Below are 60,367 nucleotides of genomic sequence, written 5' to 3' on the forward strand. Positions count from 1 at the left end.
AGTTCATTTCTTCTGATAAGAGGACAATAAATTCTTTTTCTCTGAAAGATTTAGGTGTCCTGTGGCTGCTACCTCGGTGCGAGTCCTTTCTTTAAAAAAAAGTATCTTACATAGCATAGTTTCTATTTTAACATTATGTTAGAAAGGAAAACTATATTTACCACGCTACTTAAGAAAATTAATACAGCATAACTTTCTAACATAACACATATAATACTCATTTTAATATTTGCGAAAAGCCAATCATAAAATACGCATTTTTCACACATCCTAAATAAAACCTCATTTTTCCCCCTCCTCTGCAGTCTAATTTTCTGTGCCTGTGTGATGGGAGGGAATGGGGAATGGGGGTGGCAGTCCGGGAAGGGGTTGCGTGCAGCGCGGGGCGGCCCTTCCGCCGCGTCACGGGAAGGGGCGGCCGCGGCCGCGGCGCCCGCTTCGAAGCGGGACGGGATGGAGAGCGGGGCGGCGGCGGGTCCCGTGGCGGGTCGGTTCCCGTTCCCCTACACTCCGTACCGCATCCAGGAGCAGTTCATGGAGGCGCTGTACGGCGCGCTGGAGGCCGGCCGGGTTGGCATCTTCGAGAGCCCCACGGGCACGGTGAGATGGCGGGACCGAGCCGCGGATGCGGCCGAGCGGGGCCGCGGCGGTGGCGGCAGCGCTGCTCACCTTGTCGGCTCTTCGTGACAGGGAAAATCGCTGAGCCTCATCTGCGGGGCCCTGGCGTGGCTCCGGGACTGGGAGGAGAAGCGGCGGCAGGAGGAGGCGCGGCTGCTGGCGCTCGGGGCCGGCGGGCAGGACGCGCCGAGCCCGCAGCAGGCGCGGCCGGAGAGCGCGGACACGGCCGGGCAGCCGGACTGGGTCACGGCCTTCGTGCAGAAGAAGGAGGAGCGGGACATGGTGGACAGGCTGAAGGTGGGGAAGCGCTCGTGTGTAGAGGACGGGTGAAATAACGAGGAAGGGATGGGGAGGGCTGATGTCACACAGACACAGCATGGCTGGGGCTGGTGGGGACCCGTGGGGTCACCTAGAACAGCCTCTCTGCTCCAGCGCGGTAGCCGGTGTCCAGGAGCCTTTTAGCATCTCCCAGGAAGGGAACACCAACTGTTCTGTAGCCTGGATGGTGAGTGGAGAACACGAGAGGCAAATTTGGTGGTGGTGTGCCTTGCCTGCAGGTTGCCCAAGACAGGAAACTGTATTGCTTTGAGCAGAGTAACACTCAGTAGGCGAGCACTGCAGGAGAACGGCACCTGTACCGGCAATTTTGTTTCCATTAGTCTTTTTTCTATGCCCAGAGCATAAGTAGTGATACCAGGGGTTGAGGACTAAATCCACTTAATCCTGCCTACACTCTGCCATTTTTGTAGGAAGACCAGATCAGAAGGAAAAAGCGAGAAGATCGTCTTGAGAAAATTCGGCAAAACATGCAGTTAAAATACGCAGCAAAGAGGAAGGTGAGTTACTGCACAGAGATCAAAACTTTCTGTTTTGGTTACCTTCAGTATTGTTCATGTTTGCTTATGGAAAAGTCACACTGACTTTTCCAACCCACCTGTTTGAGGAGCTCTTTATATGAGGGTTCTGCAATTGGTCATCTGAAATTATTTGTTAAATTTTCTTTTGAAAGTACAGATGTGAAAAACACTTTGTGCATTGATAATTTCCTGTGACAGTTTTTGTGTGTGGGCAGAAAATATGTGTGTTCTGACTGCTTTCTGGCTTTCTGTTTTTCTTTTAAAAGCTTTAATACTCAAAGGCTTTTTTTTGAAAGATCTCTGTTTTATGAACATGTGTGAACAGTCTGTACTTCTGGAATAAAAATGGTATTAAAATTCACAGATACATATTTCCTTTAATTTAGGTGCATGAACTGGTCTCAGTGCTCTTGATGATATTTGATGATATAAGTTATACTTCCCAGAAATGCTTAGTTCAGGTCCCCAAATAGATTTATTATGCTGCCAGGCTATTAATTTCTAGTGTGCTCTATCTCAAATACTGTGTAATGTTTTGGTCAGCTCCTGTCAAAAGGAAATGACAGAAATAGTAAAGAATGGCAAATAAAAAACAAATGGAACAAAGAACATGTCTCTTAAAAGAAGATGAAGAGCATGTGAAATGAGAAGCATGATGAAAATAAAGAAAGCAACTGAGGGAAATATTATGGAGATTTAGAAAAGCAACTGATTCATCTTTTCTGTAGTGCTTACTAACTGCATTTTCTGTATAATTCCATGGTAATAAAATGCTCATTGACATTGGAAGATACTGTTTTGAGATGGAAAAATGAACCTTTCTTTGTCATGACACAAAAGCTAATCAGAAAACTGTTAAACAGTTCAACTGAATTTTTCTAGTTGAGTTAGAGTAGCAGTCATACAACTGGAGAAAAAGCAGCAAGAGAAATCTTGTTCTAAACCAGATGCTGAGCTGATCCTAGCTTTGAGTTAAATGTGCACGGAGTGTTTGATTAGATCCTTACATGTTTGTTTGTTCAGGTTTATTTACACACTGTTTCCTCTCAGGCAGACATCTTTTATGGGCCACTTTAAGCAACTAATAGTGGACTACATGAACATTTCATTTAGGGTCTGTTAGTTCAGCAGGCCTTTTGCAGAGAAAATCCTTCATGTTTCCCCTTCATAGCCATCTGTGTGGGCAAATCTTTGGTTGTTGGTATCAGCTGCCTTCTGTAGAGCTGAACAGCTTCAGCCTTCTGTGAGGGACTGTGCTGTCTTCTGACCTGTTCATGCCATAAAGCAACCCCTGTGCCACTCTCTTTCTGTGTGGGAAATGCTGTGCTTTTCTGTTCCTTCCAGAGATACGAGGAGGATGAGGCAAAGCGCCTTCTTCAGCTCAGCAAGGAGGCTCTTTCACAGGAAGCTGGAGAGGGTGCTCTAGACCAGCTGGATCACAATGAGGAGGAGCTGATTCTTGCTGAATATGAGAGTGATGATGAAAAGAAGGTGGTATCTGGGTAAGGATAGGGAATGAGGGGATTCCGTGCTAAGGAAACATTTTCTGCCTAATTTTTGTCTTCCCCTGATTAAAGAAGTCAAGCAAATTTTATTAAAAAGTGTTTCTCACCTTTTCAAACAGTGTAAGGTGGTGGGGTTTTATGTAATTGGTTGTTTGGGGGGGATTTTAGTTTGATTTTTTTTGGTTTTTTTAAACTTTTGTTAGACTGATCTGAGTGACTTGAAGTGCTTTCTGAGAAAGTGCATCTTAAAATATGTAGCAGTGTCCTGCCCTTATCCATGCCCAGCTTCCCAAAGAGCGCCTCTGGATGCTGAGTTATTGACTCAAGATCAAGTTCCTTGCATTAGAAAAGCAGAACTCAGGACACCAGAGGAAGCTGTCAGTTCTGCAGATTAGCACTAGCATCTTTTGATACTCTAAAGACAGAGATGTTCACATTTCTGAAGACAGAGCTTTGGCATGAAAATCCCATGCACACTTTTCTCTCTCATGCATTTGCTTTATGCAGAAAGCCAGAAGCCATACTTCAGCATTAAAAATCAAACACATTTAAATTACAAATTTATTAATTAGTGTCTAGACATAGCCTTCTGCCTTAAAAATTGAAGAACATTTAAATACTTTTTTGTATGTTGGTAATCTATCAACATTGAACTGCTGTCGCCTTTGAGGAGCTCTATGGCAGCTGAATGCTTTCATGAAGCCCTTCTTTGTGCAATATCTGGAGGGTGGTAAATTGCTTCTAATGGGAAAGGTTTACAAAAATAAATAAATAAGGTCACCAAAAAATAGTATAGCATTGATTAGCTTATGCCTGAGGCTTAGAGGCCCCTCAATCAACAGAAAAAAAATTCTTGAACTTGGAAAAAAGGCACAGCCTAGGAGAGATTTTTTTCTTTAAAGGGAAAGGCTTGAGTTGATTATGCACACTTACACTGTTCTTAAAAAGTTAAATTTTCTTTTACCACCTGAGATGAGTTCTGAGGGTCTTTTTGAGATGACTTACTTGAGACCGCACTCCTGTGGTGGAGCATCATTTGATTCTTACTGTCAGTGGTCTGCTGAAAGGAAACTGAGCTTTCTCTTTTCTTAGGCTGGAAGAAGATGATGATGATTTGGAAGAGGAGCATGTGACTAAGGTGAGATGAGGAAATTAAATAGTGCCACTTCATAGAATAGTGTAGGAGAGAACAGAATGATGGCTTCCTTGCACCTTTCCAACAGGCAGTACAGGCAGTACAGAAGGATTTAGGAGCTAGCTTCCAAAACCTGCCAGGTTTGTTGATAAAGACAACTAGTTCTGCTGTGCTCATCTCCTTCTGGACTACGCCACCTGCCTAAGCACTTGCTTTGTTTTTGCTGTGGCTTGCTGTAAAAGCACACAGCAATAAATAGTTTTTTATTACTCTCCTGTGGTGAGTCCCTGTTTTATAGGGACCTTGTAAAATTAAATGGCAACAAAAACAAATGCAGAGGAGAAAACAAAGATGGGGCTTTTGGCCTCAGCACTTTTAAGGTGACACTCAAACATGTGCTTTCCCTTGTGCTTTTGAAAGCTTGAGCAAGGTGAACCTTGCTGAAGTGCTTGGCTGCTTCCTTATAGGACTGGTCATAGGTAGGGATTGGCTTCCATATTCTTGTCTTCCCTTGGTTCTTCCTCACTCAGATCTACTACTGCAGCCGCACTCACTCCCAGCTGTCCCAGTTTGTGCGGGAGGTGCAGAAGAGTCCTTTTGGCAAAGACACACGTCTGGTCTCCTTGGGATCCAGGCAGGTACGTGCTGGTGTTCTCAGGGACCCAGAACTCATTGCCAGGAGCTGTGTGGATCTGGTGCCACAGAAGTCACCTTGGGGACTGGCTGAGTCTCCTGTTGAAAAACTAAGGCAGCCATAGGTCACAACACAGATTTGTGTGATGTACGTTTTTCTGTGAACTCTGTTTTGGTCATTTATCCTTTGATGTAAATACAAGAATATGTTTTACCTTTTCTAATATGGAGCATTACAGATGTCTGAGTCACTGAGAAGGTGCTTCTCTTAGTAAACTAGTACTTCTGGCAGCATTTTTTTAGAAGCTGTTGTATAGCAGTGAGCCCTCTTTTTCTCTTTTCTCCTAAGTTTCTGTGAGTTTTGAGCATATTTGTAGCAGTTAGTATGTACAATGTCTAAGTGGTAAACTTTTCATTTTTGGAGTCTGGCCTGAGATTGCTTTAAAGAAAAGCTTTCATTTTACAGCAGGGGGTGCACGTGGGGGCACTCAGCTGTGAATTGACTCCCTTCCTCTTCCTCTCTTTGCATGTGCCAGAATCTGTGTGTGAATGAGGAGGTGCGACGCCTGGGCGCTCTCCAGCTCATCAATGACCGCTGCATGGAGATGCAAAAGAACAAACATGGTAAAAATGCTCCTAGCCTGGGGAAGCAATTCTCATAAAGGTGTCATGAGAGTGTGGAGACAGTGGGCACTGCCAGTCAGTTCTAGCAAGAGTGGTAGAAGCTTGAAAATGACAGGTTGGAGGAACAGGAATCCTTGGTGCTTTTCTTGATCTCCAGGCTATGCTGAGATCAGAATAAATTTTCTGAGTGTCTTAAACTGGTCACGACTTCTGCACAGAAAGATACTTGTGTTTGTTAACTCAATGCTAGAAAAGTTGGAAGATGTCACATACTAAATCTAACTGGCAAGAGTAGTGTTTGCTGTGAAGATGGAAATGTTACTGCTGAATAATTTAAAAATAGGGAATACACAGGACAAAGCTTGCTTTGAAATCCATGAGGTTCTGCAAAGTGGTTATTCTAGGCTGTTGTGTGTCTTGCTAATAGCTTTCTTTTGATTTCTGCTGTTAGAAAAGAAGAGCAATGAGGAGAATGAGGGGAAGAAGAGACGTGTGAGTCGCACCGTGTGCCCATTTTATTCCTTTGAGCAAATGCAGTTTCTCCGTGATGAAGTTCTGGTGGAAGTGAAGGATATTGAGCAGTTGGTGTCCTTGGGAAGGGAGACCAAAGCCTGCCCATATTACGGGAGTCGATTCGCTATCCCTGCTGCTCAGGTAAGGTGTAAGAGTTTTAGTGGCATTAATGCCAGGCACTCTACTGTGAATGAACTGATGGCCTGCTCCCTCTAGTACTGTTACTTAGACTGCGGGAGTCTGTAAACAGGCTGTGTTTCTGCCAGCTGTAGTTTTGCTCAGAAAACTAAGGAAAATGAGAATTCCCATCAGAAGTTCATAAGGATGCTGTATCTCTCAGCATTTCGAAATACTTGAGCAGTTCAGCAAGTGTGAGGCAATACTGACATACAGGTGCACTCTTAGCTCTTACACCTCTCTTCTTCCTTGCTTGGTTCTCTCTGAAGACATGCTTTCAGTGGTCCAAAGGAGATTTAGAAGGTAACCTGAGCCCATATGCAATTGTAGCATAATCATTTCTCTTCAACTTACATCCCAGTGCCCCTCTCAAGCATGTGCTCCTGGTTTTGTTTTTACTTTTCCCATAAGAAGAGTAAGTCACTTGGCTGAATTCTGCATGGCCCTCTGATATGGGCTGTTAAGAGTGGTTGTAGAATGCCTTTAAGTTTGTAAGGATTGGAATCAGGGCAGTGTGTGCCTCTCCTGTAGCTGGTGGTGCTGCCTTATCAGATGCTTTTGCATGAGCCTACCAGGAATGCTGCTGGCATCAAGCTGAAGGACCAGGTTGTGATCATTGACGAGGCCCACAACCTCATAGACACCATCACCTGCATCCATAGTGCCGAGGTCAGCGGCTCTCAGGTGAGTCACAGCCTGGCCTGCTACTGGAGAGGGAACTCTGCTTCCAGCAGTGCTCTTTCTTCTCTCCTTTATAACAACAGCTTCTGCTTTCTGTTTGTGCAGCTGTGCTGTGCCCACTCCCAGCTGTCACAGTACATGGAGCGATACAGGTGAGCATCTTGGGGAAAAACAGCAGAGGCAAGGTCTGTGGATGCCTTGGCTTGCCCCATGGCTGCAGGGTCTTGCTTGCTTTTCCCCAGTGGAAAGTTACTGGATTAAGAGTTCTGCAGATGAAAAGACACTTGCTTCATTCTCTCTGTCTAGAGTCCGTCTAAGTCAGACTCGTGGGGCTGGTATTAAACAGCAAGAAGGGGATGCCCTGAGGATTCTGTTTTCCCCTTATACACTCAGTTCCTTTCCCAATATCTCCCTCTAATCACTTCTACTTTGTGATGCAGTTTCAAAGGATTCAGTTTTTCATGTCTCTCCCTTAGTCTTTCATTGTGCTGACGGGCATAATGTTAGAAGCAGGATGCTCTGAGCAGGAGGAAGCTGTATGTGGGTTTTGGCTCTGCATCTTGCTATCCCTGCAGTGGCTGATTGTTGTGTTCCATGATAATAACTCTGAATGTTTGGAGCAGTATTGCAACAGGGTCTTGAGGCATCAGTGCCATTGTAATAAACCAACTATAATTAATATGCAGGAGAAGTGCAGTGGTAGGAGCAGTGGGGGGAGCATGGGTAAATGCTTTGGGATGACCTTGGGCAGGATATCCAGATGACTGTGCCTGTCACAAACGGGAAGAAGGAACTTGGAAAAAATCTTAGTTCCTGATTCTCCAAAATGAAGAAGAGTTCATGTGCTTGTTTCTGCAGCTCATCTGCTTTGGTTAGTCCCTAAAGAGTTTTTGGGGCCTAAACATGTCTCATTTTTCATAGGAAACGTTTGAAGGCAAAGAACTTGATGTACATTAAGCAGATCCTGTATTTACTGGAGCAGTTTGTGGCTATGCTGGGGGGTAAGCAAACCTTTTATGTCTCCAGGGATAATGATAAACTCTAGTTAGTACTTCCTCAGGACACTGTCCCCCTTCCTCCTCTGCAGAGACTGCAGGGAAGTGTTGCTTATCTATAGGTTCAGATGCCAGTAGTTTTATTTTGCAGGCTGGTTTGTACGTGGGGAAGTTGACTGATGTCTGCTGGAACCCTTCTCTTTGTTTCACTAGCTTAGGGGCAGCAGATGACATTGCAAGTTGGTAGAGGCACTTTCCTTTTCTGGGTGGTTTTGAGATCCAGTTGAAGTGGGGATGATGTAAGATGCTAAGTGAGGAATACAGCAGATGTATAACATGTATAACAGTGTAGCACAAGAACTGCATGAAATAAATCTCCAGGTCATCTGGTAGCAAGGCCTCTGTGTGTCAGCATGCATCTGCAGAGTGAATCTTTCTTGAGTGGTGCCTTTCCTTTGTGAGAAAATATTTTGCTTTTTGATTTTAGGTCCACAGGAATTTGTAGGGCTCTTTCCTTTTCTCCAGTGATCTGTTTGCTAGACCTTAGTGTGTCTTGAGGAGGGCATGTCCTAAGTTCATACAGAACTTCCTCCATGCCAGGGGAAATGCAGCCCTTTGGGGCAGAGGCTGCAAAATGAGATGTGAGCTCGGTGTTAAACCCTAGGACATAAAATGCAGTGAGTGGCAGCAATTAATCCTGTTCTGGCTGTTGGACTCTGGGCATGTAGGTGTCCTTAGGTTTTTCCCCTCCTCCCAGCTGCCTGCCAGCTCCCTGCTGCTGCACTGGGGAGGGCTGAGAGATGCATTGCAGTCCCTTCCCTGATGAGTACACAGGGTGTGAGCATTTCTGATCCCCCACCCTACCTGCTGCTTCCTGCCAGAGAAGCAATGTAGGTGGTGTTCCTTAGGATGCAGCAGCACACTTGTTCCACAATGTAGGGCTACTCTAGGGCAAATAAAAACTGAGTGGGAGCTGGTGTTTTGTCTGTATAGCTACATTTTGCAGATGTTACTTCTTGGGTTTTTTATGCACTGTACCCCTCAAGCTCAGTCTTTAGTTTCTTGCTTAATTTTGAGATACATTAAAGCCTTCCTTGAATTGGTTTCATGCTTTACAGGTAATGTGAACCAGAATCCTGGAAGTCAGGCAGTTTCCCAAACAGGTAAGACTGGAGTGAACTCCAGGGGTATGGAGCTATCAGGCAGGGTCATGGGTGTGGGCAGTAAGGGGTGCAGGCACAGCAGCAGCCAATAATTTCTTTTCCCCTTCTCTCTTTTCTTTCAGGGACAGTACTAAAATCCATCAATGACTTTCTATTTCAGAGCCAGATTGACAATATCAACCTCTTCAAGGTAATGCAAATGTTGGGGCACAGGTGGTGGTGACTTTTTGAGATTATTGTGTGAGAGCTGGAAGTAGAGCCAAGGCCCATGCTTTCTAACTGTCTGTAAGGCAAAGCTGCACTGTTAAGGGCTGTGGATGCAGAAATTCTGCTGCTCCAGTAACCTAACTTTCCCCATTGAACCTCCAAACACAGCAGTTGAACACTGTGTGTTTCCACTCTGGAATGCCATCGTAATAAACTCTGGTCTGGCTGGTGGTGCCCACGAAGAGCTGTGCACCTCTGCCCAAGAGCACAGCAAGTGACAGCTTTGCTGGACAGGGATCAAGGACAGCAGGATGGGAGAAGGGATGCTGAATGCCAGTTCATTTTCCTGTCTTCCCTCCAACAGGTTCAGCGGTACTGTGAGAAGAGCCTTATCAGCAGGAAGGTACTTGCCCTGAGGTTTCATGGTCAGCAGTGTTCCAGTGCTGTTCCACACCTGCAGTTTGAGATGGAAGATGTAGCAGCTGGGTGGGAGCTTGTGTTCTCCATCCTGTTCTGCAAACAAACTGGTTCCTATAAAAAATCATATATGGGCAGATTAACTCTTGCTTATCCAGAAAAAAAATACAATGTGGTTTACCCTGGTATTGCAGAGGGTGCCAATTCTGTGCTGCTTGGCCTCAAAATTTGCCAGCCAAGTAGGCTGCATTGCAGTGAAAGAACAGACATCAGAAACTTGTTTTGCTTTTTATTCAGTGGGTGTAGAAAAGTAATGGGAGCTGATACATTCTGATTAGGCTGGTTTGTGAACACCTACTGAGGAATTTAATTTGTGGCAGATCAGCAAACCTGCCTTTATCTTCTCTGATTCCTGCTGTTGGTAGTCTTAGTATTTCTGGCATTTGTTTGGCAGCTCTTTGGGTTTGTGGAGCGATATGGGGGCCCTGCCTCAGCTGTGAAGACCAACAAGGAGAACCAGAAGGTGGCTGGTTTGCAGGACTTTCTTCTGACCCTTCAGCAGGGATCTGATAAGGAGGGTGAGTTCAGGCATCCTCTCCTTGTGCATCTGTGGGCAGAGTGAGGATGTGGAACCCACATCTCTCTGCATGAGGAAAGGGTGGAGGCAGATGTGCAGAATGAGAGACTGAAGAAGGTGTCCTGCATGGTTGTTTTTTAACAGGTCTCTCTAGCTGACCTAGGCAACTGTACATTGGATTAGTTGAGGTCCCTTTCAAGCTGAGTAATGTAATTCCATGTTCACACCACATGCACTGAAGCTTTGCACTTCTGTGACCTCCTGGCTCTGGGACCTGAGTTACTGGGTGTAGTAGCTTTGCTTAGTGGTGCCATCCACAAAAATCAGATTTTTTTTAATTTTTTTTTTAAATTTAGCAATGAGACAGAATTTGGGTTTTCCCCTTTAATGGGTATTTATTCTCTGCCTCCATATGTAGGTATTGTGTTCCTGTAGAGCATGTTTTGTGCTTAACCCCTGTCTTTAGAAGTGTGACCTCCTTTACCCCTGTCTTTAGAAGTGTGACCTCCTTTCTTTTTTGGGCCAGCAGGTACCCCCCAGAGCCCTCCCATGGAGGCTGAGCATGACCAGCTCCGAACTGCCTCTCCACTGATGCAGATTGAAGGATTTCTCTCAGCCCTCACAAATGCAAACCAAGATGGCAGAGTCATTATCAACAGGCAAGGTACTGGAAAGGGTGAGCTGGAGAGGGTGGCATGAGTCAGTCACAAGCAGGGTGCTTCACTGGCACTGAAGGAGGAGATATAAGAGTCTCTGGGAAATCTGGAACCTGCATTTGTGCCATCTGTGATGTGGGCTGGCACGCTTGGTCTGTCTGAGGATGCTTATGACCCCAAGGGGATTTTTAACCATGGGCATTGGGGCCAGAGTTTGCAGAGGCCTGCTCCCACTTGGGATGTCAGGTTTTGTCCTGCAATTTACCTCACCTGTTGTACAGCTTCAGGGAGATTAGGAAGCAGAAGGTAACTTCCAGGTTGGCATTACCTGCTGCTGCCTCTGTCTGTGTTGAACAGCAAGTCTTTACTTTGAGAGGTGGGTACCTGCCAGAGTGCCCAGGTCGGGAGGGAGAATCTCTCATATCCCTGAGTATGTGTCACAGCTCCCTCCTGAATGCTCTTCTTTCCTTTTCTCAGGCACAGTTGGTCAGAGCAGCCTCAAATTCCTCTTGCTGAATCCAGCTGTCCACTTTGCCAAGGTTGTGGAAGAATGCCGTGCTGTCATCATTGCCGGAGGCACCATGCAGCCGGTGAGGGAATAAGGATGCTGTGCTGGGCTCTGAGCAGGTCGGTGGTGCTATCTGCAAGCCGGGGTGCAAAGAGAGCAGCCAGGCTGAGCCCGTGGTAGGTTGGAATTAGTGCGGGGAGCAGTGGGAGGAGGTGGTGATGCCATCCTCACCCTGCAGGGCCAGGGCTCGCACCGGGACCGCGCCACGGGGGTTTGCAGGGTCGGTGCCGCTGTGTGCGGGCAGAGGGCGCTGCCGCTCCTCTGCTGGGCCGGGCGCGGGCTGCGCTCTGCCAGCCGCGCTGATGCTGCTGGTGTAGAGGTTTTTGGGACACTGGTACTTCACTTGTCTTTGTTTTGTGGATCTTAGGTGGCTGATTTCCGAGAGCAGCTGCTGTGCTGTGCTGGTGTGGACCCTGCCCGTATCGTGGAGTTCTCCTGTGGTGAGTGTGCAGTGCTGGCAGGGAGGGCTCAGCAGGGCAAGGGCTGCCGTTTGCCTTTAGGACTATTCTGTCAGCACTCAAAGCAATGTGGCATCTTTCCTAAAAATCAGGGCAGCAAAGGGGTGTGAGTTCCCTTTCACTCTGAGCTTCCCCTGTGGTGTTGACTGGTATTAGCAGGCAGTGTGCCATGCTTTCCTCCCAGGGGCTGAGAGGATGGAAGTTGGAGCAGATGAGTGACTTAGGCACTTTGGCTTAGCCAGGCAAACGTTTGCCTCTGTCACTAGAATGCTATTAAAGTCCTTCAGCTCATGGGGTTTGTGCCAACAGCAGTGATGTTGACTCTCCCTACTTGTTTTTGTCCCCAGGACATGTGATTCCTCCAGAAAATATTTTACCCATCATCCTCTGCAGTGGTCCTTCCAACCAGCAGCTGGAGTTCACTTACCAGACCAGAGACCTGCCTCAGATGGTCAGTTTGTCCTTTGTTGCCTTCCTTGGGATCTCTTTTTTGCTTCACATGCTTATATTTCAGAGCAGGCTACACTCTGTGTTTAAGAGGGGGGCTGAGCAAAAGCCATGGCAAAGGAAATCCCAAACCACAGAAGCAGCTGAAGGTGTTTTGGCACATCTTCCTTCTTCCTGTGGCAGGCCAGTGGGCACCCAAGGCTAGACACTAGGTCTGCTCTGCCCCTGCTGAATCTCAAGCAGATGTGCCAACCAGCTCTCAGTATCTGTTCTAATGGGACAACTTCCATCCACTGAGGCAAACCTTCCTCTCCTGAATGACCACGGCTCCACAACCACAACAGAAACCCTGGGCTAGGGAAGCAGGCCAAGCAGTGAAGAGCTTTTTAGTGATGCCCAGCTCCCCATGGGAGTTCTCACAGACCTGGCATATTTCCCACATTTTTTCCTCCCCTAAGGCATGTCATAAGGAAGGTGTGATCCTGGGATTGAGCAGAGAATTGGAGCAGCATTAGCTGGGGCTCCTGTCAGCTGCAATGTGCTCTAATCTCTCTTGCAGATGGATGAGACAGGTCGAATCCTTTGCAACCTGTGCAATGTGATCCCAGGAGGTGTGGTGTGCTTCTTCCCCTCCTATGAATACGAGAAGCAGGTGTATGGACACTGGGAGAAGTCAGGGCTGCTCTCCCGCCTGGCAGCCAAGAAGAAGGTGATTGTGCAGCCAGGGCAGTTGGGACTTGCCATGGAGGTGTCAAAACCCAAACAATTGCATATGCATTATGGACCTCTCTCTGAGTTGTTCCCATGGTCTGTGCAGCAGAGCAGAATGGATGTTTATCCAGCTAATTCCTCCAGGAACGAATAAATTACACTTCCTGGGTGGCTGAGCACCGAGCTGCAGTCTAAATGAGATTGATTGCAGCTATACATCCTTGAAGTGCACACTCAGTGTAGTGGCCATGGGGCAGACAGTCTTTGCTATCCACAGCCAGCAGGCTTGTTCTCTTGTGGCTGGGAGGGGCTGTTCAGGTTGAGCTCCTACAGGGAATTGTTTTTCCCAGGCTCATCTGTTTGTCCCTTGAGCCCAGACCAGCACAGCCAAGGGCTAGGCAGAGTGAGACAACAGAGCAGTTCATAAGACAAATGGCATTTTGCTGTCTGCCAGAAGTAGAGATGAGAACTGGAAGACAAGCAGTGGTGACTCCTGTTGAAGGAGCAATGAGAAATTAAATAGGGAGATCACTGCAAATATGAAGTCTTTGCAATGACTCTCTCAGGTATTTGAAAGCTGGGTATTTGAAGTCAGGCAGTTCAGGTTGTGGTGCAGGGATCTTGGATCATATGTGCCAGGGGAAAGAAAAATTACAAATACCCTGGCTGTGACTTGTGTGTACCAAAAGTTAAACAACTTACCACAGTCCCAGATATCTCATAGCTTTGACGATTCTTGGCATTCTGACACATGGGGGCAGTCTGTAGGTTTTTGGGTGGAAGCACTGTGCTTCATTTTCTCTGTGTTTCTGGAGTTACCACTCTTGAGTGCCTTTCAGCTGTGTCATGTCAGGGTCCCAGTGCTCTGACTGGTTCCTCCAATGCTTTGGGCCACACACAGTTTGTTCCAAATTTCAACTCCAAATTGTTCTTGTTTTGCCTTTGCAGTCTCCAGCAAATTGGATATGCATTAGCAAGGCAATTGGGTGTAAGTGCAGCAAATGAGACTTTCAACTGCCCACACACAAGATCAAATCTTAGCAGGGGAAGGTTCAAGGCTTTCCTGAGGTTGCTGTGGTGAGATCACACTGAGATTATACAAATCACACAGGGAAAGTTAATTTAAATCAGAAGCTTCAATAGCTGCTTTTCAATAAGTTAGTTTTGCCTTGTATTTGTAATTGCCAGTTATTTTTCTACTGAAAGACTGATTTTGACTGGTAAAATTTTACCTTACTACTTGCTAACGAAAGGAAAACACATTCTGTAGGTTCTTTACTCTTACACAGAAGGTAGATGTTGGACCTCTTGTTTATTAGGCAATCTACTTGTGTTTTAGGCCAAGGTACAGCACAGCTTAATTAACTGCAGAGGTTTTCAGTAACTAATTAGGTGTGATAGAATAACATAAAGATGTACTACTTTATTTATGCTTTGCATGAAAAGTTAATTTATTCACTAGGCAAGGGGAGCCCCTGCTTGGAATTAACTGATGATTCAAATTGATTGGTCCTGTCCCTGTCCTCCAAGACCTTGCAGCTGTAGAGTCTCCTGACTCCAGAGGGTCTTGGTTCATAGGTGCAAGAGGTGCGCATGGCTTTTTTGTCTCTCAGCTTTTCGGATGATTTGTAACTTCTTGCAGTATTGAACAAGTCTCCCAATGCTGAAAGGGAATGTTGGAGGGGCAGGAGCAGCTTCTTCTCCCTTCAGAGCCCAGCTAAAAAGAGCTATAGTGCATTTTCAGGGTGGAAGAAAGTTGGTTAAATTAGTTTTTCAGGCAATTTTCCCTTGCATGACCTCAGTTCCATATGTTGTTTAATGGCCTGGGGGTAAAATGATTTGCTTTCTTTAAACTGTTTGCTTCCTGTTGCTGTGTTGCTGAACTGATGAACTGTTCCTGACAGATCTTTCAGGAGCCTAAGAAAGCCAACCAGGTGGAGCAGGTGCTAGTGGAATATGCCAAATGCATAAAGGTAAGCTGAGCAGACAGTCTGGTGGGAGTGTGGCAGCCCAGCAGGTATGGGAATGCTGCAAAGGAGGGCGCTTTTATCAAGGACAGAGGGCTCTAGCCTAGGTGTGGGAGTGTTTCTGAAGCACAGAAATGTTCCCTGCTCTGGTTTAAGTTGCTGGTCCCTCTCCTGCAGCGCTGCAGCCAGACAGGAGGACAGATGACAGGGGCCCTGCTGCTTTCTGTAGTTGGAGGCAAAATGAGTGAAGGGATCAATTTCTCTGATGACCTGGGAAGGTAAGGTGACTGCTCCTTGGAAAGCCAGCTCTGGCTTGTGCTCTAGTGACTCCAAGCATGGTGGGCACATCAGTACTTGCATGGATAGAAAATCCTGGGGAACGTGTGACTTAGCTGATGCTTAAAGCAACAGGAGGGGCTGCTGGGTGATGTAAAACCCACCTGTCAGGCCACTCTTCCTGTGAATAATGCAGTTAGGCTTGCTATGCTGGATAATCCCTTGTTCTGGCACCGTGAATCCCTCTGCAGCTCTGTTCAGCACATGCTTGTCAGACTGCTGTGCTTTATTGTTGCCTTTGGTTTGCAGGGCTGGCTGTCTTTCAGGGGTGCAGTGACCTCTAATTTATCAGTCTATTGGCAAAGTGCCCTAGGATGAGACATTAAGAATAATGCAGTCCTTCCTTGCAGGTGTGTGATTATGGTGGGAATGCCTTACCCCAACATTAGGTCTCCAGAACTCCAGGAAAAAATGACTTGGCTTGACAAAACAATGGTAGGAGCCACTTACAGCTCTGTCTCTTTCAATTCTGCTTTATAGTAATTAAGTTCCCAGCACATGAGCCCCAGAGCTGCCTTCAGAGGTTATTTTCCTTGCGCTTGCCCTCATTTCCCAGACAGTGTGGTACTGAGAGCACAGCCTTCTCCAGGCTGCTCCTGGACAGGTGGCCCTAAACACAGAGGAGGTTTGGTGGAGGGAAGTGTCACCAGGACTTGCTGGCAGCTCTGAGCTCCAAGGGGAGCAAGGACCCTTCAACCCAGAGGGGGTGGCAGGGTGGTAGAAGCTGCTTGCCAGGATCGTTTGTCCTTTCTCATTGCTCACTGGAGGTGCTGTTCCTGAGGACAAGATTTCTGCCTTCAAGGGCACCTTGAGTTGGCTCTTTGTGAACGCTCAACACAGTTTTCTGACTGCAGCCTTTCTTCTGTTCCTCCTTACTCTCCACTTGGGGTCTGCCTGGCTACTGCTCACCCTGCAGGGGTAAAAGTATTTACCTCACTTTGTCAGTAAGAGTGCCCAGTTTGATTTACATCTGCCTTGTGTTCAGACTTGCCTATTTCTTCTTTCCAGCCCAGAGCTGGTGGCCAGGCACCAAGCAGAGTGCTGATTGAAAACCTGTGCATGAAGGCAGTAAACCAGTCGATAGGTAATTCATCCTTCCTTGGACAGGCTGGGGGATACCAAATACACTGAAGGAGGAGGGTAGGAAAAAGGATGCATTATAGATGACGAGAACAAACAATTGACTGGGCCATTCTTTGTTTTTATCCTCTGAACAGGCAGAGCCATTCGCCACCAGAAGGATTTTGCAAGCATCCTGCTCCTGGACCACAGGTACGCACGCCCTGCCATCTTTAACAAACTGCCCCAGTGGATCAGGGAGAGGACCCAGGTGAAACCTGCCTTTGGATCAGCATTTGCTGAGTTAAGAAAGGTCAGAACTCCTCGTATCTTCTGTCCTACCAACACTGTCCCCCATTTGTCCTCATCTGGACCTTTTTAGAGCCTTCCCTTTAGAGTAAGGCCGAGGACAAACTGCCTGGTTTTGTGTTCCCAGTTCCATCGAGGCAAGTTGGATGCTTTGTGATTTGGAGCAGAGAACAGATGGTGTTCATCATTATGACTTACACCTCTGAAGACTAGGTAAAGTAACACAAGTTGCTGCTTTTCTGTACCATGGACTTCATAAAGTCTCTGCCTTCTACCTCCTTTGTGGATATTTACTGTTCAGTATCTGAGTGCTATGATGGTGAGACAGCCTTCAGCACCACAGTCAGGAGGGAAACTGGTTGTAGGTCTCAGGCAGGTGAAGAGAGTAGCAGCAGGCACCTACTTGTTTACAGCTGTTAAGGTTTTATTTAAATTGATTAAATACTTTCAATAAAAACACTCAAGTATGGCGAGTATTATTTAAGTACACTTAAGTATGGGGAGTAATTATTTTGACTGAACACATATGGTTTTTTCCCATCAACCACCAAGTGTAGGAGGCCTGACTGACCAATGCCATCATTGAGCTTTTCACAGGAATTGCAAACTAGCAGGCTACTAATTTATGTCATATTGGAGTAACATAGAGTGGTAATGGAGCAGCTGTGGTAACATTTTTTCTCACCCTCTTTCTACCTTGCTTCAAACAGCGAATAGATTGAAGCAGTTATTCTTACAAGAGGAATAAAGATATGGCTACAATACAGCACTTCTCCTTTGATCATGTTTAAGTACAGGATTGCTCTGCTCTTTTTAACCCCCAAATTTCTGAATTCGAAGTTACTTCTTAAATTTAACTTTTCTGGGGTTCTTTCCAGGGTTATGGGTCAGTGCTGGAGGGCAGCAATAACACCAGGGACAGCTACATAATCCCTCAGCTGTTCCCAGCTACCTCTGTCATCCTGAGCAAGTCTTGTCCCAGGAGCCCTGTTTGCTTCTTTTCCAGTTGCAGCAGCTGGATGCCACCTCTCCAGGCTCTTCACAAGGAAGAAAGTACTTATGGCACAGAGCTGTTACCCGCTCCCTGTATGTTAATTAGCCCCACAGGGAAAGAAACAGCTGCCTCTGAGAAACTTCCATTGTGAGTCACCTGCCCTTTGAGTAGGTCCAAACCCTGTGGTCTGCACAAGCTCTGCCTTCAGGGAGGGGAGCACCTGCTTCTAGCATCTGGTGCCCTCCAGCCTGTGGTGCTGGGCTGTAAGGCTAGACAGTTGGGCTTTTCCTTTACACACTCTTAATTAATGACACTTCCCACTTTTACCAGAGTGAAGGCAGTAAGGACCTGCTTCCTTCAACTTCATGGAAATTTTTCAGACAGCAATAGTTTCACAGGAATACTCAATGGATCCCATCTATGACTCCCAGTCATCCTCATCCTCCTCACCCACGGGCTGCTGTGGGGGTGGGAGGGGTGGTATTGAGTCCGACATACGAGCAAAGGCACCGGCAGGACTGCCAGGAGCATCCGTGTTCCCAGAGGCTCCTGGGCCTTTCCCTGAAATACCTGTGAGAGAAGGAAACCACCAGTGAGTGACACCTGAGGACTACAGACCGAAGAGATTTAGCAAAGGGGAGGGGGAAAGCCATGCTCTCACCACCCAGGTAACCAGAACAGCCAACATGTTTATTGCTGCCATAAACTTTTGCCAAAGTTTAACTACAGCTGCCCCTGAGCAAGTCCCTGCTGTTGTATGCGCAGTGCTGAGGTGTGACCTTCAATCTAAATGCCCCAGAAACCTGCCAAAGCATCTCAAGTGCCCATATGGGCAGTGGGCCCAGCTGCCCAAGCACTGGATTAGAAAAGACACTGCTGTCCCTTTTGCACAGGCAGCTTTCAGGGTCCATGCTCTGAAACATACAAACCCTTCCAGTGCCTCCAGCTGGACTTGAGGTGGAGATTCCTCTGCTCATTCTCTGTAAAGACACTCCCAACTATACCGTGGTACACTGCCCAGGAAAATTTCTGTTCCTGTTTCCAAGGCTGTGGCTGACACAACCTGGGTACCAGGGAGTGCTCTCCCTCTTTCCTAGGGGAAGGAGCAGCCCACATTGCAGTTCAGTACCTTTGCGCCTCAGCACCAGCTTATTGAACAGGTCTGACATCAAATCTCCACCTTGTCCCGTGGCTCTCACTGAAACAGAGCACAAGAAGTCAGTGAAGAAGGATTAGTCTGAGCTAAGCACTATGGCAAAAGCATTTCCCTGCAATACTGCTTTTAGATTAAAGAAAAAACTCCAAACCTCTAATTTTGTATGACACCCCACCACTACAGTCCATTTTCAGGTGAGGAAAACATTAGGCACAGCAGGGTTAATGGCATCTTCTGGGGAAAACCAAGAGTGGAATTCATTGAGGGGCAGTGCATTTGCAGTCTCATTCTGCCAAAGCAGTTCCATCAATCCCCTCCCCAACTACCTCAACCAAGGTACTTAAACTGGTTCAGCCCTGTCCTTCAGGGTTTCATTTGTGTGCGTCCTGTGCATCACATAGAAACTTCTCCACAAGCCCTGGGACAGATGCCTTTCGGGCCAGTGGGGTTTAGCAAGTTCATAGAGCTCTGGCTGAGTGGTGAATACCTGAGACTTCCATCAGCTTGTGAGGAGACAACTCCTTTCTACTCTGTGAGTTCACTGTGCTCCTGACTTGCCTGCCTGCCCCCAGACCCAACACCTCCCCAGCCTGGGCAAGGAAAAGAAGTTCTGCCAAAGAATCTCAGCACCTTGTTCTTGTTCCTTCTGCTTCTTTTTCTCCAGCTTCCTCTCCTTGACACTGCGAAGGTTGGCCTTCCCAATGCCCCCGGCCTGGCGGATGGACTCCAAGAGACTGGCACGCCCAGTGGAGGGGTTTACCACCTCCTTTGGGGCTCCTTGGACTGAAGCTGCAGGGACAGGAAGGACAGGCAGCAGACATGGGTCAGCGCATCAGCTACAGGCCCAGCCAAATTCCCATGGCAAGGGCTACTCCGATACCATGACAGCATCTCATCCCACTGCACATCCTCCCCTTCTGGAAGGCTGGGAAGTCCCCCAAGGACACAGGCTGAAGGCAAGGAGGCTGGTGCAGCTGTGGAGGAGGCCAGCCCTTACCTGCAGGCACTGTGCTGCTGCTCTCCTCGCTGACTGCCTGAGCTGCTTCCAAGGGCGCCGTGGGCTGGGGCAGGGGCGGTGGAGGAGGCACTGGAACTGGCATAACAGGAGGCGGTGGGGGAGGTGGAGGGGGAGGAGGTGGCAATAGCTTAGCATCTTGAAGATCTGAAATATGAAAGAAGTTGTATCTGAAGAGTCCCAGTTTCAGCTCAGAGCTTCACACACCTCAGCAGCAACAGATCAGAGACCTCAGCACCTGCAGCAGAGCACTCCTTCCCTGTGCACTCTCTCTTAACAGCAGGCAGGGGCCAAGGCAAGTGTCTGAGATTTCCCTACTCTCCCTCCCCAGCTGCCTCCCACTGGCACAAGGGCATCCCACCAGGCTGACACACACCCAGTCCTTGCACACTGTGCTCTCTCCTCCCTAGCTATGCATAGAGAGGGGGAGAGAGGTAAAGGGGCTGCAATCAGGCCAGAACTTGAGCAGGTTGCAGCTTTCCCTCAGGCCTAAACTAGAGGTGCAACATCCATCATCCATCTTAAAATTTCTACCTCATCAAGGGACTTTCTGCCTCATCTCCACTTTCTAGCAATCCCTGCCTTCCTCCTTCACAGGGTCCTGGGATCAGAGATTGAAAATACCTGGTTGCAAAGGCTCCACCGACTCAGTGTTGAAAGTGGGCAGCTCTGGAATAGCACTGCTGGGGGCAGAGGGTGCAATGCCAGGGCCCAAGTCAGCGCTGTACATGAGGTCTGCAGCAATGCCAGGCAGGTCTGGCAGGTAGGAGGGCACATCAATCTCAGGGACCTGGCCCAGATCTGGCACATAGAAGTAATTTTCAGCGACCTAAAGAAACCCAAACCAACAAGGTAAGACAGTGAGTATGTGCTTGTTGCAAACAGGGGCACTGCAGGGGAACAATCTGGGCAGCAGTCAGAGCTGGGCTGGTGTACCTTGGTACATCAGCTACCCCTACACCTCTGTGCTTAGAAGTTACCTCCTGCAGACCAGGCTTGGGAAAGGTAGACTGCAGAAGGAAGAAGTGCAGGACTCTTCTTAGTTTCACAGTAGCAAGTGAACTCTGAAGGGTTCATGCACTAACTGCTGCAGCCTAAATAAACCAGTCCCTTCTCCTCCAGAAGAGGATAGTGCCTGAACCATTTCAGAGATTAAAAGGCAGAAGCACAACCCAGCAGTTACAGGGGGTTGCTGCTGTGTTTAACACACAGGCAACATAGTAGTGATGGTGCACTGTGAATAAAGAGTTCACTATATACATTATATCCACCAGTTCTACATGATAAGGAAATGATTCCCAGGCTCCTTTTCCCAGTCCCAAATGACACTCCAGCAAAGCTGGTACACCCCAGTTATGGCCTTTATAAGGTGCCAGTCACATGTTGGGGCAACTGGGTTGCACTGCCTACCCCATGTGTACACTAAGCACAGCCCTTAGCTCAGTCTGGCTGGCCCTTCTGTTTGCACCAGCAGGCACCCCTTCCCAGCAGGAATGATGGGGATGCCACTGCACCCCAGGGAGCTTCTAGCAGTGGCACCTCACCATCAGACTCCAAGGCTCAGGAGTTGGCACAGGGGAGCTGATCAAGTGATAGATCCTCCAAACCTCCCTACAGCCCTGAGGTCAAGCAGCAAGGCTGAGTTGATATCCCATCCCATTACTCTCCTTTCACCACTCAACAAAGGCTTGAGCAGAGAGAAACGCCTGCCAAGTGTGAGGCTTTTGTCTCACTCATCAAGCTCACACCAGGACCTCAAGCACAAACCCAGGCAAGATCCTTCTGATAAATGAGGTACTCTGCACCCCTGTAAGGGACTATTGTCCTAACTGCTCACCAGCCTATCAAAGTCCTTTCTTTTCAGAGAGCTGAGCACAACCCTCTGAAATGTAAGCAGCTGCCTCTCACCTGTCGGTCTAGCTGTCCCCTTTTGGTGATGGAGAGAGGTGCATCAAAGAGCTTCTCTTCTGTCTCTGTTTCTAGAGCCACATGGGTCTTGGTCACTGCTCCAGCCAGGGGATCCAGGAACACATACTTCTTGTACCTAAGGGCAGAAAACAAGTATTTTAGTGAGAGCCAAGGCCAGAAGTAACTGTACACAAGAGGGCCTTGGAAGCAGAGACCTGACTTCACTCATAAAGATGGAACATGTTGGGCCTTTCAGGTTCCTTCTTTTAGCTCAATTTTCCTGCCTTTCCCCTCCACAACCAGGAGGCAAGCAGCTCCCCACCCTGCCAGTGCAGCCTCCAAACTAATTCTAAAGCAAAGCCCCACTGTAGTGCCACCATGACCAAGCTCTCCCCTTTCCACCACCTGGCCTGAAACCATCCTAGAGTCTGCAGCAGGACACCAGTGACTTGTCACTCAAGGTCCAGGAGGACAGACAAAAAGGAGAAATGATCCATGGCTCAGGAGAAGAAAGACAAGGTCCAGCAGCTGAAAGCTCAAGACAAGCTTAATATAGCTTTTCAATAAGAGCAGAAAGAAGAACCATGATGTGAGCTCAGTGAGAAAGCAAACTGCAGTGAGGGAGGTGGTGGAGACATTGAAGCAGCAAAAGCAGTAAAGTAATGCTGTGAGGAATTGTCAGCAGTACCTAAGCTGGCACACAGGGCAGAGAGGGGCAGGAGTGACTGTATAGCTCAAGGCTGGAAAGAAATTAGATGAACAATAGGAAGAACTAAGCAAAAGAAAGTGCAAAATTGGGTTGAATCAGGTGAGTAGAGGATCAGGAGTGGACAAAATAACTGCTTCCACCCAAGGCAAAGAGCAGGGAAGTTTCCCAGCTGGAAGGCAGCAAAGAGGTATCAAACCCTGTCCTATCAAGAGCCTGCTAGGTAACATCCCCAGGAAAGCAAGCAGTCACTGCAATGCCTGAGGAAGCGAAAGCTCCTCTGAGGATAAGCAGGGGCAGGTGAGCAGCACAGCACTGCTCCAGCTCTCACAGGTTCTCGGTGGTATTGAAGAGTAGCAGGGAGCTGAGGGAGCTGATGTTCCTGGGAAGGCTGCCAAGGCCTTCTTCTGCATCATCCTCCTGGTGAATTTTGGTGCTCACGCACACAGGGAAATACTTGAGCTTTTCCTGCAAGAAGACAGATAAAAGGTGGTAAGACACTAGAACCATGGCTGCTGAGGCAGTTCTCCCCAGCCACCACAACCCACACTGCTGGCTCCACTGTATGGTCTGGGAACCCTGCTATTCCCTCTCTATTTCCTTTTGAGCTAGGAAGTATGTGGACAACATTGCAACCCCACAATCAAGACAAGTGTTGGCAGTTCAGAGTGGTGGCAAGCGCTTTTGGTGCAGTGGAAGGGTCATACTGAACACTGTTACTCTAGCAAGTATCCACTCTGGCTCTATAGTCACAGGCAGGGATCAAGCACCACAGCCTAAAAGGCTTTTGTTACAGTGTCTCCAATTACAACACATTTTCATGCAGGCAAGAGTTCCCCACACATCTCTATTACCTCCCCTCTGTTGCCTTCACTTGATGTTTTAAGAGCTGTGATTGCACTGGTGGGGTAGGCAGGAAGGCAAAGGAAAAAGAGGTTAAGAGAGAACAGAGTGCCTGCACTAGGCAAGAGATCAGGCAGACAGGAGTGCACAGGGTGGAACGTGTGCCAGATGGTTTTGCAAAGCCTGAGGGATTTGCAGGAGTTTTCAACTCTAATGAACTGAAATCTTCTCTCTCTCGGTTCTAAAACTTCATGCATAATATATAGAGCTCCCTTTCGAAAAGGACTTATTACATCTGAGCTGCCTGACTTTTATAGAGCACAGGAGTTGCCATCCCACATCAGACCAGTGTTTCAGCTGGCGTGACAGTGCCCACTACCACATGCTCTGGGGGATGAAGCTCAGCACCCACAGCACTCTGCTCTAGAGGGAGGAAAGGCATCAGTTCCTGAACAGAGACACTTTGGGATGAACAAACCTCCACCTCAGACCCCTCTGTAGACCCCTCCTCAGCCCCTTCACAATTCTTTCTCCACAACTAAGGAAAGCAGCACTATGTGTTCATACCAGGAGAAACCAGAGCACTTTGTCAGGTTAAGTAACTCGCCACACCTGCGGCTTTTTCTGCCACCAGAGGATGACCTCTCCAAATACTGTCCACAGCTTCCTACGGCCTCACTGCTTCTAGCATCCCTGCACCACCCCATTCTCTGAGTCCCTCTTCCCTCCTTGTCCTTGTATGGGAGAACTGGAGACCACTGGTGGTTCAGTTTTAAGACCACATCTCAGGGACACAAGCAGTTCCTGCTGATTGAAATTTCAGTCTTGAATCTGGTAGCCAGAAATCCAAGGAAATAGCTTAGTCACAGTTCAGTTAATCCACTAAGAGTTTATATGATGCTCTGAGACTATAAAATGCTATAAGAAAGGACTTGTAAGGCTTTGATTTAATTCAGGTTCCAACCTGTGAAAAATACATTGAAGTTAACACCTATTTTTTTATGAAAGCAAATAGGCAAAAATATATAAATTCTTATTTAGAGATTGTAGAAGCAGATACTTAAAAATAAAAGTTCTTTTGATCATTAGTATTCATTTCCCAATGTTTAATTTTTTAAGCATGAGGGAATACTGACTTTTTTTGCTAGAACTGTTCAGACACACTTTGCCCTCAAGTCATTTATTTATCTTTTTTAATTCTCTCTCTGTATATTTCAGATTGTGCATCACTGTAAGGGTACAGTGAGAAAACAACCATTACCTACATTTACTTACAAACCTCATCTAAGGAATTTATAAAAGCACTAAGCATGAGTATTCTGAAACGTGAAATATAATCCTTTTAATTTAAATGCCATCGAAGTGCTGGTCTTACTCAAGTACCTAGATATGCTATGAAATTTGGAACTTCCACACACTGTCAAAAATATCCTGCAACTGTGAATTCTACAAAATAAGGTGCCATTTAAAAATTTGTTTTCTTATAGGAACATTAAGTTCTTAAGCCAAAGTTTGGCAGCCTTGACATACTGAAGTCATGGAGGTTGCTTGAATGCTCAAATACCCCAACCTGGGGTCTGGCACCTGGCAGGATCACACCCCCAAGGACACTGCATTTTCAGGCATTTTTCTTCCAAAGAACCTACAGTTAAAAATATATAAATTCACTCTGGTTTTTCAGTTTAATTAAACACACACTATTACAAATGGAATTGGTGTGATGTACCAGAAATCCCAATCCCCCCACGCCAATGGAGTGCTGAGGCCAGCTGGGAAAGTATTTCAAGATGAGCAAGTGACAAAAGCCTGGTTTAGCCTCCACATGCCTACAGTGGGCTCTGGGAGAGGCAGAATTCACAAGGACATGCCATGTTACTGACACTTTTGAAGCTTAGCAAGGTTACTCCAGCAGTGGATGGTAACTTTTGCTTGGACTTCTTCCAAAGCCTAGGCAGACCACATCTCCCACTCTGTTTGCCAGTCTCCTGAATGGCATGTGCAGCACCCACACACAGCTCCCACCACAAAGGAAGTGCCCAGTGCCTGGGAAGCCCCACAGGGCTGCAGCCACTCCCTGCTGAGCCCTGCCCTGCTGCTACCACTGCAGTGTGCAAAGCAATGGGCTTTCCAGGCTCACCACAAGCACTGTGTTTCTGGCACTCTTACCCATCAGTGCTTACCTTACCAACCTAAACAGCATCCTCTCAACAGCTGAGTTTTCACTTGCTTGGGGTTGAGGGGGCAAGAAGAAATTCTAAGGGGGAAGCATTTAAAATCAACTGCAGAACCACACACATTTCCAACTCAGTTGCTTACCCCCCAGACAAAAACCCTAAAGGCTGAGCACAGGCTGCCACCCCTTCCCCTCAGACTGACATTAGCAGAGTTCGCTTTCCTGATGAGGTGTTGTGTGCACGTGTGCAAGTGGAGTTTAGCAAAGGCCACTGCAACTGCTCGCAGAAAGAGGCTCTCATCAGAAGTGAAAACAGGCAGTGAGCCTCTGCTGAAAGCCCTGAATAATTGAGGAAAGCATAACAGCAAACATTAGACTTCTTTCTCCCTGTCACATTTCATTACTGCAAGGCACATCCAGCTCTGTGCTCAGCTATGGCTGAGAAGGGCCTGTCCCCCTGGAATGTGGTCAGAGCTTGGCCATGCTGAGCCCCATTCAGCACATCAGCCCCTCCATCCTTCACCAGCTGACAGCAGCATCACCCACCCCAGGGAGGAGGTCGTGTGTGTGAGCTTGGAAACAGTGACAACTGCTGCATGAGGCAGACTCAGCAAAGCCAGAGAAAGATCAACAGTCCCAAAAGAGGATCAGAAGATGGGTCACAGGAGGGGAGCAACAAACATCCCCCATGGCCTGAAACCAAGCCCCTGTGGTGATGGCAGCTTTAGTCACAAAGGGCAGAACATGGCAATGGTACAGAGACTGACTGGGACTGGAGGAGATGGCATCCCAGGCACATGGCTGTGAGGAATGGCACAAGGAGCCTACTGGAGCCAGCAGGCCAGATGAACAGGCACACCATTTGCTCTTTGAGGGATACTACTTTTTAACAGCTGATGCTCTTCTCAATCCCTTCCCTGTGCAAGGGGCTGTACTTCAGCACCAGCCCTTCAGGGTGGGAGCCCATCTCCCTGTCTGCTCCCTGCCTGCCTCTGCTCCCCACCCAGCCAGAGGGATGGGGCCACCAGCCAGACAGCAGCACTCACTGGCCTCCCTGCCAGACACCAGCACGTCCCATGCAGCTCTGCCTGTGCTACTGCCAGGACTGGAAGGAAGCAGCAACCCTGCTCAAGTTTGCCAGCTCTCCATTTGGCCAGCAATCCTGCTCCCTTGGCCTGGCTGAAATATTCATAACCACCTCTCTGCGTGAAGTCTCAACTCCATTAACACTTAGGGAAGTTTAGCATGATAAATTATTCAGTGGCAGCTTTATTTTTGGCCAAGTCACACAAGGATGAGGAAGGAAGTCTCTTTAGGGGTGGAGAGCAGGGAAGTTGTCAAACTGATCCTCAACCTGCTAGGAACAGCACATCTGCTACTCCTGACACAGCACATACACAGCAACTTTTAAACTTGAAGCATGGCAACTCTTCCTCCTGTCCTTCCAACCCAGGGACAATGCCCAAGTGCAATGATTTCCTGGGGCAGAAAAATGCTTTATTGAATGACTCCTTTTTCTCCTGACACGCTCACAAGCCTCCTTACCTTCCCCCCCTCACCAGAGTTATATCAGAGCCTTCAGAAACTATTTCTGAAACTATTATGAGCTTGATCACAGCTGCCTCACTATGCACAGCCAAAGCCTTAAGCCCAGGCACAGCACCCACCAACACTGCTACAGAAAACAGCAGCATTTCAGGAAATGGAACTGCTCCAGAGACTTGGCAGTTCACAGCCACCCAGACAAACTCTTGTACTGACATGGCCCTCTCCAACTGGCATCTCCATAAGCCTCCCAGTCTGACCTCACACCCTCCCCACTGACAGGCCCAATGAAAATATGTTCTACTCCTAGCCTATGTCCCAAAGCCCTGGCCCACTTTATCAAAGAGATTAACAGCCTCCAGGTTTCTCTCTGCTTGTCCTTCCCAAGGTCTGTTCTCCTCCTTACCTGCAGAGCTTTTTCATCCAGCATTTGGTGTTTGCTCTGAATCTTGTGTCTTGGCCATTTCTGTTTAGCTGGGTCTTCTGCACCAGCAAAAATTGAACTGTACTCCTGCAGCCGTTCAGGGGCTGGATACTTGGCACTGGAAAATACCTATGGAGAAACAAGGAGGGACTAAAAACCCCAACAACAAGGCAATCCTATGATGCAGAAACACATGGAGAGGAGCAAACATGCAATCTGTGCTGCCAGTGGGAATGGACAGCCTTGGAGTCAACAGGCTCCTAAGGGCTATGTGCACAGATCCAAAATGCATGGGCTGCCACTTCTGAAACTGGAATTGCCAGAGCTTTTCTCTCTCTCTAAAAAGACTAGAGATCACTGGCAAAAATGCTTCCACTGGCAGGAAAGGAGTTGGAAGTACCGTATAAAATGGAGCAAGAATGGGGAAAGAAGGATTTTCACCAGTTTTACATGGCTTAATGGGATTAAGATGCACTAAAGGGAGTCTCTCTGACAGCAGCTTTCATTCAAGTAAGTGTCTATGAGCTTGAAGTGAAGGTCTTAGTTAGGCTTAGCTCAGCACATTCTTTTCTCTTTCTCAGGAAGCAGCTGGGACAGAAACCTATAAAGGCTACATAAAGCCTGGAGCTGTGTGGCTCATGGGTCTAAAATTCATCCACTGGCCAAATCAGGAGTGGGATTCTCACCACAATCCTGCTCAGCAGTAAGGCATGCAGAGGTGAGTGGGCAGCAGCTGTAGCAGCTGAGCACCTTTTCTTCTCCAGAGCTTATGTCAGGAGCAAAGAAAGAAGGAAGAAAAGAGGCCATGCAGCCTTCACTGAAGTCACTACCTTAATAGCCTTCTTGCTGCCCTTTATCTTCTCAATCTTGGCCTGGGCGAGCGTGACTCTCTCCCCAATTGCCCGGAGCTGTGCCCGGCTGGCCTCCACCCGCTGAGAGATCCTAGGAGGCAAGAACACTTCTTGAGCTGAATAATCAGTGCTTCTTTTCAAAACAGCAGCTCCCAGCCCCTCAGAGAAGGATGTGAATCTCAGGGGAGCGGGTTGTTTTACAGTGAAAAACAGTGATGGTTGAGCCATGCTTGTATCCATCCTATTGAGAGCTTTAGGTACTCCAACATGAAGTAGGATTAATCCATGACTCACAGCATCATGTTCCTGTAGCTGTTTGAAGCACAGAAAGATGGTAAACTATCAACAGACACAGTGTTGATAACACAGGGATCATTTAATTATTGCTCAGCTTAGACAGAGTCAAGACTTTTTCTGTCTCTCACCCTACCACAAGGAGTTGGGAGGGGACACAGCCAGGACACCTGATCCCAACTGACCCAAGGCATGTTCCAGACCATATGGCATCATGCTCAGTATATAAACTAGGGGGAAAGTTGGCTGGGGTCCACTGCTCGGGGACTGACAAGCTTCATCGAGCTGGTGGTGAGCAATTGTTTTTATTTGCATCACTTATCTTTCGTGTGTTGTATTTCTCTCTCTTTTTTGTTATTTTCCTTTATATTACATTATTATTATTATATTTCAATAATTTAACTGTTTTTATCTCAACCCATTAATTTTCTCACTTTTACCCTATTAGTTCTCCTTCCCCCACCCTGCAGGGAGTAGGGTGAGCAAAGGGCTGTGTGGTGCATATTTGCCAGATGCAGATAAACCATAGCACTAGATCAGCATCAGACTGCTTTGGGATGCTGGGAGCAGGCATCAGCTACAGATAATGATGGAAGCACCTTCTCAAAGAGGCCTCCCTCCCCATGCATAACCAGCAGATTCTCCAGCTACAAGGTCAAAAGCTGAAAAGTCATCTGAACTTTTACCCCAGTTCCACTGGATCATTCTGTGCCTGTAAAAAGCAATCTCAAGTATTGTCTTTAAATTTCATCAAGAGTTTCTCTTTGCTTTTGAGAAGAGAGCTCTCATGTTCTTTTTCTGCTCTGTCTAATTCCCTTCAGTAATGAATTTGAGATCAGCAGTGATCCATGATTCCCAATCCCAAACTGTACCAAATCCATCTTTTCCAGTATTTTCACTTTGGGCAGCACATTCTCTATTATAGTGTAGAAATATAAAGCCCCCCCCTCAATGTAGATAGTGAAAAACAGCAAGAACAAGCAGCCTATTCTCCTTGTACCATTCTGAAAAAAACCCCTCACTTGCTCTAAACTGGAAGTATTTCTGTTTGTTTATAGCCATGCTCTCCTCTTCCTGGAGGCATGAAAAATTCCTCCTTATGCATATGGCATGATAGCACACAGCCTGTTTCTACCTTATTCTGCTTGGAGTGGGAGATGAGCAAAATTGAACCTCATGAGATTCTCCCTCTCAGAACTATTCTCCATTACCCCATTTTATTTTAAACACAGTCTAACAGCTTGTATTTTGTACCAACACTGAGTACAAATCTGTTCATGATTTCCATCCCACACCCTCCCTCTGCCTCAGTGGAGTAAGTTCACATCACTTTTACACTTGATAGGTTCTCAGAGTAGTTTCTGTTGTTCCTTTCAGTCTGCATTTCCTAGCACCTGTCTGCAGCAAATTTCATGTGTCACAGGGCTGTCCCATTGCCTTGTTTTGTTCAAGTGTGAGATGCCTCTGAAGGACCTAAATCTTTCCTAACTGCTCTCACCAACAGATTTTCCCACCTCACAGTTCACCTCTTTTCTAGAGGTTTCATAATTGTATTGATTGACACTATTTCCAGTGCTGCACTCTAGGGGCATCTGACTATTTTTGCTTCCTTCAAAGCTGAAAAAACCTAGTCATTTATTTCTGCTTTGCTGCTCTCCTTCAAATCAATGATGCAATTTTCTCTCTCACCTGAGAGTAGACCTCTCTCCTAGAAGAACTCCACAAAGCTTTCCTGAAGCTCCAAATAAAAGTGAGGTATCAATTGCCTCTTAGCCGGTACCCTGCTGATTTCCAGACACAATTTTCAGGATCTGACAAGGCATATGTTCCTCTCCCAGAAGGAAGTGCTAAGCAAACAGTAATGCAAGCTCAGGCCTGGAAACCAGTAAATGTTCTCCTCCCTTTCACTTCATGAATGTAGTGAGTCCAGAGAGGCAAACACCTCCCTCACTCCATTTCCTGCCCCACATTATCCCCAGGTACCAACCTCTTCCCCTCCCTTCTCTCACTCAAAGAAAAAAAAAGAGGGGAGACATCCAACCCCACTGCCCACCAAATATCATCAGTGAAAGGAGACTGTATCAGGCAGCCAGCCTGTTCCCAGCACAAGCTGGGGAAGTTGTCCAGCACCAGCTCAGGTGTTTCAAACCATGATGGATCTTCTCTGAGGCATTCTGTACATTCTCCTGTGATCTCCTGCTCAAGGATTTGACAGGCCAAATCCCACTGACCTTATAAGATCTGCAAAAAACCTTCACCTGAGGTGGTACAGATGCAGGCCCACAACACAGAAGGAATACATATCAGTCTAGAGAATTATTTGTTGCTGAACAAGATAACTTGGAAATAAAAATTAAACCCCCTCAATCCAACCAATTGAAATTCCATGTGTACAGGCTGCTAGAAGTGCATGACTGTCAGCATGAACAGTTCAAGATGTGTTAGTTAGAAGAGATAATACACCATATATCTTACAAAAAAAAAAAAAACATGGAGAAAATCTCCTCATGTTTGATCAGCTATTTCTACTGCTGTGGAAACTGAACTTACTCAAAGGACTCAACCAGTTTCTGTACAGAAAGGGAACAGGAAGGAAGGGATGGAGGGATATGGCCAAGGGGCAGTACTGGAGGAAAGGTGGCATTCAGGCCTTAACTCCCATTAAAGGGAAGACGAGGATAATTAGGACAAGAGGGATTAAGTGTTAATAAAATGGCCCAATACTGCCTCTCAGAACCAATTGCTCAGGCAGCCAAAACCACGATGAGCATCTGAACCTACCCCATGCCTATTTTCTTAGTCATTGCTGTGTTATTTTGCTCTCAGTGCTCTTTTCTGCTTGAGAAACGCCTTTAGTTAAATTCAATATGACTTTGGAGTTGCAAAGGAGCAGGAGGCTACAGCCCCTCCCTTTCAGCAGGATGTGCTTCATTCAGGACAAGTGAAGGGGGGAGGGGGGGTCTGTGAAAAAAGGAGAATACATCACCTACCTTCAAATGCTGGGCACTGAGCCAAACCTACCTTGCCCTCCCAGTGTTTTTCTTTGGGGAAGCAATACACATGGCAGATTAAATCTATCTAGTGGATTATCTCTTAATCCATACAGACTTTTATTTTTTGATCTAAGCAGATATTAAAGCCAACCTTTCAGCTGCTTTGATTCAAGCTTTCACTTTCTCTTGTCCCTCTGAAATATTTTTGCCCTCAAGCCCTCTGCACTTCACCCCCAACTTAGTCCTTGTTTCTCCTTTGTCCTAAAATCCTCATCCTGCTGTGTTTAAGCCATTCTCCATTTTACAGGCAATTTTCTCACACAGCCACAGCAAGTTCCAGGAATACTTCCTCCCAATTCTTGGGAACCTCTTGGGGGCCTCTCTTGCTGGCTCCCTATCCTCTGTACATCTGCAACCACAGAGCAGATCATTTCCTCTTACTCTGTTATAACTCCTCTGATAAATCTCACATTCAGATGGCTACTGAAAGACCTCCTCTGCTGTGTCTGTGTCTATTCATGGTGGAAAATTCACTGTTTCCTTACTCCCACAGGAAAAAGATTTGAGGCATTAGGAATCTGGCATCCAGGACACTGGATACTGCCTGATGGTACTGCCAGCACTGGCAATAATGCTACATTTGTATGGGAGTGTCCATGCACTTCACAGTGCCAACCAAAAAAATGGTGATTTTTATCATCTATATCTGCAAAGGATCATCCAGCAACAGAAAAAAAGTTTAAAATCAGAGACAGTTTAAAGATAGGCCAACAGATTCCAAGACTGGTGCCTGAGAAAGACAGGAAGGATGCAAGGAAGCATCACAGCAGCCAGAGACCCTCTGCTCTCTATGTTTAATGTCCACGTCACCCAAAAGTGACAGGGATGACAAAACTTCTGAAATGGGAGAGAGTAGGCAAGCTGCACACCAAGGTGAACAAGAAAGGTTAGGCAACAGAGGCTGGAGCAAACCTCTCTAGAATACCAAAGAACTTCATTTTCATGTCTGAAGTATAAAAGTAAGTGATCAACCAAGGAGAAAGAACATTACAGAGCAGAATGAGAAATGAAGTTGCACAGGAGGATAAGGCAGACGAAGTATTAAATTACTTTTTCCTTAAATGAGGACTGTACACATCACAGAAAATCAGGCTTCTCATCACCTCCCAGCCCAAGCTCCAAGCCTCAGAGATAGCAGGGGGATGCTTGGCATTGCTGTTCTAAACTTCAGGGTACATACAGTAAATTTATTCTATAAAACCTTGGCTTCTTGCCTAAAAGTCAAGCTACCTTTTTTCTTTTTTTTTTTTTGTGGGCTAAATGATGTATGCTTTTATTAAATTTCTCCCTTACTGCAGGAGGCATGAATAAGAAGGGACTGAGTTTATGGTTGTTGTATTTAATTTTATTCTCAGATGCTCCAAGCAGCTGGTACTGGAGCAGGGTAACAAGGAAAGAAAGTGTCAAAATGAACACTGTGAGAAGCCCACTCCCCACTCTGACTCAGTGCTTCTGCCCTTGCAGCTGGCAACATCTCAGGATCGAGATGGAGAGGGGGAGGAAAGTCTAAGACACTTATGGTTTACAGTGATCCAGGGAAGCATTCAAAATCAGCTCACAAAGACAATTCACCTCAAAAGTTTGAAAGGCAAAAAGGAAAAATACATACTCTTATGAAGAGCCAAACACATTCAACCACTTGTCGAAAGATCAACTTGTTTGCTTTCTGCTCTTCTCTCTCCATATTTAAGCAGTTTTTAAAGTCTTACTTCTTATCTGAGTAAGTGTAATCAGAAACTGTCATCATACACCGTCTCTGACAGAAAGAACTCCCAAGTGAGGCTGTGTAATCAACGTTCCTTCCTCCATTAAGGGTTTGGGTATTATACTAATTAATGTTTATCTCACTCTGATTGCTCCTCAAGCCTGATTTGCAGGTGTTTCAGCATTTGCACATTGCCCTGTTCCTGTGATGCTGAATGGTCTTGCAGATTTGAGAGTGATCAAGGTTGCCAGGTTATCCTCAGCAGGACCCAGCATATATCACTTTCCACAGGTCATGTTCTCACACAAAAACCATTTTATTTTGATTTTTAATCTCTCATTTCAGAAGTCACTCCCACTACTGTGAATTAAGTTTATGTAAAAACTGGAAACTTAGAATTTTAACCTACCATCACAGCACCCTTCTCCCTCTTCCCCTGCAGCTTGCTCTCTTCTCCAGAAAAGCAGCTTCTCTTTTTTTCATTGTAGAAAAAGGTCACAAACAAGTTCCTCTTTAACCTTCCAAGCTTTTTACTTGTCTCATACCACTGACTGGTCTGAAAGCAGATGCACTTTCGTTTCTTTAGAAGAAATATATATTAAATAGAAAGTCAGTGTATACTATGCAGAAAGTTGTGTTTGCAAATAAGGTACACCATTAGATCTTTAAACTATACAGGCTACTTTTGGTGAATCTCCATTAACAGTGTTAATATACATCTACAACACAGGTCCTACCATCACAGTAACAACTTTTGGGAATGATGACTTTAGGAACTCCATTACTTCTAAATGAAGCAATGGAGAAAATGGTTCTTTACCAGTACTGCTGGAGTTTCCTCAAGTGACCTTTTGAGTTCCTCCACTGACAGTGGAATAGCTTCTCAAAGCAGCAGCCACAGGAAGAGTCTTGAGATATCAGGCAGGAGATGACAGTCAGTATAGAATCCCAGTCATAGAACAGCTTGGCTTGGCAGTGACCCTTTAAGGCCATCTAGTCCAAGCGCCTGCAGTGAGCAGGGACATCTTCAGATGATCAAATTGGTCAGAGCCTTGGCCAGCCTAGCCTTGAATACTCTGAGCAACCTGTTCTGGTGTTTCACCAGCCTCATCACAGAACATGTCTTCATTATATTTAGTCTGAATCTACCCTCTTAATTTAAAACCAGTACAGGCTAAGAAGTTTGTCCTCGTCTTTCTTATGAGCCCCTTAGGTACTGACAGGCTGCAATGAGGTCTTCTCCAAGTCATCTCTTCTCCAGGCTGAACAGCTGAACCCCAGCTCTCTCAGCCCTTCCTCAGAGGAGAGGAGTTGTAGTAACTGATACTAGTACTGTAACCAGTAAAAGTCACTAGTGAAGTATAGTTTGTTATCTTTAGAGTTTCCACTCATCCTTAAAAAAATTTCTTAAGTATTTACTCACTGAAGCTTAATCTTTTGTAGTAATAGCCTCAAGTGTTTTCAGTTTTGTTCTTCTTTTTTTTTTTAATTACTTGTCAAAGGAGGGCTAATCCTGTTTGGACAGAATTTTACAAGGCTGTCAAAAATAAATTTTGTTTCCATGTTGCTTGAAGTAATAGATCTTGCTTGGCAGATCGCTTGAGAAGGTGTTTTGGCACCTTGTAACCTTAAATTAATCAACTGTGTGTACACAAAGATTAGGTTTCTCATTCTCCCATCAAAGCTCCATTCTCAGGCTAGCCAAAGATCTTCTCCCTGTTCCCATTGAAAAGAAAATGTGTATCACTACAGAGTCACAGGAAACACAAGCAGTGGAGAAATGCCCAAGTGACCCTGCTGTGAACTATATCTGGGGTAGGGAGAGCTAATGTCTTTAAAAAGATCTGAGATTCCTCTGGATCATTGAGGGTACCATGTCTGATTCTACACAGACAATATTTCTGTTACACAGCTCACTCTTACTTGACATTATGCTCATTTCCCTACCAGCAATAGTCACAGGAGGCAGATCAGCCTGGACTGGAATGTCTGATCTGTGCCCTCTCTTAGGTGGGGCTGCAAGAGAAATTCATAAGCCACCAGCCAGAAATACTGTTTCTTCTGAGCTTCACCTGAAGGTAGCAACAGCAGAAGAGGAGCAGTGACAAGCAGCCACCCCAGCCCTTTTAGGCTTGACCAAAGATATGTTGCCATAATCATGTGGGAGGAATGACATTTGCAGAGCCTTCCTCCTCCTGGCCAGGCAGTCAGGAAGTTTCTCTTCATTCCTAGCTTTCCCCCATACCTTCCAAATGGTTTTAAATCAGTTTTCTCCACCAAGGTAAGTAGTACTCAGTTACACATGTGTAACAAAACACAATGAAGTGATCATCTCTAAAAGTCTTGCCCTGATGCGAGGCTGAAAATATCAGGAAAGCTGAGCTCCCACTCCTTTATTGGGATGGAGGTTTTTCATACTGTGACAGCACACAGCACAAACACTGCTCTTAGTCTGCTGATCTCACCAAAACAAGCCATTGTCATCAAGAATAAGAATGCTGAGTAAAACACACCTGCCTCCAGAGCAGAAAATGATTCCTGGTGATAGCAGTTCACATTCTCACTGTTCTCCAAGAAAAGCACTGCTTTTCTCTGCATTTAATCAAATATCCTCAGAACTTCATAGCTTTTCACCCAAAGATCTCCAAGCAATTTCCAAGTGTTAATTAAGTCTTGGTTGCTTGCGAAACCAAGAGTGGAGTCATTTGCTCCCTGGAACAAAGAAAACCTAAGGAAATTCACAGTACAGTCTCAGCAGATCAGGTTTTCAGTCCATTATTCACTAACTTGACCAATTTTGCATTAATTCACAGGACTTACCACATATTTTTCAGTAGCTGCTTAATTTTTCATTTTATTGAGTTTAAGGCCAACTGTGCAAGTTCATATGCCCTTTTCAATGTCTTGCCATTGCCAAATCAATCCCACCGTTGCTTGCCAGAATAAACTACAGCCAACAAGAACTGACACAAAACACTGACAATTCTCTCACCACCACCACTTCTTTCTTGTGATCCAAAATGTAGCCTTTACCCACATTTAGGACACATGTTTACAAGTAAAGGCTTTTGCAATGACTTGAAATTTTCTCCACTTCCAAGTAGCTGATGGCAATCACATGAAATTTTACTTGCAGGTCACAAGTTGAACCCTTCAGTCTCCTTTTCAATAAAATATATCTAAAAGCTATCATTTACAAGCTAATGCTTACTCTATAAAAACTGCTGTTCTGCGCAATTGGACTTCAATATTCAGGAGAAGGAAAGCCCAACCAAGAAAAAGGACTTGCTACCATAAAATGTTTGTTTAAAGACAACTACACTTCATGTCTTCTCAGAACTCTTACTTCCTTTCTGACTTTGATCACATAATAAGGGTCTGCCTCTGTGGTCCTCCCTCACTGTGCTGACCTGTTGAAGCTGTAATCAGATTGGTAAATTACCAAACTGGCCTTTAAAGTATGACTTGGAGTACCCAGACCATTATTCTGTTTTGCACTCAGCACTAGGTTTCTGCTTCTCATGTTCTCAGGGATTCTCAGGGATCATGCAGTGATCCCTGTACTTTTCAACAGCTTACATCTCAGTGAAAATTCTATTTCGTTGCCCTCACTGCTTCTGCTCAGCAATGACTCTCTTCAGCATCCTGGGAGAACTCTGTGGATTCCCAAGATCCACACAAAATTTTGTTACAATTAAAACAAGTCCAACTACATAAGATAGACTTTCTCAGAAACAGTTACCAGCCCTTTGCCAGTTACAAAACTTCTTTGCTAACTTAGCTTTTCCCTTCCTTGCCTTTGCTTTCTAAGTGAACTTCTCTTAACAGATCTTCTTCCCAAACAGGCCTCCTTCTCTTAAAGGAAAGATTTCTTCACAAATTTTTTGCAAATGAATTTTTTTTTTATCTAATAATATTTACTCTTCAGAAACAGAGGTTGTTTAGTGTTACTTCTTCATTTTCCTACAATCAATTGCAGTCACGCTCAAATCTCAAAAGTTACCTTCTGTGATTTGCCCATCAACAATTTGAGTGTGCTTCTTTAACAAATCAGAACAACTCTTTATGACACCTTATCCATCTAACACCTTTCCTGAGTGATTACAGCACTTTCTTACTTTCTTGAGGGATTTCTAGTTACTCTTCCACTAAAAACTTTGGGCCACAGGCAGAGATGCTCCTAACAGCATCAAAAAGCAGATATCTCTCTGCTTGCACTGACAGCTGCTCTGTCATTTCAATGAAACAGTCTGAGGCACATCAGCGATCAGACACCTTTAGAATTGGTCTAGACACATGATTTCATTTCCCCCATTGTCATTTTAAAGATAATTTTTTAAAAATCATTTTCCAGGCACTAACTCACAATTAGTCATTAAGAATGGAAACACTATCTTCACAGTAATACCAGAACACATTTGTACAGTGTACCTTCCAAATCTCCTTCCCCACCCCAAAACTGCCAGAACTGTAAATTCATACACTTAGCTTAACCACTATCCCTGTGACACACACATGAAATGTTCTTGTGACAAATGCTTTGACAGCAGCTAAACTCCTCATCCCAGCTTAAAGTAAGCATGAAGTGTAATGAAGGGCATGATTGTGGCTGTGTGGTTGTTTGTTCCTCACTCCCTTAATTGCCTGGGTGCTAGAAAAAGGAAAGAAAACCCTGTCTGGTGCTCAGTTGTGAGCTTCTCACCCTCCCTTCCTCAAAAGAAAAAAGAAAAAAAAAAACCACACAGAGTCTGAATTCGCTCCAGAACTAACAAAATCCAGGATGTCACTCTCAAAAGTATTGTTGAAGCAAAACCAAACTACCCAGTTACTGGGACAAAACAACAGAGAGAACTGCACTGTGGAGACCACAAACTTCCTTGCTTTTTGGTACCGAGCTACTGGAATGTTATATATATATGGGTATATATATTGGAATGTTATATATATGTCACAAACAACCAGAAGGCTATTCCTACTGCACTCACACAGAGCAGAAATGCAACAGCTTTACCTCCTCTTCTAAAAGGAATGTCTTGTTAGGAATGCCTCTTAGGTCCATCAAGCATGTTTTCAGATTCAGCTTTGCTGGTCAATCTAAAACAAGAGTCCTAGAAGTAAATTAAAATGCAAATACCTGGTTTTATAATGCACATTAATCCGGAATAAGGATCATATTCTTGGATAAATTAAGAAAGGAATCCAATTCACCATGCTGTGCCAGGCAGAGTAGGGGATAAAAATTATTAATGACACAGCATGGTGAATTCCTTCAATAAAATGTTTGTCTGGTGGATTTAGAGGAGGGGATGAAAGTTCCTGGAGCCTGAATTAAAGAATTTGGATGGTATAGTGTGCTAAAGAGAAACCCCAGGTGGGTAATTTAGGTTCTGGAAGATGCAGATGGAAGAAAATCAGAAACTCCTTCATTAGCACCTACAAATAGGTCTCCTGTCTCCAAAAGCACTGCTCTGTCTCCACTGTCAATTGCATTTACACCTAAACCCTTAGAACCTTCCCCACTTGCACAACCTGACAGCACCACAACAAGAGAGAAAGAAGCACCATGGAAAGGGAATCTAATGCACCAGCCATGTGTGAAGAACAGACCTTTGGCACTGGTGTTCCTCCCCCACTCTCCCCTCAGTGTGCACACCCCCATAGAAATGAGCCTGTAATACACATTTCAAACCACTCAGTGTTATTTTCCAGACAGCTTTCTCCATGCTGGATCCCTAATGGAAGTCATGCCTGTAAAACAAAATTACTTGTTTGAATCTCTTCCTCCAGGGCTGACTGAGTACACAAAAGTCATCCATAGGAACAGAAAATTACTACAACATATGTGAATCTCCAGTGTCTGAAGCTGGTTGAGAAGGTAGAGCTATCACTTTGGGTAATAAAAGAATAACATGACAGATGTTACTGTATCAAGAATAGTGGGAGTGGGAGAATCCAACAATATTGCCAAAGCCATGGGCCAAGAAATAAGGGAACACTTCTGCTGTGAGGCACACACAGCCTCACACTGCTGTTATGACATGCTTCTCCTTGCCTATTTCCAGAGAGTAAGAGCCACAGCCACTTGCAGTCAGGGACTGAGGGGTAAAGGAATTACTCTCTGCATGGAGAAGTTCATAAGATCTTTGCCAAAACCCTTTTAATTAACAGAGACTTACTGCTGGACAAAATTAGCTCACAAGAACTTGAAGGCTGCTACTCAATATTGAATTTTCTCCAACAAGGAACAGAGTACAAACAAGAGACTTCCCTGTCAGCATTAAAAAAAACCCCACAAACTAAAATGAATGAACAATTCATATGTACTGAAATTACCTTAGTTTCTCCTTACTGTTTGCCTTCCCTATTGCCCATACCATCTGTTTTAAAGCAAACTGTCTCGTATTTCCACAAGATATTTCACTACTGCTGTAAGAGTAGAAAGAATGTTCTCAAGAGCTCCCTAAAGTCTGAAATTGTTGTGTGCCTCCTTTTGCTTAGCAGGTTTGAGACTAATTCCAGAAGTAGGAGAACACCTCTGCTGTAATTTTGCACAGGTCAGGTTCCAGAAGATCTTAAGCTTAAGGATTTTAGCAGCATCCAGAAAGAGTTGTGACCCGGTCTCTTGAAGAACAGTCACACTCCCTTTGCCTTTTTATGGGGGTGTAGGATGCCTGCTAGTGCCAGCTGTTCCCAGCCTCCTAAGCATGATGATCACACCCTTGTGTCACCTCCTAAAGTCTTCTTTCTACACTCTAGGAAGCTTTCTGAAGATACATCCTCACAAGCTGTCAAAGTTATCTTTCAGAGGATCATGGCAGCCATAACAAATGAAAGGTGCCTTACAAAGTGTGTGCTACACTTAAAAGGAAAATAAATACACGTTACTTGGACATATATCTACAAGAATAACAACTAGCTGCAGGCAAAATGTCCCCATTCTCCATTTCCTCATGTCTGCAGGAGACTCCATTCACTCTTTACCTCACTGCTTCTGCTTTATCTTCCTGGCAGCAAACAACTGCTCCTACAGCCTCTCAAGAGAGGTACCTGAAACAAAACTAGACCTAGCATCCTTTTTCAGATGACCTCTGGGACAACTTCAAAGTACCATGAGGCACCTTGTTTTTAAACAAGAGTCATAACACTCTCAAAATAACTGGAGAAAAATTGATTCCCTGTGCTACAGTGCGTCTCTTGGTGTAAACTCACCTGCATGGTGAGCCCTCCCAGTGGACAGCTCTCTTCCTAGAAAGATCAACCCTTGCAGCCAGCAGAGGAACACACACAGTGCAGTGTCCAAGCTCCAAGCTGCAACCCAGAGCCCCAGTGCACAACAAAGAGCACAGTGCAGCTTGCAGCAAGACCCTTCTTGGCAAGTTTCCATTCCACAGACCTCCTAAATGAAACACATTTACACTGATGTACTAGTCCCCACTTCCATTATTGATGATCATGACTAATCACAGTAGTAAATTTAAAACAAAGAGGTCTTTAAAACACACAGATGTACCTCATGATTAAGATTGTGTTGGTATTTTCACTTTCAGAAGTACATCTCAGCTCTGCTCCTGTCATAAACATCCCTCAAGGCTCTGCTGCCCAGCAGCTACTCCTTACCTTATCACAGCCTTACCAGATTTCTTCCCCACCCCAAACAGCATTTCCACAGTGCTTCTGTTTTCCAGCTACGCTTTTCAGAGTGCAGCTCTCAGTTAAACTTTTGCTTAATATTAAAGCCCTTTTCAAATATGTAATATGAAATTAGTTCAAATCCAGCTGGGGAGGAAACAGGATACACTGGTTTAGCAAAGTATTATTCCAGACAAGCAAAAGACACTGAATAAAACCTTTAAAAAATAACAAGCAGAAAATTTTCCATAAACTAAAAAAAAAATAAATATAAGGATGGGGTATTTTGTACACAGGACAACTTGGGGTTGGATTACAGGCAAATCCTGGACACCTTGATAACAACCTTCCAATCCCAAGCATTTGATTTCTTTCTACTACCGTAACACTCCATGAGATAACTTGCAAAAACAACTTTCTACACATCTATTACTCAAAAGTGAACACTTTAAATAGCAAATGGACAATATTAGAAATTATTAACATTTACTGCCAACACAAACTCCTCAGAAACTGAGAAATCCTGAAGGACAAGCCTACCTAACTAGGAGGGAATATCAGGAAATCTAAACTCATCACTTATTTTAAGCACTTATCCCAACAACATTCCTGTAAAATACACCAAAGCACATGATTCCAACACAGTCTCCCACCCAGAAAGTACTGGTAATGAGAAAACAAATAGATGAAAGACTACTGTCAATTGAGGGTTTAAACTGGTCATCCCACCTCCTGTGACCTGTATCAAAACCCCTCCCTTAAAACCCAGGAGTAAAATTCAAACAGATATTATGTTAGAATATTTATGTTTTAAGCAGTATTAATATATAAGTAACTACAGGCAGTGAATCTGATCTTTGCAGCTTCCACAAGAGATTAATGACTTGGATTCAGTTAACACACCCAAGCTTAAAACTTCCTTTACTTCAAAGCATAAAGTTGAGAAGGACATGCAGCCTCTTGGTCTTGTCATAGCACTGATATCAGCCCCAAGAGGACAGGACTTCTTCAGAGGAAGGCACTGCTGGACAGCACTGGCCTAAGACATCAATCTCTACTGCCCAGCAACCAAGAGCTTTGATGCTCCTCATGTGAAGAAAGTCAGGTGGGTCTCTGCTCCTGAGAGTTAGGGATATGATGGAGAGGGATGCTGAGCTGATGTACCCTGCTCTAAATGATTCCTGATTGCAGTCCTGGCCTGCTCTCCCGGGCTGGGCCCAGTGGGGATGCTCTAGGTCTCAGCCATAGCTTAACCTGTGGTTTTGCACCCACACATCCCTTGATTGTCTATGAACTAATGAACTCTGCAGTCTCATTCACCAAGTACCTTGCCATACCTGAGAGCAAGTAAGCTTCTTTGAGAATGACTGGAAAGAAGAATTGGCAGAAACTTGTCCCATGGGTTATTTCCCAAACTGCCCAAAAAGGGGGGAAGTGGAGGAAAGTTCCCTGTATTTTCTTCTACTTCCCTAAATGGAAAGGTATCCTTCTTGTGTCATCTGAACATGTTCATTTGAAGATTTCATACTCATTTGTCATGTCAGCAACAATTCTGAGCAGAAACTTTGATTAGCTAAAATGGAAACAAAGATCTGGTCGTGGAAATATTCCTTTTTTCATAGAGAGTAGGAGACACTTTGACTCCACCTTCAACAAAGCACAGATTGGCTTGCCACTCACAAAAGGACTGTACCAGTCCACCTGTTCCCATAAAACAACCTCAGAACATCTGTAACAACCTGAGAACATCTGTATCTCTGTAGTACTGAAGTAATGGGTTGGACACACTCAGCCAAGTCTCCCACAGTGAACAAGCTTCCTCTCCATCAACACTGCAAGCTGCTGCTCTGCAGATCAAAACAGCCCCAGGTAAGACAGCTCCTTCCTGGAAATGGAAGACAGAGCTGCCTTATCTCAGGAAAGGGAAGATAAAAGGTCACTAAGTAGCAAAGTTCTCACCTTGAAAGCTTTGCCCCTTGATTGACATGGAACAACCAAGGTCATGGAACTTCCAATCAGATGCCTGCATAATTACTGAACCCTCCTAATTATATCAGAGAGCCAAGTCCTCACTGGAAAGGCAAAGCAAACAAAGAAGCCAATGAAGCCTCCTCTGTTGTTGGAGAAAATTGGTAATTAAAAGTCATGAGTGCACCAAGGAGTGAGGGAATAGCATCACAGTCACTGCTCAGTGTTACTGCTCAGTACTCAGGAGTGACTTGCATACAAAGCAGCAGGCTTATCTCCCTAGGGAAATTACAGGGTACTGTGTTAAACAGCAGAGTGGAGAGGAAAGACAGGGAAAAGTAGAGACAGAGAAAGAGCAACTCCTGTATTATCAAGAGCTTCATTTACCCCACAGAGAGGGACAGCACTGCCAGCCAGGCCCAAGTCTGAGAAGTGCTTCTCACATGTTTATGGCAGCTCTAGAAAGCCTTCTCCCAGCCTTAGATCATGAACTATTCCTCTGCTTTGAAGAGCACAAATGAAGCAGACCTTGAGCTCAACCTAATCCAGCCCACACACAGCCCTTGCCCAAACAAAGACTATTCCAGTGGAAAACCTTAACCTCAATAACCTGAGCTCACCTTAGAGACTGCTCTTTCTCGAGAGGCTACCCTTCAAAAAATCATTATCAGAAACCACAGAACTTCAATCTATCCTTAAAAAAACCTTCCAAAACTCAAAGAAAGACAGAACATCATGATCCTGCTCACATCATAAGAAATTAAACTAGATAGTCATGGGACCTGCTGAAACCAAGGCATGTGCTTTTACTGATTAGACTATGAGAAGATAAATGCTGATCTGTTTCCTTCCCAATGAAAGTCCACACCATCTCAGAGCACTGAGATGTCAAAGATGGCACTGGACAGAAAAAGGCACCACATTATCTACCATCGTTTGCAAGCAAACACAAGAATTTCTCTGATCTGCAATACAGACAGCCTTAAAGATCCAATCCTAAAGATGATCATATGCAAGAGGTGCCAAGTGTGGACCAAATCCTTGAAGAGATGGACTTTGATGGATTATGGTACTGTGGCAAGAAATCCAGTCTTACTGAGGGCACTCAGCCCTTCCAACAAACAAAAAAGGGAAGTGTGAAACACCAGAAGCCCAAAGAGAACAGTTTGTACATTGCAGAGATCAGAACAAAGAGACATTTTCTACTTCACTGCTTCAAGTACAATGATTCAAAAAGACACATCTTCAAGATACTCTACATTACAATGCCTCCCCTTCAAAACATGAGCAAGAAGAAGTAAGGGATAAATGCAGCAGAAGCAGTAATGCAATTTGTGGAATAAAAAATAATTTTTATTCATTAATAAAAATTAATAAAAAATTAATAACCAACAATATCTAGCAAACTGCAGCCATTTCATTATGCTTAACTTTGACAGATTCAAATCTAATAAGCTCATATTGAAGTGCATCTGGTCCTTTTTCACCTCTTTTCTGAACTTCCATTGCTTACCAACACAATGCTCTTTCCCCTTCACTGCTGCAACCTAATTCCAGCACTGTTTTGTAATGCTGAATGCTAAGCATCCAACCCCCCAGGAGAGCACTTTACCTGTTGAAGATATCACCTGACACCTTTTGCAGATACAGAAGTGCATCTGCCACCTGCTGCACAGCCTCCTCCCTGCGTAGGTCTGGCTGGATCAGGGGCACTGAGTATGTCTGCCCTTCCAAAAAGTGCTTCTGGGCTACTGTGGCCATTGTACCTAAGGGAAAGAACAAATAGGTCATTACACATTAAACACACTGCCATTTTATCACAGCAGTTATTCAGGGACTTCTACTTTCTGCTCCACTAATTATTTTAGGAAAGCATTTGCAACAGAATTGGTAAGCTGAGGGAAAAGGCACAAGTAGCAAGGCTGACATATTGGATTTTTAGTACATTCAAGACAGCTACAGTGAGCTGAGACTTTCTTGCTTATCTGAATATTCTTGGAAACCATAATTTTATTTTAGCATGCTACTTAACACATCTCTGCTCAGTGTTGTGTTGAAACAAAGACCAGAGTTAGAAGCAAAGTCGGTTCAGAGTAGCAATGAGACTCATCACAAATCACCCTGTCCCCTCCTCCCTTTCCTCATATTCCACGTGGATATATTTCAGGTCATCCAACCCTATTAGCAAAAGGCAGTATTTCATCTCACATTTCTGCTCCAAGAAACACACCATCAGGCCCCTTCCAAGAACAGAAGCCATGAGATTACAAGGCATGCATGGGCACACACCCCCTTACTCCAGGTAGGTTAATGAGAGTTCTTCCATTCTGACACTCCCAGGAGCTCCTTGTTGCTTCTGGACTGGATTTTTCCTTAGTATCTACCTTAGTATCTACCTTGAATCTACCTTTTTCCTTAGTATCTACCTTAGAATCCTTTCACATCTCTAGCCTAACCAGTCACCGAAATGTTTCAGTTGTGTGCCACACTCCAGAGCACACTTTTGGAAGCAGCTGGGCCAGTCCCACTGCTCTACAGCTCAGCCAGGAGAAGGTCACCCATCACCTATGTTTCCATCCTGAGCTTTGCTCATGTCTCCCTCAGCAATTCCCAAAAAGTTGGCCTCCCATGTCTTTATTCACAAAAATAACAAAAAAAGTTCCTGGGACTTGGAAGAGCATAAAGAGAAAAAAATCCATTTCTCTGAGCACATTATAAGTTGCAAACTCACAAATACATTTCTATTAGGACATTCAACACAATGAACAGAGCAGAGTATCCATACAGTTTTCTAACCCAAACTCTACTGCTAGGTCTACACGACTCCCTCCAAACTTGTTTCCTCTGTGTCTCTTCTCATTCAGGCTGTAAAAACCAGAGAGTTTACAGGTGCTCACTACAGGGTCTCATCACACAGGGCTCCATACATCTGTATAAGCAAATATTCATTAAGCTGAGGAAAAGCAAATCAAAGGAGGATGAAAAACCAAGGTATCAGAAAGAGACAGGGATATCTCAGGATGCACCACATTCCCTGTGTGGTATTTGGAAGTCAGCAAGAGCTAGGTTCAGAGAGCAGTGCTGTGTGCAACCTGCATTCCTGGCTCTGTAGCAGTGCAGGCTGAGAATGACATAGAAACACAGCCCATACTGGAGAAATTCACAAATCAGGGGCCTGAAGAGAGATAGTCACAACATAAAAGACCAGTTTAATATGTGAAAATTAGAGGGGTCTTCACACATTCCTTCGATTCCCTATCTTGCTTCACAAAACAAAGAGATAACAGATTAGACTTGCCTGCAGCCATTTCTGTATATTTAGGAAACACCACTCTCTCCAAATTTTTCCTTGAAGATGATACCACAGTAGGGTAGGAAACGCTTTCTGTAAGTGTGATGTGGCTGTTATTTAAGGGTATTCTTTTGGGATGTGGGATTTGCTGAGTTGTTTTGGGGTTTTTTTGTGGGGCTGTTTAGTAATGAATCATATGAGATGTAAGGGTATGTGGAAGCCTTTCCACAGTTAACAAATTTGCAAGATCAAGCCCAGCCATTACAAAGCTGGCTCTGCTGCCAGTCTAGGAAGCCTAGACCTACTCTGTTTCATTTCATGCATCACTGGCAGCAAGACTCTGTATCTGCACTCTTTAGCAGCAATGTTTGCACACTGATTAGTCTTCTTGACTGGGCCTGCTCTGCAGACAGGAAATTATTATTTAGAGCTGTAAAGCATACAAGTTAATCTGAGATGAGTACAGCTAATTTTGAGACAGCAGTTTTGATCTGCTGACCACAATCAAGCTTCAATACTTTTCCTTTCAAAGCTACTATTTGACTGTCACCATGAAGTAAAGGGGCCAGATAACACAGCAAGGATGTGGTTATGAGTTACTCTGGCCCCAGCAGCAAAAAGGGTTTATAATCCCCCCTGTCACTGGTCAAAACCCTGCCATTGCATCGGTGCTCCTGATGTTGGGATGCCTATTTTTAATTCAAATCAGCTCAATGACCCAATTTACCACAGCCAGATAAACAGCTGTAATTGTCCAGTCATGAAACATAGGGGAAAGCAGGGGTAAGAAGGAAACTTCTGAAACTTGTTTCATTATCAAAATCATTCCTGTGGAAAGGTAATCCTAAGAAAGCCAAGATTTTCACTTCTTGAGGCCAGATAAGATTATGCAGCCCCAACACGATCTCTCAGACTCTCACCAATCCTAATTCTCCTAGTGTCCTTCCTAAAACCAAGCTCAGTTCAGATGCTGACTGCCAGATGCTCCCACTTGGGAGCAGGGCTCCTCTAGCTACTCCCAAAACATGTCTTTCCCTACAGTCAGAAGCTACAGACTCTCCTTCAGGTCCCACTGCTCCCTTGCAAAGAGAGGAGCACCCAGTACTGGGCAAAGCAGGAAAATCCCTGGGTGCTCCTGCTCACACTGTCACAGTTTGTCTGCTGGTAAACATCACCTTCACAGCTTCTCCATGAAGACTCTCAAAGGAGCTTCAGATTCTCACCTTTCCAAAAACAAATAGTGGAGAAATATGGCAGACTCTGGAAATTACCACCAGAAACACATACAAGAGACAATTCTTTCTGTGCAAGGAGGAGGGAAAACAGCAACAACTAAATTACTAGACTTGGGCACAATCCCATGCTACAGCTGCTATTTGTTACCTCCTAGGACCAAACTAACTGGAGAAATAAGCCAGTTTTACAAACAATTTGAGTAAGGGCCACCACGTGGTTAGAATAAAAGGAGAATTTCTTCACTTAACAGAGAGAGGCTGCAGGAATAAGAAATATTTTAAAAGGGAAAATTCAAAATATTGCCAGCAGAAGTCAGGAAGGAAAGCAAAGACTGAACATCACTCAGTAGGACTGATTCTTCCTTTATCTCAAGCTCCAGTGCACTGAGAAGGAAGCAGCACATTTTCTTCCCATGCTCCACTATCAGAATTAGTACATAAAAAATAAAAAAGGGAGTCCTGGGTGTTAAAATATGTCAATTCTTCTACCCTATCCAAGGGGTGCCAAGCCTTCATGAACCACGAACAGCAAAGGTGCAAAAAAACTGCTTATATCTTGCATACAGAAGGGACTTCCAGCAAAGCAACAAACTGGTTCCAGTATCACTCCAGAATCTTACAGAGGGTGTGTTTCTGCAGGTAGTACAGCAAAGCTGGAATTATGGCAGCTGACACAAAATACTCTGTACTAAAGTGAGAAATGGACACGTGTGCCCAAAGAAAGTATGAGTCACAAAACCAGATGTCAGATCATCCAAGAGATTTAATCATTAGTGGTGTGACCACCAGTGGGTCACACAAAGCAGAAGAAACAGCAACACAGAGCTTAGAGCTTTTCTTTTTTTTTTTTTCTTTTTTTTTTTTTGTGATCAAAGAGGCTTTGGAGAAGAACTGCAGCATCTGGGGGCTCCAGCCATTTTTTATTCAATTATTTTTTCTATGTCAGCTTTCATGATCAAGACAAATATGCTCTGGTGTTATATAATAACCTCATTTACCTTATTAAAGTGAAAACAAAGTGAAAAAGGTTGTTTTCTCACAGCACCACCTGCTTCCAAGTGCTATGTTCTGATTTGGAAGTTCTGACTAAAGCTCCTGACTGCTTAGATTTGCACTTCTGCCTTAAGTTGTCTGTGCCTTTCACCACAGGCAAGCTGGCCCAAAGCTCCTCAGGGCTAGTGGCTATTCCTCCACAGCACTCAAAGCTGTTCTCTCCCTGTCAGTTCCAACACTCACACTGGCAAAAGCTGAGAGAAACAGCAGGAATGAGAAACAGAATGTGTCTCCACCAGACTCTCTTGCCTCTCTAGAAGACCTAAACCAGGCTGAGCACTCCAGGGTTTCCAGGAATTTGGAACCAACAACTGGGCTTACTCTTCACTCAACGCAGCCAAGTCTAATGCTTGGAGGGACATGTGGAGCTCTGCCCCTGGAAAAGTAAGTATATCATTCACTGCTCTGGATAAGTAGAGAAAACACTCCACCTGCTTTCCTCACCTCTCTCCAGAGAATAAAACTTCTCATGTTAAGGCAAGCCCAAAAGAACTTGTTACAGAGCAAACAGAGTTTGTAAAAGAAGCAACACTTCCCTAAATTCTTTAGAAAATACTGCTCTATGGAGGATTGACTACTGGGACGATTATCTAAAAATAAAGCAACTCCACAATCTTAAAATATTTTAGTTTTTCAAAGGAACATAAACAAAGGCAATATTAAAAAAATAGCATGACTGCTCTTAATACAGGTAGAATGTAAAGCTGTATACAAGCACTTAGCAGATGAGTACTTTGCTGTGAAAATAAAGGGAGAATAAGGCAAGGCATCAAAAATACCTGCTTCCTTAACATGCTGCAAAAAGCTAAAAAGAGCAGGCTCATGGGAGAAGAGGGATAATACTTTGAAAAAAATTAGTGTGTACACTTCAAAGCAACAATGGCTGCTTTAGCAATTACTGTGCTGCTGCTTCTGTCACTGCACTGGAAAGGCAGTAAGAACTAGAGGTCTTTAATTCCCACAGGCAGTAACATCTCCAAAAACAAGTGACAGGCTATCTCTAACCCTATGTCTCTCTTTTGTAGGATCCCAATAAAAGGTGAATGCCTTGTAGCTGCCTATGAGGACAGAGGGATCAGCAATATGCAATAAAACACATCTGCATATCTCTCACCACACCCCACTACTCCACTACCACCAGTATGGTTCCAAAGTGAGAAGAGACCAAACCACAAATAAACTACAGTTTAAGATCAAACACACTCAATAGATGGAGCAGACAGGCTCTGGGCATAGCTTACCAGAAAGTGCTGTCTTCTCTGACAGAGGAAAGTCACACCCATAACTTGGTTAACCATGAGAAGTCATCCCAAATTCCTTCCTGAGAGAAATTTCTTACATGTAATACTTTCTACCATGTTTACTTGGATAAACATTTTCCCATGGTCAAATCTGCTAGCATATTCAAGTCATACCTTGATTGTTCTGGAGGCTTGCCTAGAGGCTGTCCCATCAAAATATCAGAATTAAATCCTCTAAGGAAAAAATAAGAACAATATAAAAAGTTAATTATAACACCTTGCCCTCCACAGATAAAGCATACTCTCGTGAGTTTACCAGCTGCAAAAACAGAGAACAGTATTTAAAAAAGAGACTTGAAAAGCTAGAAAAGCAAAATATACCATTGCATATGAAATGCTGTTCAGGGCAGGATGAGGCAGTGTGTGCACAAACACACACAAATGCAGACACTGAAACAAAAGCTAGAAATTGCTCAAATGCAGCACAGGAGCCTACATACAAGTCTATTATTATGCAGCATACAATCATTCTGCCCTGTGCTGACATTCATGGAAGGTGATGAAATTTAGTCCTCCAGCAGAGCACACAAGAGGTAACTCTCCTGGAAAGGACAGCAGGATGCATTTCCAGCAGTGAGATGAGAGGTTCACCACAGTCCCCCCTGTGCTAATCCAACTTTACCCTTTTTTTGGGGAAGCAAGGTGGGGGCAGGAGAGAAGCACTTTGGTAAGTTAAGAGGATGAAAGGTCTATTTATATTTTTTAATTAACCATCTTCTACAATGTTATTAAGCAGCAATCAAAGATGCAGATGCTGCTGATTTGATTGGCAAGAAGCACACCGTGCTGTATATTAAGGAACTCTGCCCCTATAAATAGGTCTAATCACCATCTGAAGGCTGGAAGGCAGTGATGAAAGAAAGCATTAATAAGACCCTAATTAGGCCCCGTAGCAGGCTGTACTCCACCAGGGTGCTCATGTTACTAGATGTCTCTCATAGTAGCACCCTCAAACTTCTTTGCAGATGTTACTGCTTTGGTCTTAAGACCTCTAGTAGCTATTTTAGAAAAGAAAGGGGTTTCTCTATCTTTGGAGTGCTTGGCATCAGCTGTGATTTTGGCTCCCAGTGCTATTTCTGGAACTAAACGACTCTGTCCATTCCAGCTGTCCCACCCTACCCACTATCAAGGAGTGAATTAAACAGAGGAGCTGGAGTTCCCCAGATACAGAAACTGGCAATAGGTGCAGGAAAGTGAAAAACTTGAGAAGCCATCATTCTCCTTCCTTCTCAGCAGCAGGAGCACACCAAAGCCCAATCTACATCACAAGGTTACTTTAGCCACAGCTGTAAAAGCCATTTCTGCTCCACCCCTCCAGCTTTAGAGGACACTCACTCAACCTCAACCTCTGAGCCTATCCTTACAGTACAGCATTATCTCAAAGAACACCAGCAACAAAAACTCCATGTAGAAAATGAATCCTACAGGGCATCTCCTGCTCCCACAACTGCTCATTGATATGGGATGACCTGAACAGCCAAACCCTTTTCAAAAGGAGCCAGCCTCACATCTCACCATGGCCCTGCAGAAGCAATAGAGCACTGAGGCACCTGACAGTCAGCAGGACTATGTGGAGAAAAGCACTGGCCTGTCAAAAATCTGCTTCTGAAAGTGTGAGCCCAGCATTTAAGGCACCTCCTTCTCAAGAAGCCAGAGCCTGTTAAAAACACCTTTGGCTCAGACACTTTGCTTTGAAAGAAAGAGCTGTGGCAGCAACTATAGGTGAAATCTGAAGACTCCCACTTACCCAAAAAACTACTCAGAGCCACCTAGATTTGTTGGTTTGTCACTACTGGCATATTCCACTTAGGCTTAAGAGAGAGAATCAAAATTTTAGATCTCAGAGCCCAGCTTTACAATAGCATGTGGCAACACCTTGGCAAAATACCTGACATTTAAAGATGGATTAGATACAACAAATTACATTGAATCTCCAGAAAGAGAATGCTATTACATTATTTCTTTTTTTAAAGAGAATCTGATAAGTAAAGACTTAAAATAATTTAGAGGTGCACTTCAATCCTGCCAGCTCCATAAGCTAAGACCCCCTCTAAGCCACTACTGTCTTCAGGACAATCTTTTCCCTCAACACAGAGCTCTGTCTGTGAAGCATAGGCAGTCTCCCTCACCGAATCACCTTGGTGAGAAAGCCCTGTCCTCTATGCACAGGCTGAAATTTATTTCCTCCAGCTGGATACATAAAGCTCATTTTGACAGACAGATGTTGATATCTAAAGTTAATCAGATAATCCCCTCTGCAACTGCCACCTTTGGCTCTCAGCAGTAATGGAGACAAACAGATGCTGTAATGAACAATTGATCTGATTCCAGGGCAGCATATACAACTGACCACAAACACTCTGCTAATTGCCTGCCTTCCCTTCCTATCACTAGTTATTACAAAGGAAGCCTAAACAAACAGCTTAGCTACACCTGCTTACAAACTAAGGTTGAGAATCCCATCCCAAACATCCAGCCACAGCTCCTTCCTTGATGTCCTAAATGGGGGCACTTTGGTTTTGTATGCTTGAAGTACCCAGAAGCCACTGGCTATGCAAAGTCCTCTAGAGAGCCATTTCTCTGCAATAAGGTATTTTAAACAATAGGATTTCAAAACCAGGCTAACCAGAATCCTGCTGTAGAGCCTCCTGCAGAATGTCTGGAGCTTCTCATCCTCACTATCAGACCACAGCAATACTCACTTCCAGAAATACACCATGTCCAAAAAAAAAAAAAAATCCAGCCAGTTTTGCCCTCTAATTTTCTGATGCAAAATGAGCTCCACCCTCCTGCAGAGGGACCTCAGCTGCAGATCCAACCGCTGCCACAAACCATAACTTGCAGTGTCCTGGTTTTCACCTCCACATTCTCCTCTGCTCCAAAGTTCCAGGGTTTTACAGCCCCCAGGCTCCACGTGCAGTATTACAACAGAACCTTGGACACTCAGTTAAGGAAACAACTAAATCAAACCACGGACCAGATCAGTTCCTGCCTGTTTAATGCATTCAAAAGCAAAGGCAATTTGCATTTCTAGAAGATGACAGGAGGAGAACTCACTAAAGAGGGAATGTCTTCAAGTCTGGTCACATTTGCTAGAAGGAATATCCCTACAGAGTGGCCTGATTGACAGGAGCTGATGAAAAGCTGGGTCAAAAAATGACACCTGAATGAACTATTTTCTGGGAAAGGTTATCTTGTGAGGGAGTCTAAGCAGAGCTGATTAGCTACAGAAATTGCTTTTCTGACTGATAAAAATGATTCCCTTCAATCTCTTACACCACAGCCATGGGAAACATAACAATTTCAGACATAATCCTCTTCTTCCTCTGCACATTACCTTTAATCTAAAAAACATGTTATAAAAAAAAACTGCCTTGCTTTCAGGATTACCTCAATACTATTTTTCCCCAGCCCTTAATTCCTACCCTTCCCTTTCACTCTCCAAACTGAGCTTGATGTGACCACAGTCACCTGGTATTCCCAGAAGCCAGATTGCAGAGTAGCTCCCAGGAATTATCTGCTTTCAGTTTTCTGGCCCAAGAACCCCTGAGCTGAGAGAACAGCACTTTGCATCTGAAGGAATGAAGATTTAAAACTCAGTTTAAATATCTGGAGTGATAGAAGAAGGACAGATGCTAAGAATAGCAACCTGTGCTGCTCTAGGCATTCCTCAGGCAGCCTTTTGCCTCAGGCTCTGGAGGTGTGGCTGTTTCCCCCCCATCCAAAGCATCCCAGGAATAAAGAGATATAACAGGCAGCCTCTACAGCCCAGCTTTACTACTCAGACAAGACAAACATCATGAAATATCAGGAGAACGGATCAGCCAACCTTCCTAAAATAAAATTTAAGCAAGGGCAAGTTGACTGGAGCATCTCTGGTTCCCAGAAAACTGTCATGCAGAAAAGTCTCTACAAGGACATGCCAAAGCCACTTTGCTTCCAGGCCTTGCCTCTGGCAAGAGCAGCACTCTTTGCTCTGCTTCCTTTCACTGCTCCAGGAAGGCTCTGTATTTCAAGAAAGCTGCCAAGGAATGGGGGCAGCTCTAACTTTTACCTCCAGGACAGGTGAGCCCAGTCTGCACAACACGGCCAGCAACACCCCCCATGCAACCTCCATGAAATAAAGAGGTCATTCCAAACAAACTGCCAGCTGACATTTGCCTCAACCATGTGAAATGTCACATCCACATCCAGCACTACCCCACACTACTTACTGGAAGCTGCACTGTGACTTGCACAGAGTCAAGAACTAGCCTCCTCTGCACAGGGATAAAGAGCCTCCTCTTTGGAAAGAAGTCTTTGGGAAAATCCAGGTGCTATTCAATATCTGAATCACATTTAATAACCAAAAAACAAAAAGAAAAAAAAAAAAAAACCCAAACAAAACACAAAACCCCCACAAACAAACAAAATAAAAGGGAGGGGGGAAACTTATAACAGGATTTCCTGTTAATTATTTAAATAAATACTATCAATGACCATCACTCCTGGATGTGAACTCACAATATTCCCTAAATCCATCAGCATCCTTTCTTCATGTACACAGCTAAGTCTAGCAGTCCTATGGTCTCCTTATTGCTGGCCAACTCATTCTTTACTTTGAATATAGAAAAAGATTATTCCAATAATTTCATCAGCAGTTTGGGTTCATTTGCAAACACTGACAATATGGTTTTATTTGACAAATCATTACAACCAGCACAACTACTGGCCTGGGAACAGTACAAAGTGCTACAAACAGTACAACTACTTGGAATAGTACAAAACACCCAAACCCCATCACAGGGCATCAGTCAACTTTCTGAGGAAAAATCACATAACACTCCACACAGAGTCCCGTATCTTTCTCAGACACCTCCTCCTCTTTTTTTGTTCCTCCCTTCAGGCCGCAGCATCTCCCCTCTGTCCCTACAGGGTACCTGACCTACACTGAAAAGAGGCATTGCCCTTGCCATTCCCTGAAACACTGCGTGGAGCTCAGGAGTCCTGAATGCCACTGCCAACTTGAGAATTCCATGCTCCATGCCTGCCTGGCAGATCTCCCAACCCATGCCACGGCTCAGCACCGAAGCACCATGTAACAAGCACAGAATGGCTCAGGTTGGAAGGGACCTCCGCGGGTGATCTGGTCCAACCCCTTGCTCAAGCAGTCATCCTAGAGCACCTGGCACAGGACTGCACCCAAATGGTCTCTGAATATCCCACGAGGGAGACTCAACAACCTGTATGGAAAATCTTTCTTCCAGGCTGAACAAACTCAGCTCCCTCAGCCTGCCCTCACAAGAGGGGTGCTCCAGCCCCTTAACCAACTTCGTCGCTCTCTGCTGGAGCTCCATGTGTCGCACGGCCTGAGGAGTCCAGAACTGGACACAGCACTCCCCCACCAGCACTGGGCAGAGGGGCAGGATCACCTCCCTCGACCTGCAGGCAATGAATGCTCTTCCTAACGCACCCAGGACATGAAGTGCAAACAGCCATTTTCCAGCCCTGCTGTCCCTCCCTAACAGGCGCTGCCAAGCTCTCCTGGCAAAAGCTCCCGGGGCCCCCGCTGGGCAGCGCCGGCAGCCCCGGCACAGCCCTTCGCGGAGGCCCCGTTCAGGCCCGGCGGGAGAGCACCCACCGGCACCGCGGCCGCTCCCCGGAGCTGTTCCCGGAGCTGTCCTCCGGCCCCGCCCGGGTCCCGGGGCTCTCCCGGGGCTCTGAGGGGGGGCCCGGGCTCGGCCCCGCCCCCGCGCGCGCTCCCCGCCGCGCCGCGCGCTCCTCACCTGCCGCCCGCGGCCGCGCCCCCGCGCCCCGCGCCGCTTCCGCCCTCACGTGCGCGTCACTTCCGGCCGGCCGGGGCGGCCCTGCGGAGCCGCGGTGCGGGAGGAAGTGAGGGGAGGGCGGGATGGCCTCGGCCGGAGGGACCCCGCCATCACCCAGTGCAGCTCCCGGGCCTGCGCGGGACCTTCCCGCAATCACACCGTGTGCCCCAGAGCGTGTCCGAATGCTCCTTGAGCTCTGGCAGGCTGTGCTGTGCCCACTGCCCTGGGGAGCTGTTCCAGTGCCCAGCCACCCTCTGTGGGTAAAACCTTTTCCTGGTACCCAACCTAAACCTGCCCTGGCACAGCTTCAGGCCATTCCCTCGGGTCCTGTCACTGTCACCACAGACAGGAGATCAGTGCCTGCCCCCTTCTCCCCTCTCGGGAAGCTGAACATCACTGTGAGCTCTCCCCTCGGTCCCCTCCAGCTGAACAGACCCAGCGCCCTCAGCTGCTCCTCACAGGCTTCCCCTCCGCACCCTCGCCGTCCTCTTGGCCCTCCTTTGGACACCCTCTAACAGTCCAGCCCGACTTCTGCACCTGCCTGCTCTTCTTCCATGTTTTCTGTATAGAGTGTGGCAAGCAAAAAGGGCATCTCTGTCTCACACTCCTCTCCACTGCTCATGTTTAGAGTTGGGCAATTTAAAAGCTGATTTAACAAGTACAGAATTTTCAAGAACGTGGCACTAGTTTGTTACCGTGTTGCTTTCACGCTTCCCTTTGTGCACACATTCCAGCAGCCAAGGTCTCCCAGCACAAGCGCTCATGAAAAATGAATTGTGAGAGCACATCTGTAAACATTAAACCCACACTTTAAAGGGCTGCGTGAGGCACATCACAGAGGTATTTGAATGCTTTTCCACTTCAGGATCAGAAACAATTTCTCCAAACTTATGTAAACAGTTGCAACTTCACGCCATGTGAATGGCAAACAGCAGCTTTTGGATGCACCAGGGAACACTCGTGATTGATATGTAGCATTAAAAGCAGTGCACAGGGGAAAAAAATAAGGCAAGCCTCTTCAAACAGGGAATGCACTTGAAGACATCAGCACCCACTCATGCATATTAGCTCAGGGAAAAGGGTAAATTCATTACATAAATTACCTGTTGCAGATTGTTTGCTCTGTTCCACCTCCTCTGCAGTGGGAAGCTCAGACTGAAGGGGGGCAGTGATATTGGACTCAGTGGAGTTGCAAAGGAGATCAGTAGCCAGCAGCAGCTTCTGTGTTTCAGAGCCTGCAGGAGGTACAGTCCTTGCCCTTGTGATGTTTTAATCATGGGCCTGGTAAGACCCATAAGTATGGAAAGCATAAGGGCAAAAGGCCTGAGCACTAAGGACCAGGATAGGAGCTATTGAAACTCTATGAGGAATAGAAAATCTTGCCAAAAACTCAAAGCAGATAAAAAAATCCTCTCTATCTGAGTCTGAGCAAGGAGCATGTGTGTGGGTGTCAGGACCTGTCAGAAATAAAATGGGGAAGCGGATGTAAGGAGCAACAATCCAATCTATTCTTATCCATTTTTATTTATATACTGCTGATGGAAAGCCCGCCAAATGCTTTTTCCTGCTTGGTGAAATCCAGTTCAGACCATTTTCAAAGTTCAAGAGAAGGCAAAAGGTGATGGATGGCAGACTGACACAGTCCCTCCCCGTGTCCCCTCCCAACCTGAGGAAGAGGAGCCAGCAGTTTGCAAAATCCATCATTAAAGGACGAAAAGAGAGCTAACAGAGAGAGAGAAAAGGAAGACTGGATCTCAGGCTGGGTGGGCAGAGCACCAGGGGTACAGCAAGTCCTGGGTGAGCAGCAATAGCAGGGCAGCACTGGACTGGATAAAGCACTAGGAAGACCCTGGTAGTGGGTGGGAGGCTGTAAATGGTTGAGAACTCCTGGGTGATGTTGTCACATATCAAACTTCTTTCCTGTGCAGACAAGATCTGTCTAACCAGGCACAAGCAGGTGTGGACAACAGCACAGACAGAGTCTGGAGGTGAATCAGGAGAGCAGCTGCTTGACACTGTGTGTAGTTCAAGTGCAAAGGCACCAGTCTCCATCCAGCTGCATGCCTTGACTCATTCCCAGCCAGTGGAATACTGGACACAGTTTCTTCTCTGTCCAGAAAAATGTTTACTGGATACATTTCATAACTTTCACTGGCTGTTTTTGATGGTCCTGAGGACAGGACCCTTTTAGTTCACCAAGGACCACTCTCAGGGATCTGACTGGCACCTATGACCACCAAGCTCATCCTGCACTGCCTTGCATTGGCAATTCCAGCCAACAAAAAGTCACACACAGTATCTTTCTCCTCCAACAAAAGGAGCGCTACTGTCTCTACTGTCTAGAGTCTTCTTCTGTCTGTCAGCTTTTCTACCCCTACAATATTCAAATGCTTCCACCCTGTCCAGAACTCTTGCATTAAAGCATTTTTTTTCCTGTTGGCTAGACCCTTTGCAATTATCTAGACACAAACTGATCACTCATCTATTGTTATGTCACAGGAATAAATTCATTAATTCAGCAGCCAACCCTTTTAGATTCACATTGTATTTGAAGTCATTTTCACATTTCTAAAGCTGCATTTTCCCACCAGTGCTTTTTCTGTGCTTTTTCTGAAGTAATAATTAAAAAAAAAAGGCAAACCAAAACACTCAACCTTCAAAACATTAAATTAACTTGCTCTTTTTTTTTTATCTTTTACTGAGCAAAGTCACCTTGGACAGGTAATTATTACCTCACTTTTCTCACTAGAAGAAGGGAAACAATAATATTTTTCCATCTTTAATATTTTTAGGATGGAAAATGTTGCTCCTTAACATTTATTATTATGTTTTATACCAAAATTTAATAACATAAAACTTAGAATCTGGAGGCAAAATGTAAAAAGCAAAGGTGAGGAGATTACAGAATGCTGCTGTGGTTGTGTTTTGAAGGCGCTGGAAATTCTTGTAGTCTGTTGAACAGCATTTGTCAAACATTCAGGCAGAACTGTCTGAGCTGCTTTTGCTCAAGGTCAGAACACAAAACAGTTCTTACTGCAGACATCCCTCTTGTTTTGGGGGTTTTCAGATCTGAGGGATGTTTTGCTATTGCAGGTGGATGTAGGGTCGAACTCACCTAACCTTTAGAACTGTTTGGAGCTCAGATTTTGCTTCAGGTCTGACTCTAATGCTTTGCTTGTAGTGTTTCCTTAGAAGAACAGGCAGGAAGGAACTCTGCCTTGTTCTGTGTCTGGTGACAATTAGCACCTCGTCTGAGTGACACTACAATCAGTGTATGCTCACAACATGTTGAAACAAGACAAAACTAAACAGTGTTTTGTCATTTGGGAGAGAAAAGCAAAAGGCCAAGTACCTTTATTTCCCCATGGCATATAGATGCTCTAACTAAAACATGAATACCTGCATTAGCTCTGAGGTATTCTGACTGCAGGGGGAAAAACAAGGGCCAAGTGCAGCCCCTTTTCCTTTTGCACAAGCTTTCTTCTGACTCAGGTATCTGGAAACACTTTTTCCACACACTTCCTCACAAACATGTGCCTTTCCTCTTCCCCTAGAAGTGGGGCTTTGGGGTAAAATGCAGTGGAGAGCTGAAGTTGATAGAAGTACCATACCTGTACCCCTTCTCAACCACTCTTGTTTCTCCTTCTCCTCAACTCCTTCTGCTTCTACACTTTCTCCACTATCATCCAAGCCTACTGCTCAGCCCTGGAATCTTTAAACATCACTCAGCAGCATCACATTACTTATTCCTTATGAGTGCCAGAGCCCTTCTGATGCCCTGTGCCTGCACTGCCCATCAGACTGTAAGTTCTGCAGGGCACAACATGCCACAGTGTTTCCCACAGGGCTCAGGTTGAAGCACTCAGGCAAGGCTGGGAACTGCCCCCCCCCCCCCCAATAAACAATAAAAATGCAACTTCTTCAGTGCACACTTGTGTATAAAATGACTCTTGTATTACTGGCACAGGTAAGGATGGTACCTGTCTGTATGACTGCACTGAGCTAGTGTCTTTGACATACCTTGAACTGATTGGTAAGGAAAAGCTGGACTGCAAAGTTCTCTGTCTTAAGTGTCACTGGGAAGACTCTTAGCTGGGAACTTCAAAGTGCCATTCTTCACATTGCATCCACACAATTTTGCATGCTCACAGTAACAGTCTTTGTTTACTTTAAAAAAAGCACGTGTCTGAAATAAAGGTATATCAGTGAAACAGTGGTTAAAAAAATAGACCACAAAGAGTAGAAAGTCCCTGGAGAGGAGCACAGATGAGGACAGTGTTCCATGCACATTGTTTTTTACTCTCTGTCTCCTTTCCACACTGCCAGAGCACCCCCAGCCCTGAGAGTCCTGAGTGGGGCTGCCCTTGCTGCCCACGTGAGATGTGTGGGAGCACAGCACAGCAGCGTGGCTGCAGGCTAATGCTTTTATTTCTGTAACGTGGATTCCTAAGAGCCTGATAACAGGAGGTAGGGATCAAATCCATTCTCCTTGCATAACTGAACAGAGCATTCCCACTAGGCTACCTGGCAAGAGATCAAACCTCCCATACCATACTTTATAAAAAAATAAATGAAAGAGAGAAATATTAAGAACAGCCATGGATGGCTAAGAGAAAAGCAACAGGTATTCTAAGTCATCCATTTAGCCCAGCTCCCAACAGACCCAAATGACTTGTTTACCATTAAAGTCAACACATACAAGACTCACAGAACCTGCAACATTCTGTGACACCCTCACATTCTATGACAACCATGCACAGAGTCTTATCCTCACATTCTGTAACACCTGGCTATTTGCCATGCAG

The 60,367-nt window shown here is 45.3% G+C and overlaps 2 protein-coding genes across 6 annotated transcripts; one reads left to right on the top strand and one right to left on the bottom strand.

Annotated features, from left to right (window-relative positions):
- The first annotated feature begins 458 nt into the window (after positions 1 to 458).
- Positions 459 to 19,559, top strand: DDX11 (DEAD/H-box helicase 11). 3 transcript variants are annotated; one of them, XR_014616163.1, is made up of 27 exons: positions 460 to 600; positions 691 to 915; positions 1,368 to 1,454; positions 2,820 to 2,977; positions 4,073 to 4,118; positions 4,646 to 4,753; positions 5,285 to 5,372; positions 5,824 to 6,026; positions 6,594 to 6,746; positions 6,849 to 6,895; positions 7,665 to 7,744; positions 8,857 to 8,901; positions 9,024 to 9,091; positions 9,473 to 9,511; positions 9,980 to 10,103; positions 10,632 to 10,766; positions 11,236 to 11,348; positions 11,694 to 11,766; positions 12,132 to 12,235; positions 12,791 to 12,940; positions 14,847 to 14,915; positions 15,087 to 15,187; positions 15,596 to 15,680; positions 16,254 to 16,329; positions 16,463 to 16,617; positions 16,741 to 16,826; positions 19,428 to 19,559. XR_014616163.1 is itself a non-coding variant. In XM_084206043.1 (26 exons), the coding sequence occupies exons 1-26, from the start codon at positions 535 to 537 to the stop codon at positions 16,768 to 16,770; spliced, it is 2,628 nt and encodes an 875-aa protein (XP_084062169.1). In that variant the 5' UTR covers positions 460 to 534; the 3' UTR covers positions 16,771 to 17,379. The 3 variants fall into 3 exon arrangements, 2 of the variants coding, with proteins under 2 accessions (XP_084062170.1, XP_084062169.1); XM_084206043.1 differs by lacking the exon at positions 19,428 to 19,559 and having other exon boundaries at positions 16,741 to 17,379; XM_084206044.1 differs by lacking the exons at positions 16,254 to 16,329; positions 16,463 to 16,617; positions 16,741 to 16,826; positions 19,428 to 19,559 and adding an exon at positions 16,013 to 16,126 and having other exon boundaries at positions 459 to 600.
- Positions 17,067 to 55,555, bottom strand: WASHC1 (WASH complex subunit 1; the record flags this gene model as incomplete). 3 transcript variants are annotated; one of them, XM_084206046.1, is made up of 11 exons in its annotated part: positions 17,067 to 18,177; positions 18,737 to 18,805; positions 19,394 to 19,552; positions 19,761 to 19,925; positions 20,403 to 20,607; positions 21,687 to 21,822; positions 22,724 to 22,860; positions 27,360 to 27,506; positions 28,208 to 28,319; positions 44,490 to 44,643; positions 55,524 to 55,555. In XM_084206046.1, 10 exons carry the CDS (start codon positions 44,636 to 44,638, stop codon positions 18,026 to 18,028), a joined length of 1,431 nt encoding a protein of 476 aa, XP_084062172.1. In that variant the 3' UTR covers positions 17,067 to 18,025. The 3 variants fall into 3 exon arrangements, with proteins under 3 accessions (XP_084062172.1, XP_084062173.1, XP_084062171.1); XM_084206047.1 differs by lacking the exon at positions 55,524 to 55,555 and adding an exon at positions 49,873 to 49,905; XM_084206045.1 differs by lacking the exon at positions 55,524 to 55,555 and having other exon boundaries at positions 44,490 to 44,668.
- Positions 55,556 to 60,367: the final 4,812 nt, after the last annotated feature.

This window comes from Fringilla coelebs, assembly GCF_963513975.1.
Source record: "Fringilla coelebs genome assembly, chromosome: 5".
In the NCBI taxonomy this organism is placed as follows: domain Eukaryota; kingdom Metazoa; phylum Chordata; class Aves; order Passeriformes; family Fringillidae; genus Fringilla; species Fringilla coelebs.

Excerpts from the sequence above, each read along its gene's own strand:
- DDX11 (XM_084206043.1), top strand. The coding sequence starts at position 535 with ATGGAGGCGCTGTACGGCGCGCTGGAGGCCGGCCGGGTTGGCATCTTC. Across the intron at positions 12,236-12,790 it reads CCAGAGACCTGCCTCAGATG|ATGGATGAGACAGGTCGAAT; the intron begins GTCAGTTTGTCC and ends TCTCTCTTGCAG. Across the intron at positions 16,618-16,740 it reads CATTTGCTGAGTTAAGAAAG|TTCCATCGAGGCAAGTTGGA; the intron begins GTCAGAACTCCT and ends TTGTGTTCCCAG.